Source organism: Heterodontus francisci, chromosome 13 (genome assembly GCF_036365525.1).
Source record: "Heterodontus francisci isolate sHetFra1 chromosome 13, sHetFra1.hap1, whole genome shotgun sequence".
NCBI classification, from domain to species: domain Eukaryota; kingdom Metazoa; phylum Chordata; class Chondrichthyes; order Heterodontiformes; family Heterodontidae; genus Heterodontus; species Heterodontus francisci.
Genome location: NC_090383.1, coordinates 61076700 through 61148788, shown reverse-complemented (window position 1 = coordinate 61148788; position 72089 = coordinate 61076700).

The following is a 72089-nucleotide window of genomic DNA, read 5'->3' as shown; positions in this document are numbered from 1 at the left end:
GAGGAGCTCCCTGATGAGGACTTTCCGTACTTTGGACTTCGCTCTTAGATGGGCAAGGTTGAACAACCTGCCCCCTGATCTTGTGTGGAGGAAAATTCCTTCTTCTGAAGACTTGAACGCATGTGAGAGCAGCAGGGAGAAAAAAATCCCAAAAAGTGTGGGTGCGAGAACACAACCCTGTTTCACGCCACTCAGGATAGGAAAGGGGTCTGATGAGGTGCCGCTATGTTGAATTGTGCCTTTCATATTGTCATGGAATGAGGTGATGATACATAGTAGCTTTGATGGACATCCAATCTTTTCTAGTAGTCTGAAGAGACCACGTCTGCTGACGAGGTCAAAGGTTTTGGTGAGATCAATGAAAGCAATGTAGAGGGGCATCTGTTGTTCGCGGCATTTCTCCTGTATCTGACGAAGGGAGAACAGCATGTCAATGGTCGATCTCTCTGCACGAAAGCCACACTGTGCCTCAGGGTAGATGCGCTCGGCCAGCTTCTGGAGCCTGTTTAAAGCGACTCGAGCAAAGACTTTCCCCACTATGCTGAGCAGGGAGATTCCACGGTAGTTGTTGCAGTCACCGTGGTCACCTTTGTTTTTATAGAGGGTGATGATATTGGCATCGCGCATGTCCTGAGGTACTGCTCCCTCGTCCCAGCACAGGCAAAGCAGTTCATGTAGTGCTGAGAGTATAGCAGGCTTGGCACTCTTGATTATTTCAGGGGTAATGCTGTCCTTCCCAGGGGCTTTTCGGCTGGCTAGAGAATCAATGGCATCACTGAGTTCCGATTTTGTTGGCTGTATGTCCAGCTCATCCATGACTGGTAGAAGCTCGGCTGCATTGAGGGCAGTCTCAGTGATAACATTCTCCCTGGAGTACAGTTCTAGGTATGCTCAACCCAGCGGTCCATTTGCTTGCGTTGGTCAGTGATTATGTTCCCTGATTTAGATTTGAGGGGGGGGGGTGGCGATCTTCTTGATGGTTGGCCCAAAAGCTCTCTTAATGCCATCATACATTCCTCTGATGTTTCCGGTGTCTGAGGCCAGCTGAATATGACTGCATAGGTGTTGCCAGTAGTCGTTTGCGCAGTGCCTGGCTGTTCTTTGTGGAGTGCTTCTGGCTGCTTTAAGCGCTACGGATGTTAACTCGCTGGGGCTTTCTTGTAGTTCAACAGTGCAATGCGCTTAGCGGCTATGACAGGTTCCAGCTCTTCATTATGAGATTGAAACCAGTCTGCATTTCTCTTCGCACTTTTGCCGTAGGTGGTCAAAGCTGACTCATAGATGGCGTCTCTGATGTGGGCCCACTTGGTCTCAGCATCCCCTGTGGGAGTGTTTTGAAGGGCTGTTAGAAGTGAATTTAGAAATTTTTGTAACAGCTGTGGATGAGAAATTCTGCTCGTGTTGATGCGCGGGTGGCCCTTCTGCTTGGAATGATGAAACTTCTTTGGTCTGAGTCTAACCTTGCTGCACACCAGGGAGTGGTCGGTGTCGCAGTCCGCACTGTGGAAGCTGCGTGTGATTTGAACACTGTTTAAGGAGGCTCGCCTTGTGACGATGAGGTCTAGCTGGTGCCAACAACGCGATCTTGGGTGCCTCCATGAAACCTGGTGACAGGGTTTAGTGCGAAAGAATGAGTTGGTGATGCAGAGGTGGTCAAGGTCAACGACATCTACCCACTGCACCATCAACCTCTCATGCTGCTCAGTGCAGCCCACTGCTATCACTCACCCATCAACAAACTCTAGCAATCAGGACTCAGGGCTAACATTTAGATATTCCACCTCACCCTCACACACCTTCCATTGCTGCTAGTCTCACACCCATTTTTATCTGCTTTTACATACCTCCAGCTATTCATCCATGGCATATACATCACCCAAACACAGTGCAATACAATCACTGATGTTACAATCAGGTGAGGAGGGATTGAAGGGCTCCCCTCTTGTTCCTCTTCTTGTTTGACCCCAACAGGATTTATTTCTTTTTTTTAAAGTGAATGTACTTGCCAATTCAGTGAGTGTTTAACTATTTACATGCTATGATCATAAAAGGACCAAACGGACAGGTTTTCTTGAGTTTAACTAAGAAAGAGATTAGCTTTATTGTACTTAAACCAATCTAAGTAAAATAATAAACTATGCTCCAACCTTCACACACACTTACAAGTGAGCCCCATACACACACACACAAATAGGTTACAGAGTGGGGAAGGATAGATTGATTGGATTAGAGTCTGGAGCAATACAAAAGGGGTATACAATCTGTGGAGTTTGGTGACTTGGTTGACTTCTGGCTGAACTCATGGTCTTGAGGCTTCTGGTCTGTAGATGTGGCCAGCAGGTTCAGTAGTTCTCCTGGAAACAGCGATGTGGATGAGTTCCTTCAAGACGTCTCTGTCTACCACAGTGATAGGCTTAGGTGGTTGGGGCCAGCAGGGTTCGCAACTTGCCAGGTGGATTGGGGAGAGAGGGACCCCACTTGGGTCTCTTCTGATCGGTGTCCAGTTGCTTGTCTGCTGCAGAGAGAAAAATCCCAGCTCAAAAAACACAGATAGTGGGCTTGTCACATGATAGCGTACTGTGTATTTCCTCTTGCAACTTAATTAGTTCATGTCTAGGAATTTCCTTGTCTTAATCAGGGTCCCATTGTTCAAATGATTACCTGTGAGTGGTTTGTCTCCACCAGTTTAATGTCCTAAGTGTTTGCCTTTAAATGTCTTGTAAATGGGGACTGGCCAGCTGATGCATTCCAAACTTCCCAAGTCTTTTTCTGGAGGGGACTGGCCAGAAAATTTGACACCCTCTCAATGCATTGGAATGTAGGGGATTTTGATGCAAATTTCAGTGGCCATTTTAGCATCTAGCAGTCACCTTTTAAAAAATGTAATTCAGGTTTCCAGCCGATGGATTAAAATATCATCATTTGGCATAGTACGTGTCTGTGACACTGACATTCTTCTTTCTCTCTTGAAGGACTAGATAGGCCATACCATGGGAGAAGAGCAGAACCAGACAGGGACAAGGGTGCCTGCATCACCTGAGCCCTCTGGAAGAAACGATGCTCCACATCAAGGGGCTTTGATAGAGCCTGTTGCATCCAGAGTTGCCGAGAACATGCAAGATGACAGTATGTTCCTGCCTTATGACCCTTCTCAAATCCAATCATTCCACATCCTGCTATCTGACTTGAAGTGCAAGCACAGATGGTGTGACCATGGATCTCTTGCTTTCCACCCAATCTGCTTCCCTCACTTCAACACTCCTCTCCCCCTGCCTTATGCATTTATACTTTCAGGTAACCAAGAGCTGCCACCTGCCAGCTACTGCAGCCACTTTTTTTGAGGAAGTGCAAGAATAGCACCAGACTTCAAATGAAGAAGCACCATTACCTGATCTGGCACTCGCAGCCACCAGCTCAGATACAAGCACTGTGAGTACCTTAGAGGGTAGTAGCAAGTCGGAATCTGGACATGATGAGTCACCAGGCACAAGTGGGCTTCAGCCAATCCAGGGAGAAAGGGAGTTTGTGTGCCAGTTCCACAGAGAGCAAGGTCACAGATGGGTTCTGCTGCAGGGGACTCAGATGAGGACTTTGATGGGGTGGCATACAGGAGAACACTGATGGGCACACACACCAAGATGTTTTGTGCTTTGGAAGGCCTGCCATAGAGCTTGTTGTCACTGTCAACTAGCATTGAGGAGTACAGCTCCAATTTGGCACAGGGTTTCATGCACAGCTGGGAGTCCATCATTTCCAGCATGGAAGTGTGGACAACTCCATGACAGCACTTGTGTACACACCCATGATGCAGCATCTGGTGGTTGCTGTCTCAACTTCCACTGCAGCACAGGCAGAAGCCATCAAATGTTTGAGTGCTGCAGTAGAAGCTGAGACTGAGGTTGTGAGATCCATGCTTGTTGCCATGCAGGCTCAGACTGCTGTCATCATTGCTGTGGATCTCAGTGCTCAAAGGGGTATGTAGGCTCTCAAAGCAGTCCAGCAATCTGCCCTCCAACAGATTACCAGGATTGGTGAGGTGCCATACCAGGGGAGTGGCAGTGGCACCATGAGCATGAACCTACTTTTCTCCCTCAGGATGGCAGCATTCATGCTCCCACCGTTGCTACTCAGCCAGTGCCCTTGTTGTTGCCTGTCAGCCAGCTAGCCAGCCCAGGCTGCTGGTGCCCATGCCAAGATGGAGCAGTCTGAAGCTAAGCAGCTCGAGGTTGGCTTGCGAGGCCATGTGCAAGCATCCCCAGCGAAAGTCAGCAGCCTTCCACCAGGAATGCTCCAGCCTCTGTTTAGAAGCACTAGACCAGAAAAAGGCTCTTGTAAGGTAGGCGCTATGCACAAGGGTGAATAGTTCAGTTTTGTATGTATTATTGGATGTACTTTTGGATAAAATTGTTATGGAATTTTGTTTTGTTGGAGGCTTTTAGTTGAGAATTTTGGCCAAAAGGGATGTTGGAATGGTATCTAGAAGATTGACTGAAAGGTGGGAAATTGTGGAGTAATGGTGAACTGGAGTCTCAGTAGTCATTCACGGGCAGCCCCTCCGGAGTGAAGGGGTCCTGGATGCCTCCTCTCTTTCTCCTCTTCCTCCTCTTCATCCTTTTCCTCCTGAAATGGCGTCCAAATGTCCAGTAGCAAGAGCTGTGCCTCATGATACCAAGGCTGTGGAAACGCAGCAGACCACCACAAAATTGGACACCTGCTCTGGTGGGTACTGGAGGGCTCCCTGAGTGGTCCAAACAGCAGAAATGTTGCTTTAAGTATCCAATTGTTGCTCCATGATGTTCCTTGTGGTTGCATGGCTCCAATTATAGGCACGGTGTCCTCACATGATCAGGCGGTGGAGGGGAGTCATGAGCCACGTGCACAGCAGGTATCTTATGTAAACAAGCAGCCAACCTCTGGCTGGTTGTGGTGGTTCAAAGTCGTCGGATACAGCAGACTGTCGCAAGTTGAAGGCATCATGCCAGGGTAGTGGGCATTTTCTGACATGATGTTCTGTGCATGATTGCATACCAACTGTAAGCTGATGGAATGGTAGACCTTGTGGTTGCCCTACATCCCCACATTCACATATATTGCAAGCAGAACCATGTGTTTGCAGTTGATGACACCCTGCACAATTGGGAATCCTGCTAGCCTGGCAAAGCACATGCCCATTCCTCCTACTTCTCACTGGTAAGAGTTAAGACTATGAAGACACCTCTCCTGGTGTACAGGGCACCTGTCATCTTCCTGAAGCAGTGATGGATGGCGAACTGTGGAAATATTGGCTGTATCACCTTCTCCTGCCTGGAAGGATCTGCACGCGTAGAAATTGAAGGTGATGGTGACATTGATCGTCACTGGCTGCATTGCCCTTGCTCCATTGTGAGGCTGTAGATCTTGTTGAAGGAGATGGCATCCTTCATAGGAAACACAGGAACAGGAGCCTTTGCCCCATATCCCTTAATACCTTTGGTTAACAAAAATCTGTTGATCTTAGTTTTAAAATGAACAATAGATCTGGTTATAAATTGCCATTTGCGGAAGAGAGTTCCAAACATCTACCACCCTTTGTGTGAAGAAGTGTTGTATAATTTCCCTCCTTAAAGCCATGGCTCTAATTTTTAGACTATGCCCCCTAGTCCTGGACTCCCCAACCAGTGGAAATATATTTTCTCTATCTACATTATCTGTTCACCTTAATATCTTGAAATATTTGATCAAATTACCCCTTAACCTCCCAAACTCCTGGGAATACAAACCTAAACTTGTGTAATCTCTCTTTGTAATTTAACCTGTGGAGTCATTCTGGTAAATCTACCCTGCACTCCCTCCAAGGCAATACATCCTTCCTCAGGTGTGACCCTGTCACATCACAGCCCAAGAGGAGCTGTGACTATGGCCCCCATAATTCCATCAGGCTTTCTGTTGACAGGGCAGAAAGGTCCTCTGACCTTCCTGTCGGAATGCAGTAACACTCTCCTCAAACTCAAACATTTCACCAAAATAGTCCGAAGAGCAAGTATTTCCACAAACTTTGCGACAGAAAAAGTCATACAAAAGAACCTCACCTGCCAGTTAGATGACTGGCCCTTTAAATATGCTAGTGGGCGCCATGTTCAGTTGGGAAAGATGATAAGAGCAGAACACTCTTACAAGGTTGTTCTGGACCTGCGCAGTCCAAATTGGCAGAAGGTGCATCAAATCTGCTGTAAAGTCTGTTAATGTCATGATCTGCCCACTCTGCATGCTTTCAGCACATGTGCTGCACAAACATGCTAGTGCCCTTACAATCATGGGGTGCTGTGTGGGCTGCAGCGGAAGAGGCCAGAAGTGGTGAACTGCCATTTTAAGCTGCTCCAGCTTCTGTAGCATTTGCTCTAGTGGTGCCACAGAGCTGAATTTTATGGCCAAGATTTATTCTCTTTGAGGTTCAAGCAGCTCCACTGTTTGTGAAGGAGCTGTGTTCAGAACGAAGTGCAAATTTATTGTGGTTTGAGTATAATAACAACATTTGACTGTATTGGTGAAGTTTGACTCTAATAATACAATTTTATTGTGATAACAAGGTTCAACTATAGCAAGAAATGTTGATTATAGCATTGAGATTTGATCCTAATAACTAGGCTCAGTGTCGTATTTATGATGCTCAATTATAAGGCATACAACTTGGTTATTGTGAGTAGCATCAAATTGTGGTGAGAGTATTAAATTTCTAGAATCTTCAATCTTCTAACCTTTACAAATCTCATAAGGCACTTCAACAGGAGAATTTTAAATATTTGAGAACTCAAGTGCATATCATACCTAAAACTCAATCAATGACTCAAATTCATATTTATTTGTATTTTATTTTTGATGTAACAAATTGAAATTGCTGTACAGAGATTAAAATTATGTTTTGTTTTTGAAGACTGGGTTTTGCTGTTTAAACAACTTTGCCCTTAATCTGTCTAGACTCAGATTTGAATCTGGTGAAGACAGATGGAATACAGGCATTCGACCTCTGCTATACCTGATATAAACACACTTGATTCACTCAGTAGTTGAAAAGAAAAGAAAAATGTTGCTGGATTCACTGTTCACCTTGGAAGAGTGTTCTGATCCTGCAAATGACACCTGTAAGAACTAACCACGCAGAAAATGCTTGAGTTATTGACTCACAACTTACTTATTTTAGCAAAAGGTTCCAGCAGTGACTACTGCTCCTGGTGGCCCTGCTGGGAGTCGTGCTGCCAGCCCGTTGATTGGCTGGCAGCTCCATTAGGTGGGACTTCCTGCCTCAAACGGGTGGAAGTCCCGCCTCAGAACAGTTAAAGACCCGTGGAACCGCAAAATGTGGGTCAGATCCCCAGGCCAGGCAGAAGCAGGTTTGCCACTGACTTTTCAGTTGGTGGATGGCTCCTGTCCGCCGATGAAAATATCCCGGCCCATGACTTTATTCCCCCCTAAATGTTTGATTGCCGAAAACTCCCATCTGGAAATAATGCTTTTAAGGATATAGGATTTTCTTTAAATTAAATAGTTTTACTTAATGTATAAATGTATAAAGCAGCTACATCATTAGCCGCTTAAAGACATAGATATCTATAGGCAAACAATTACAGATGTTGTTTATTACCGCATTTGCGTTAAATCTTAACAAGTTAGAAGATTGTAAGATAATGCAAATGATTGAGAGTTGAAACATATATGGATAAGTGCTTATTTCTCATTATGCAGGTGTCAGTGTGTCCTTTTGCCCATTTGGTCCTCTTTGTACTGTAGGGTTTTTCTCCCCCTTCTCTCCTGTACATGTGTCCTGCTTAAGTTCATTCTTCTGCAACATACTGATCTGACATTTGGAGAAACAAATTCAAATCCCTGAGAGAGAATTTTGTAAAAAGAAAACACCACTGATTTGACAGCTCACACTCTGGGGACAGAATATTGTGGGCAACATTATGGACTTAGTACTGCTGAAGTCCTTTATCACTGTTGGTCCCAAAGCAGAAACTAGGGATTTAGGGAAAGCAGGCTGTGATCGTGGCAGCTGGGAGTTTGACAGTGCTATGAAGAATTGCAACTGTTGATCAGTGAATTGTTACTCTGCTGATGACAGCATTTCAAATTGCTTTAGAAATTAACTAAAGGACATAAATAGTTTCCAGTGATTATTTAAGGAAAAAAGAGATGACTGAGTGAAAATTAGAGATGTATATTCTGTCACAATTCATAACACTATCCCTATTTATAATCCCACCTTGTTTAGGTGTTCAAGATGTCTGTTTAAAATATTCTTTTGTTAGCATGTGCTAGTTTACACCGCCCATTAGCATATGCAACTCCTGTGTTTATGTACTTATTCAGAGCATGTGCCTTTTACAATGCTGAACACAAGAGACTTGTTTTGTAAGATTAATGAAGGTCACTAAAATTCTCAGAAGTATTCTGATAATTAAGGCTTTGTTTATCAAAAACAAGTTATATTAAGAGCAAAAGATTCATGGTAATTATTCATAATCTTAACAATTCAAGTGTAGCCACCTCATTTGTGCATTTAATTCTTCTTGTTAATGTTTTGCATAAATCTGCATAATTACTTGAGTTGCCTGTTCTAATTTTGACAGCTACTCAGTTCATGTGCACCAAAGTATATCATAAGCTCGATGTACTGAATATTTATAATTTCACGTATGTGCTCATGATAATATTTTCTCAACAAAATTTGAATTTTTATAAAGTTGATTTGGTAGATTTGGTACTGCTGTCATACACTACTCGCTTTCCAGTTCTATGAATTACAAAGTGCCTCCTAAAAAATCAGCTAAGAGATAGCATGATGTTTGATCAGCGTGTTAAAAGCAAGATGTTCGATCAGTACATTTTTTTTTTTGCCCCTGCACAACCTTCAACAGACAGGCATGGGTGTTGTAGAAAAATTGAACAGCTTGGGTTTTGGTATTGTTTAGATAGTCACCCATTAACATTATATCCTTCATAATATATGCTTTTATACAAAAAAGTAAAATTTCTTACTCAATTTGTGATGTTAAAGTTACAAATTTGATTACATTAAAAATAGTCATTTAGCCACTCTGGCCAGTTCTGCATTTTTTTCCAAATATTTATTTTTCTTTGAATATGACACAAATCAAAAGAATGTTGCTGTTCTTTCTTCAGGTCTGCCTTTTATTTTCAGCTGAGGGCCAAATTGTATGGTGGCTTGAATTGGTTGAATGTTCCAGCTGCACTCTTTTGTTGTATTTATTTCATATATTTAAACATTTATGGAACAGTGGTAATTTTCAAGGGGCTATATGTAGCATTAGTTTTGTTCACTCAATGAAAACCCTCTAAATTGAGCAGAAGCAGGGATAACAATTAGCACTAGCTTGATGCTTTGTTTGATCCATAAGGTAATCTCAAGTGACCTTTGAGTCTAGTGGGACAGAGGAAAAAAAAATCACACCATGGTCAGGTATTTCCTTTTATACATAAATTATCCAGTATAATTTTAAAACATATCATACAAGTAATTATTTTGTGTATATGAATATTTTATTTCAATACCAAATACCTTATTTTGCACTGTATTTGAATAATTTTAATTGTCTAAAGATGAAATGAATCAATGTATTATCAACATTTTAACCTCTGAAACACATTAAGGGGGGAATCACAGAAAGATATTAATGAAAGCACTGCCTGTATTTTGTCATTTGCACACTGTCCAACAGACTTAAATAAAATTTATCTTCAGTTTATTAAAATGAAGGAGATAACTATCTATGGTATGGTAGAGCAAGGAGAATTCATTAATAGATACTTTATGGGCCACTGAATTCAACATTCATGCAGCACCTATGCCTTTTATGAGTGTATAACCTATTGGTAGAAAACTAAATTTAAAAAAATTGCAACACAGGGGAGATGGGTTCTTGGATGCATTTTGAAGAAGACCAGAGAACCCTTCTTAGGTTGACTGAACACTTTTTTGGGCTGATGTAATTTTTTGGGCTAAATTGTTTCAAAAATGCCTTCAGATATTATTTACCCAAAAGTCTTTGCACTCTAATTTAAATATGATAAACATCTGGACTAAGAAGATATTAGAATCGTGGCAGTAGTCAAGCAAATCTTGTGGAAAATAATGAAATTAGATCCCTGGTGTTGTGACAGAGTAAGGGCAGGAAACATCAGTTATATGTTAATAAAATTTCCATGAATGACTGAATACAATTAAGAAATTGTCAGTTGCTACAATGAACTTTTGTAGCTCATAGATGTTTGCATCATTTGATTATGCCAGCAATTTAAGTTGTTTATTAGTGACTGTGGCAGGATATTAATTCTGACCTTTATTATGGCCCACAATTAAAACAGTCAGTTTAGAACTAGTAAGCTTTTGTCAGGATTTTGATAGTTCTGCTCTCTGAGTAGGACAAATGTCCTTGCTGAACTAGGACCATTAATCTAAAGTCTGATCATTTCAATTTAATGTAACAGTCATTTGTTACTGGTTTAAAGCTGCACTTTCCATTGTTGTCACAAGATATTTTCTCTGATATATAGGTAAAAGCTAAGACAACTGACCTGCCTTTGAGAGAAACGTCTTTTTTATCATCATCTATTAGGGATATTGGAAGTGTAGGTTGGTTTCAGAATGGCACAGTGTGTATAGTCATGCATTGATTTTTGTTCTTTGACCATGTATTTGGGCTGCAATAAGGTTGGATCCATGATTGAAAATCATTGCCAAAAGTATGAAAACCCCATTCTTCTGCAATTAGTGTAATCTTAGGTTCTTCAATTTCTACCTTCACATCAAGGAAAATACTTTGCAACTACTAAACACTCAAAGTTTAAGCAAGTTTCCAGGAAATGTAAATAAAATATAAAATATTAAAGCTTACTTTGCTTTCCACATGATGAATATAAAGTATACAGTTTAAATTGTGTGGTATTTAAGAAACACAAGTAGTCAAGAGCTATATTCTGTATCTCAAAGCTTCTAGTCCAAATTGTTTCAATGCAAGATGGAAACCATGTTTAGGGACTGACAATAAAAATAGACACAATAAAGTGAAATAAAACACATACACATAATAAATCTCAACTAATTTTCTCAGTCAAATAAGTAAATTGGATCAACTGTTTATATCCTCTTTAGGCATCAACAAGTACTGAAATTACATTTGTTAGTAGCAGAGTCTTGCACTTAGTGGTAAGGCACCTTTGCATTAGTCTCTGGTGAATAATTTGCTGTAGCCCACAATAAAGTGTTGGCTTGATGCAATAAGTGCATTAGTGGACTGCTCCGAGAAAAGCTCTTTGACAAAGGTAACCTGGAAAGTTAAGGTCATTTATAAAAATCTTTAATGGATTTTCAAAAGTCACAGTCTTGACAGCTGTACCTTTCACCATATGACACTGTATTTATTGTTGTATGAGATAAGGGGTGCTTTTTCATTGCTACACGATTGGATTCCCAAGCAGTTTCTGAACATTTTCATTGCTGAAAAGGACCAGGTTCCTCTTCCTGGCTTAATTAGGATAAATAATCTGTTAGCATATTGATTCAGTCTGCAGTTTCTCTCTCATAACAGCCATCTGTAGTAGTTAAATCTCCTGTGTCAGATGTGTTATAAAGCTTCATGGTAATCTATGTGGGACAGCAAACCTCCAGAGAATCTAAGGAATGATTATCATACAGAGTGGTCTTTTAAGAAAAACAGAAAGACTAAGGTGAGCTAGATTTATGAACTGATTAAAAAATTGATGGCAATAAACAAAATGCAATCGATATAAACTTGGGGGGAGTCAGCAAAGTAATTCTTATCAGGCATTCATCTTCTACAGATTTTAGTACCTTTTCAGTTTCAGTGAATCTCTGCTGAGATCACTTATAATGAGACTTATAATAGCAATTTGTTTAAGAAGAAATTAAGAATTACATTAAGAAAATAGTTTACTAAAAATATTTAATGATATACTTCGTTTCTGGAAACTCATCATTTATTTAAGCAATGATGTATCAGTTCTCAACTGGTATAACAAGTTTGATATCTCTGTACTTGATGCCCTGTCACATAAAGCTGGATTTTGTTCTCAGCTTGCGTCGGGTTTCGTGGCGGGGGTAGGAGGGGGGGGGACCAGAGAATCAGAGCGGTAGCAGCCGCCATGGAACTCAATGCTGGGATTGCTGGGCCCAATCTTCCCGGCGGTGGGGAAGCTCCGGGGCAGCCGCTCCACCGCTCTGTGACGGGACCCTGGTTTAAATATTTAAATACCTATCTGCATACATTACCATGTCATCCACCACGACCTTTCCATCCATTCACGATCTTCAGTGTGACGTGCAGCACTCGCATGCCTTCACTTTCCCATCCAGGAGAAGCTGGTGCCACCGAGGAGGGGAAAGGGTCACTGCTGTGTATGGGGGGGGGGGGGGGGGGGTGGGGGGTGGGGGGGGCAGGGGGAGGGGTCAACTCTGCACTTTGTTGAGCTGTCTGCAGGGTTGGCAGCCTTCTAAAAATGGTGCCAGCACCTGCTCCCACATCAGGTGACCCATTGAATGGCAATGCCAGTGCCGCCCCATCACGTGATTGAGGGGTTGGCTGCCGTGAATATGCTAAGTGGCCACCCGCCACCGAAGGGCGGTGGCGGTGGCGTGGCTCCCATGAGGAGTAGCCGTCATTTTCTGCACCCGCTGCTGGGACTGGCAACGGGCCAACAAAATGGGCCAATATGTGGCTTTAATGCAAATATTACGTTGCAACTAAAATGTTAAATTGACAAAAATTAGATCTACAATTTTTATTTTTTTAAAGACCTAATAACTTAATAGATGCTCTTGATATTTTCTGTTGTATAATGTTAAAAAATAATTTTCCTTCCCAATTTTATGTGAAGTTTACTTGCATAAATTAACTCAATAGTTAATGTTTGCTATGGGAATTGAGCAAGGAAGTCTTGTGTTTAAAGGTGAAATTCAAGGAAGACAATTGATACTGTTCACAAAGAAAGTGCAGTTTTTTTAGAATTGCTCTGATATATGAGTTATCATTCTTTTCAAGAAATAGAATGATTTTAAAAAAATCTTGTGGCTTTCAAAATAATCTATTTTGTATTATGTTAATTAGTAAGAGTTCTACCATGTACCAATGCTCAGATTTTTCCAATCTAACCAAAGTTTACGGATAAGAAATGATAAAAGATCATTGTAATTATAACTTCCAAATATAACTTTAAAAGAAATTGATTAATAGTGAAGTACCTGATCATTTATATTCTTTACTGACTCATGGCAGGAATGACCATAGAATTCAATGTTATTTTGCTATTGTGGTGCAACTATATTTTTCACAAATGTGCTCCTAAACTCAGCCTGACCAATGTCAGGTGTCAGTGCATGGTGGAAAAAAAGGATTCTATTGAGTTTAATGCACCAATATCTCAATCAAAAAAGATCTAACTTTATTGAATGTTTTTCATTGATACTGAGGAAGCTCAAGCAGTTGACTGTCTGACTCAACTCAAATATCTGAGGTTGGACTTTTGGGGCTCCCTGACATTTTGACACAGTTAGGTAAGTTGTATTAGGTTTTAACAATTTGTTCCTGGAGTAGATAGTATGAGAGTGAGGTTCTCTATTTCAAAGTAAAGAAAGCTGACACTGGTCACCTTGTTGTTCTGGAACAGAAATCTGCTACTAGGCAATCAATCTGTTGATGTTGGTGACAGTTGTTGAAATGTTTACGGACTTGGCCTTCTTACGCTGCTGACTGGAGAAGGCTGTATAGTCAGGTGTAAGAGGGGAGCTATATTGCTGACTCATCTGGAAACAAATCTCTTGTTAAATATTTCATACTCAATTTGGTCATACTATATTATTTCTTAGCGATAAAGAATACCAAACAGAATGTGGAAATAGCATTCATGATTCTGCTTTTAGCTAGAAATGGTTTTGGTGATGTGAAATTGTAGAGGCACACTCTTTACAGTAGAATGTCTTCTAGGACATGATCTATTTAGGAAAGTGACCTTGTAGTTAAAGAGAACACAAAGCACATTCATCAAGTTTAAGTCAAAGCTTATGGTATCTGACAAATGTGAAACATCTAACCAACAGGAGAACAGTTAGATGAAAAGCATCATCCTACCCCCTATATTTTCCTTGTCTAGTATATCCCAGCAATCAGGGTGCATTGCTTCTCCCTATAGTACATGGGGTTTCTGCTTGACAATACAATGACATCTGAGATGGGTCCTATTGCACAATGTACTCAGTGCTTCTCTCATCATGGTTTAATTTGCAGCAGAAAAAAGGGAGAATTGATGTGATGTGACTTAGGTGTCTTCTATTTTAATCTACACTTTGTGAAAATTCAATTCACATTTAATTATCACAAGTGTCTGAAACCCCCTTTGAGTTTCTTTCACACAAGCTAAAGAAAATCATATGATATCGGATGCATTCTCTGGCCCAGGAAGCTGCACAGACTGAAGAATGATCTGTACCATTTGTACCTGTATATTAAAAAAAATCATGTTATGTGCTGTGAACCTACTCATAACATATAATACAGTATACAAACCAGGGATAAATAGTTTTTGAAATAACTTTAGGTATAGGGAAGAGATAAAAACTGCACAATGTGAAAGGATATTTCATCAGGAACTGTAAGCTTCCATCATACCTTATTGCTAAATGAAAAATTAACTTGAAAGTATTAAGAGCAACAGTAGAACAGCAGCGTGTGCTGTTGCTGGTGATCTAAAGCAATCTCCTGTTCAGGTGTGTGTGTGATGGAAGGTTTCAGTTGCAGTCAGATTAGTGAAAAAGAAAATTGAGAAAATAATTTAGATGTACTGCAGGTAGACTTCAAGTTGTGTCAGGTCCAGACACAATAAACAGCATGCAATAGACCAAATATACCCCAGGCACTTTACTGTTTGGAAGGAAACTGTATGAAAACAGAAAATGAGCTTGTTCAGTATAACTCAGTACACATTGTGGGCAGCAAGAGGTTGTACCTAATAATTAAAAAAAAGGCCGAGCTAGCAGGAAATGTGCTTGCCTGTGGCTACTAATGATAATAGTACTGAGAGTAATTTCTACATAAAGGATAAAATAAACAAAACCTCTTTCAGGTGAAGAGTGTTTGAATTGTTTGTCCTGACACACTCCCAGCTGTTGTGCTTTTGTTCTTCTGTATGTGGTGTTTATATAGTCGCTGCCATGTTCCAAAACAATAAATAGCTTTTGGCATTTCAGTACATTTGAGCTATTCTATCCAGTTCCATTTGTGGATCATCTACTAATATAGGCAGGGAATAGAAGGGAATTACAAACATACATTAAATATCTTACACAAAAGCTAAGCCCCATGCATTCACTTTACAATATTCATAACCTGCTCAAGCCAGTTATGTTAGCAAGCAAGCCTGAACTCAGACTTCGACAGTGGTATGAAGATGCCTTTGAATTTAAATAGACTGTAGGTGGACCAGCTTTCTATTCTGCTCTTTTGCTTGAATCACTTTCTTAGTTATAGATTATGAAGAATTTAAAAAACTGTCACTGAGGAATGTCAATTGTAGCTTGCAGGTCTTAAGATTCCTCACACGGTGAGCTACCAATCTCTGTCATTCAAGAATGGCACTTATGGACACTAGACACAGACTAGAGAGGAAAACTGGGAGACATTATATGGGTTATGTCCATGGACCTCCGAATGCCTTATATGAGAACAGCACTCGGGTGCATGATATGCAGTATAGGAAGATAGAAATATAAAGCGGAGCAAGGGCCACAATGGCCACAAAATTCGTTAAGGCCTGAAAATGCAAACTTTGTGCTGCATGCTGATTTACAGGATTGTACCATGCAGCCAGTACTAAACACACTGTTGAGTGGCTGCATGCTGGAGCAGGGGGTGCAAAATGTTTAGAGGGTGGCACAAGTTGAAACTAGCCTGCATTACTTAAAGCCAGCCAGTACCTCTTAAACCGGAGGTTCATTGTTGGCTGGAGCAGGTGCTGGAAGTGGTTGCAGAAAGGGAGAATGTCCACCTGCAAGAAGAGTGACTATGGGCTGGATTTTACCAAGCCCTCGACGTTGTGCTCTGTGGCGGGGAGGGGGGGTGGGTGGGAGGGTCGAAAGATGGAGCCGGCAGTGGTCTGCCACGAAGGCCGAAGCCGGGAGGGCCCGGCCTGATCCCCCTGCCGCTGACGAGGCTCCGTAGCGGCCACCCCAACGCTGGGCAACAGGACCTGGATTTCAATATTTAAATTAATGATTTACATAAATTTAAATGAACTTGCCTTCAATCGTCTGGGCCCGCCGTGATCTTCGGCACAGCAGCCAGCACTCCCGCTTCTTCAATTCCCCACCTGGGGAAAGCCGGCATGACACTGGTGGGGAGGGGGGTGAGTTAATAATTTCAGTGCGGGAGGGGGTGATGTGGTCAAATAAACGTAATGGGTGTAGGGGATGGTGGGAAGGGGTGAACTTTAAACTTCTGTAATCTGCGGGGGGAAGGTCAGATTTAAAAGGTAAGTGCTTTGGGGCGGTGGGGGAGGGCACGTAGTTAATGTAATTGTTATTGGGAGCTGGGAAAGGGGCGCTAGAAATTTATTTGATAAATTTTGGGTGGTGTATCTTTAAAAATTCATATTGACCGGCAGGGCTGGCTGCTCTTTAAAAATGGCGACAGCACCTGAACACAGGACAGCCCACCCCCTCCACGAGATGGGGGGAGCGTGGGCCACCCTGGCTATTTAAATGAGCTGCCACGTGTGAGATCGTGGAAGCTCTTTGGTGTGCGGTCAGCATGTGTGGGCCGCCACTTTTCGAGCTTGCCTTCGAGGTCGGCGGTGGGCTGTTCAAATCAAGCCCTATGGCACCACAGGGGAGGGAGCAGGATCAATTCTATGATGCAGCACTGGAGGCCTTGGTGGGGTGTACAGGAGGAGAGATGTGCTCTATCCACAGGAAACCAGGAAGACCTCCAGACAGATAATACGATGGCAGTGCGAGCAGATAGCCGTCGTGGTCAGTGCCACCAGTTCCAGCACCAATGGCCTGGATGCAGTGCTGTAAAAGTTTGATGACATCACACAAGTAGTCAAGGTCAGTGAATGCATCTTCACATGCCATATCTTACCATTTGCACCACTAGCCTCACACTCTGCTCAATGCAGCACACCCTCATCTGTCACCTACCAACAATCTCCATCAATCACGACTCAAACCTCACATTCACAACTTTACCTCACCCTCACACACTTAGCACTTCTGCAAGCCTCACAACACATCTCACAGCTTGCACCTATTACTAACTAGCTAACAGTCAAAGCGTCCAAACTCTGCAGGACAAGATGGCGCACAACTGTAGGCAGCAGGAACAAAGTGGTGGGGTACAGGTATGGTTGAATGTACTCACCACGATGTAGGAGATAGTGCTTGCTATCATTAAACTGGCCATGACTGAAGCTGTGGCCAGCGGCATAGCTGAAACCATAGAAGATGACGGTATCCTCACGCCTGCTCCTCCTTCACACATCCCACTTCTCCCAATCCCACAACCTCATCTGATATGCAAGCTGCCTGCCTCCCCTTAAACCAACACTATCTTTGTGCTTTTCTCCTTTCAGATATCCAAAAATTGCCACCTGGCCAGGCAGTGGTGAAAAAGAAAGGGACAGAAGAGTAGGAAAACACTGATGAAGATGAAACACCATCATTCACTCTCACACTCAAAGCCACCAGCTCAGATAATGACACTGTGTCTACTTTAAAGGCTAGCTTAGAAGCGGGATCTTAACATGGTGAGATACAGGGCATGAGTGGCCTCTGGCCTGGGCAGGGGGAAACAGCAGTGCCAGTGCCACTTACCTGAGGGAAAGGTCGCACAGGAGTTCTGCTGCAGATGACTCACATGAGGACTTTGATAGAGCGGCGTACAGAAAAAGAACTGATGAGTATCCACAATGAAATACTTGGTACATTGACTGCAGACTTTCTGACAGGACTGCCAATGTCAAGGAGTATGGAGGAGTCCAGTACCAACCTTGCACAGGGTTTTGTGCAGAACTCGGAGTCCATCCTTTTCAGCAGGGAAGTGGTGGCCAACTCCATTCGACCACTTGTGGACCCAACCATGATGCACCGTCTGATAGCTGATGTCTCAGCTACTATTGCAGCGCAAGCAGCAGCCACCCAACGTCTGGGTGCTGCAGTGGAAGTTCCGTCTGAAGTCATGCAAGTTAGATTGCTGCTACAAATGCTTAGCTTGCTTCCATGAAAGCTGTGAGTACCAGTGTTCAAAGGGATTGCTGAGGCACCACCCCAGGGAAGTGGCAGTGGCTCTGCGGAGCACAAGCCTGCTGTCCTCTCTCAGGATGACTGCATTCATGCTCCCACTAGTGCCATTCTGGTAGTGCCCTTGCTGTTGCCTGTCAGCCAGCCAGCCCAGACTGCTGCTGCCCATGCCGAGGTGGTGCAGTTCGAAGCCTGGCCTTCTCGGGCCAGAGCTGCTCGAGGTCATCCTGCAAGGCCATTTGCATTCTCCTCCATTGAAAATCATCAGCCTTCCACCAGCCATCCTGCATCCACTTGGGTAGCACTGCACAGGAGCACGAGAACAGACCTAGGCACATGGAAGATAGGCACCAAGATAATGCACAAGAGTGTTTTTTGTATGGAATATTGGATGGTTTGATTGATCAAGTTGGTTTGGAATGTTTGTTTTGTGATGGCTTTTATTTCAGCATTGTGGCCAAGAGATTGTGTGATGGTCAGTAACAGGGGAAGGTAAGGTTTGGTAGTTAATGAATGGGGGATCGGGTTTGTGTACATTGGTACCACAGTCACATGAATCAATCACAGATAGTTCCCAGCCTGAAAGAGGCTGTTGTTACGACCAGGTGAGAAAGGTGCTAGAGGTCTATCTCAGCCTTCACTTGGTCTTATTGTAACAGGGTTTTGTTTGTAAACACACTGTGTTTTGAGCTCCCCCTTGGTGAATCCTTGTTCACCGCTTTCCAATTACAAGGCAAAGAAATGAGCACAAACAGGCCTTCTTAGGTTTAAAGAAGAAAAGTGAAATTTATTAAACTTAAACTTAAACTCTAATTTGATTAATGCCTACGGATGCACACCGCACCCCATACTAGCATGCATACACGGTATGCACATGCAAATAGAAACAGAAAAGAGCAGAAGAAAAATAAAGTGAAAAAGTTTGAGGCAATCTCTGAAGAGGGGTTTTTACTGTGCTTCGAACTCACTGTAGAGTCCTTGATTGTAGTTAGATCTTGCTTTTCGTTGGGGCCCAGTATTTTTCTTAAACCTTGTTCGCTGTAGGAGACTTTTCTCTCTTGGGGTTCATATGTCTTCAATGGTTTACGAAGCTGGTGAGAATAAGATGAGAGCAGACAGGGGAGAGGTCTTTTCAGTCGAGGAGCAAACAGCTTTCTGAGTTTTAAAACTCTGTGGCAAGTTCAAATTCAGAAAAGCTCCAACAGCCAGTTTTGTGTGTCTAAACTGGTCTGACCACGTGTGTTTGTGTATTTGGCTATTTTAGCAGTTAACCTGGAATGCTAGCTTCTCCACCTTCAACGTCTGGTAATCAAAAGTTCATTGTGGATTAAATTGGAGCAGGGAGTGGCCCCTTTGTCCTTTACAAATACTGTATGTTACTATGCAAATGTCTTTCCAGTCAAGGGTCTGGCGGGTTTTTTTTAAAAACGAGTTCTTTCTTTAATCCAGTAACAGTTTCAAAATCAATGTTCATGTGGCGAATTTAATGTGTCTCATTCTTGGCAGGTGGGGGACTGCATGACACTGTATTAGTTGCTACCTCCCTTCCACCTTTTCCATCTCCTCTTGCTGCTCAGCTGCTTGCTGTATACCTGGTGGCAAGGCCTGTGCCCACAGGATGGTGAGGTTGTGTAGATTATAGAAGAAAATGACAAACCATGACTTGTGCTCTGATGAGTACTGCAGGGCTCCTCCAGAGGGGCCCAGGCAGTGGAAGCATTGCTAAAGCACCCCAATGATCTGCTCCATAATGTTTTATATGGCAGAATAGCTCTCACTATATGCATGCTGCCCACGTGTGTGTGGGTTTCACATCAGGGTCATGAGCCAGGTGGTCAGTGTATAGCCCTTGTCACCCAGTAGACACCCTCTGGTTTGTTACGGTGCCTTAAATGCTGAAGGTGCAGTGGACTGGCACAGAATAAAAGCATCATGACTGCTGTCAAGATAGCAGGCATTGACCTATATGATGTGCTGAGTATGGACATTGAGCAATTGGAACCCTTTGTGACTGCAGTACATCTCTGATGAATTTAGATGTGGCGCCTGCAAAGCAACGTGACCTCTCCTATACATCAATGGATGGAAAATTGCGAGATGTTGGAGATATCACTTGCTCCAGCCTGGAAAGTGCTGTTGGTGAAGATGTTCAAAGCCATGGTCACCTTCACTGCCACTGACAATGCCGTCTTCCCCCTGCTCTGAGGCTGGAAGTCTGTCTGTAACAGGTGGCAGATTTCTGTGAGCAGCCCCTTAGTGAACCGGAGACGTTGCACATGCTGTAGCTCCCTGAGGCTGAAATTGGAGAATTGCTCCGTGACAACCCTGGGTGAGTCTGGCTTCCTGCTGAGACCCCTTCTCACCCTCCTCCTTCCTCTTTCAACAGGTTTTCCTCCTTTGTGTCACGTCTTTCTGTCATGCTGCAGGACAAGGGGTATAGAAACTACAGCACCCATAACTGGGTGTACGTGCTGTGATTAGGGGCCAGATTTTTAAAGCCCACTGAATGCCAGAGCAGGGACGGGCATGATTTGAAGATCGTGTTCTCGGAGATCGGCACTATGTCCTGCTGCATCTGGAATGTGACGACATCTTTAAAGGAACACTGGAAGGGAGGGAACGGGTTGCGCACAAGACTCCAATTAAGTGCCTGTTGAACTCATTGAAGAGCTTATTAACAGGATTGTTAGCAGCAGTTTTTAATTTTCAAAGGCTGGGAATGTGGAGGATGCCATGTGGGGAACACAGAAAGATGTTCATGTCATGAACACACCAGGGAGCCATGAGGGCAATGGGAAGGGCTGATTAAAATACTGTAGAGGCACAAAGTAAAGCACAGCTGCTTCAAAAGTGCCACAGAGTGGGCATTACTGAACCGTAAGAATTGCCTTTCTCAGTGGTGAGTGGCAGGAATCCGGACAGGGACATGAGGCTGCTGGCATCACTTGGGAAGCTGGGGTTGGCAGGGGAAGGCCTGGTGAATGAACGAACGCCACTGAGGGAGTTGATATGGGAACGAGCTACTCTGACATTTGACAGAGCAGCCAGGATGAGCTGTGGCAAATGCAATTTCCTGGACAGCAGGGAGCCAGAGGAGACCAGCGGGGCAATGCAAGGGGAAGAAGGCACTACTCACGACATCAGATGTACAGCCCAAGAGTCAGCTAACTGCAAATGACAGAGCGCCAGGGTCATTGGAGCTTGTGTCTATCCAGTTGTATGCTCTCGGACTTGTGTGCTCTGATCCGCAATGACATGAAGCTTCGTGGCCCCCATGATCGTCCCCTCCTACAGCCGTCAATGTCTCTGTAGCGATAAACCTCTATACGACTAGGTCATTCCAGGGATCAGCTGTGGACATATGTAGCATCTCACAGTCAGCAGCTCATCAGCCTTCAAGCAGGTCATGGAAGCCATTTTTAGGAGTGCAGGTGACTACATCCACTTTGACACAGAAGGGCCTGCACAAGCACAGAGAGCATTGTGTTCCACCTCCATTGCTGCTCCAGGTGCAGGCATAATTGCTTGTGCCCATGTGGCCATCATGGTACCCAGTGACCAGCCAGTGAGATCCATCAACAGGAAGGGCCTCCACTCCTTCAACGTCCAACTGGTCTGGACCACAAACAAAAGCGCTTCCTCCATATGTGCACTCGCTTTCCTGGAAGCTGCCATGATTCCTTCATCCTCTGTCAGTCCAGGCTGCTTCAGTAATTCACTCCATCTCCCAAAATGTGTGGATGGATCTAAGGGGATGAGGGAAATCCATTGAAGAGATGGGTACTGACCCCTGTTAGGGAGCCCCAGGCCGAGGCACAGAGACAAAACAACCACTGGCCACCTGCTCAGCAGGCCAACCATTGAGCAGGCCATCGGGTTTCTGAAGATACGATTCTGGTGCCTGGATCAGTTGGGTGTCACCCTCCAATACACTGCTGCAAGGGTCTCAATCATTGTGGTGGTCTGCTGCGCTCTCCATGGCCCTTCAGAGAGGTCCGAGACCATCCGCCTGGATAGGTGCAGGCTCCTTTGACACTGGCGCTCTGTCATCTGCAGTTAGCTGACCCTTGACCTGTACATCCGATGTCGTAGATAGTTCCTTCTTCCCCTTGCAGCCCCCTGCTGTGCTCCTCTGGCTCCCTGCTGTCCAGGTGATTGCATTTGCCACAGCTTATCCTGGCTGCTCTGAAGCAGACAGCTCATTGGGGGAGGAGCAGGAGGTAAGAGAGAAGGAGGAAAGTGGGGGGAGGGGTGGGGAAGGCAGACGAGGATAACACTGAACAGAGAGATGCCCTTGCTGCACTACGAAGTGGTCTCCTCCTGCCACCCTCTGGGAAGAGGACCTCCCTCTGCACCCTCATGGCCTGCAGCATTAGATCCAGGTGGGCATCAATGAAGCAAGGGTCTGCCCTGCCCCTAGGGCCAGACCTCCAGCTCCCCTGTGACATCTCACTTCCCTCTCGTGAATTGGAAGGCAGATCTCTCCCTCAGGAAAACCAGGAGGCTCAGTGACGGCTGGCGTGGGGTGTTTAAATGAACCCTGCACTTGATCTGACCCACCTCTATTTTCAATCCCACTGGCTCTAGGTGGTCAGGAAACCCATCTCCATATCAATTAAGACTTATCCATTTGAAAATTATAAAATTATAACCCACAGGAGGTGGATTTCTGATCCAAAACCAGACCCAGTTCCTGTTTTCTGCCTCCATAAGGAAAATCCAATTGAAGTGAGAACCAAGGCCTTCATCGCATGCCATACCACTCTCTGTAGATTTTAAGTAGCAGCAAAAACCTTCAAACACTTTTAATAACTCAGAAACATTCAATAGAAATCAATCAGCAATTAACCCGAAAGAGATTGGTGATCCCTTTAAATAGCACTGTTGAGGTGCCCTTCCTGTTGTTGAACGCATGTTCAGTTGTGCGAGATTAATAGGGGCATTGAAAATGGCATTGCCAGAGTCAGATCGGATGCCATGATCTGCCTACTCTGCAACCTTCTGGTACACTCTTACAGCACCTGCACTAACAACCTCATCAAATTGCCATCCGTTGCAGCCTGCACCAAATGTGGGCATGCGCAGTGCAGCACAGACACTGATAACACTGAAAGTATATGCAACCAAATTTCTGCACCTAAAACATTTAACGACAGGAATGTAGTAAATTAGTCATAAAGAAAATAATCTGCAACTGGTTACACAAGAATTCAGAGAGCTGGTGGAGTGAATGAATAAAGAGTCAGGGATTAATGATTTAATTTGAATATTCCTAAAGTAAAAATTCTGATTTTAACAGGTCGGATGGAATGCCACATATCAGAATGTGCTTTTTTGTGTGGTAATTAACAGGTTAGCAGAAATTAAAATCAATCAATCTAAGTCTTTGACTGCTGCCATAATTATATTACTTTCAAGTATATAGATGATGCTGCCACTGGTTCACTGGCCCTCCTCAGTGTCGTGGAAATCAAACACATTCTATGAGGTGCTACCAGATACAACAATATGACGTTCTTTATTGTGTAAGCATTGGTTGTCAGACAAGACGTTTAGTGGCATTGCACATGTATGATGACATTGGCATAAATGATTAACTATTTTAACACTATTTGTACAAATTAAGTGAGAAATAATCTGCAGTGAATTTCCATGAAATACTATGGCTAGTGAAGAGGAAACTGAGGTTTGTGTGTGGCAGCTGCTGGAAGGTGTTAGAGGTCAAGCATGCAGAATGTGCTCATATATGCAGGGTTCATTGCCTAGCTTGATTGGGATACAAAGTGGAAGCAGTCGCTGCTGCAGCTCTGCACCTCCAACTAGTTGTACCATCATTCAGTTGGGTATGATACATGTCTATGTTGTGGTCAGCTGGATGATGGCATTGCACTCCCACATTTTATGGTGACTTGTGTTGCTCACCATGCTACATGGGAGGAATTCTTGGAACCTTTCATCCCTCTAATGAGGACTCAAATGCATTCTTGCCAGTTGTCTTATGATTATTTAGTGATTTGGGAGCTAAGTTGACTTTCTGAGGTCAAGTTATTAAAGTATAGGTTTCTTACTTTGGTTAACTCTCTTAAAAATACTAATGGATTTTTGGATATGTCAGGTCTCTCGCTGAGCAACAATAATTTGAATCCTCTTTATTCCTTGCAACCTGGTAAAACATTCACAGCTAACTTTCATTTTATAGATTGCCTGGCACTAAGATGATTTATAGTCAGAATTTGTGTTTATCTATTAATTCTAACTGAATACACTTGTAGATAATGTACATTTTGCAAACTACTATTTTTAGCATTACGAGCAGAATATTGTCAGAGAAGTAACCTTGAGTCAAGCTGTGTTAATTTGGGTAGGTACAGTAGCTGATACCGTTTGTCTTGTCAGAGATTAGTTCTAGTCTGCTGGTAACAGTTGGCAAGATGGAATTCCACCCTGTTATGCCATGGACAGTGAGCCAGTGTTTAGTTGATTGTTGTAGTGATTGCACATTATTCATCTGCTTTATATAAAGCATTTCACAATCAATTTTAGTCACCCCATTTGCACTGTACATTGATGAAGTCTTGCTGTTAATTCAATTGAAACAGTTTTTTGGCACTTGAACATTTAACCATTGCAATTTTAGGAGTAGCAAACAATGGGCACTGTTTTACATCAAAAAAGTCCATGATTTTATGTGTTAATTTGACTTGGTTATTCAGTCAAATTGCAAGGCTAGATACATTTGCCTGCAACACACACAGGCGCATTATGACATCAAAACTATTTGTGATTTAAAGAATTGCAATGGATCGGAATGGTTGAAATTGTATCATTATAGCAAACCATAATTGCTTTAAAAGCTATTTTATTCACATTTACAGCTGGAAGATATTGCTTATGTATGACTTGCTTTTTTGGTCAGTAATTGAAAACTGAAATATCAATATATAATATGACAAAAGGAGTGTTACTAGCTTACATTTATAACAACAGTCTGGTGATTTTTTTTCTCTGATCCTGCTCAAATAGCCACACTGTAGAATAAGCCACTGAAGTGATCCTGAGTGAAAAGAGATGAATTTATAGAATCCTCTGTGCAGTTCAGCCAGTGACCTTTCTATAAGGGTCCATGGCTTTTTTGAAGAAACAGATGGGTAATAGCAGAATCCTGAAATCATGCTGTACAAATATGGACATAGTGATTGCAGGCCTGATTGTATGCCATATGGCTGTGTAAGAAGGGCTGACAGGGAGAGTCTTAAATGCAACAATTTTGTGGAACCATCATTATGCTTAAGATGAAACTTCTAAAGATGAAAATGAGCACTTAAAGAATTTATGCAGGTTATGCTATATTGTAGCCTTTCATCTAAATGACTGACAAATAATTCAAGGTACTGTAGTCGACTAACACTTTAGCCATCTGTGGTAGTCAATATAATTTTTATTTTAAAATATACTAATGAACAGTATGTAAAAACAGTAAACCCTCTGATAATGATGAAAGCTGTTATAATAAAACTCTCCACTGCAAAATGGTCCCACTGTTCTGATATATTTGAAATATAACTCTTGACTCCTTATTTTGGAAACTGACATTTTTGAGTCACGCTTAAATTCGTTATGAGACTTACTTAATAGCCATGATCATCATGGGCTCTGATTTTATTGTAATGTAGAGACACTTGGCAACCAATTTGCACACAGCAAGGTCCCTGTTACGACCAGGTGAGATAGGGGTCTAGGGGTTCCCTCTTAGCCTTTGCCTGGTCTGACCGTAACAGGGTTTAATTTTAAAAACACTGTGTTTTTAGTTCCCCCTTTCAGTGAATCCTTGTTCACTGCTTTCCAATTGTAAGGCAAAGAAATCAGACAGGTTTTCTTAGATTTAAACAAAAAGGGGGAAGATTATTAATCTAAAACTCTAATTCGGTTAACAACTACGAGTATGCGACGCGACGACGCTAGCATGCATACGCGATAAATACACACGCAGATAGAGACAGAAAAAGTAAAAGGAATAAAGGGGAAAAGTTTGAGGCAATATCTAGTAGTTAGTTATGGTCCTTTAAGTTCAATGTGGAGTCTTTAGTTAAGTCTCGCTGTTCATTGTGGCCCAGTGCACGCTTCAAATTGGTTTGATGTAGGAGTCTTTTCTCTCTTGAGGTTTGAGTGACTTCAGTGGATCTGGAGGCTTGTGAGAAAGCAAGAGAGAGCCAGCCAGGAGAGAGGCTGTCTTGTTCCAGGTTCAGTTTACAATCTGCAGTCTGACCCCAAACTGTCCTGTGTCTAGTTCAAAAAACCCGAATCAGCCAGTTAGTCATGTGACCAGCTGGCTGAACTACTCCTGCATTTGTGGATTCCAAAGCTCTCGGTGGGGGTGGTGTAGTGCTGATGTCCACCTCGACAAGATGTGGATCACCATTGTCCAGACCAATCTCTGTTAATTGAATCAGTGAGCAATTCTTTTGTCTCTCAAAGCACTGTCTCTTTGTATGCAAATATCCTCCAGCCAAGTGTCTGGTGATCTCTTTAAAACAAGTCATTTCTTGACTCCAGCAACAGTTTAAAATTAATGTTCATATGACAATATTAATATGCCTCATTCTTGGCAGGTGGGGGGTCTTCATGACATCCCACAGATGGCAATGCGATACATGATCAAATAACCTGTTCTTTAGTGGTGTTGGTTGAGGAATAAATATTGGCCAGCACACTGAGAGATCTCTTCTGATCTTCTTCAATTAGTGCTATGGGATCTTTTATGTCCACCTGAGAAAAAAGACAGGGCCTCGATTTGACATCACATTGACACCTCCATCAGTGCAGCACTCCTTCAGTGAAGTGTCAGCTTGGATTATGTACTCAAGTCTCTCGAGTGTGTGACCTGAACCCAGAACTTTCTGAATAGAGGCAAGAGTGCTACCACTGAACCAAGGCTGATGCTTATTTTATTATGTCAGAAACAAACATAAAATTCCTTCCAGTTTGTAATTGTTGTAACAAGAATATCCATTTTGCACTACCTTTGATTCTGTTTTCTTCCTTCAATGAAGCACACCTTTTAGAATTCTACCTTCTCCATTCACTGCAGTTCACCTTCTTATTGTCTACCCTCTTTGCAGACTAAAAACAATAAATATTCTGTTTTCTTTGACAATGCAAGTTTAATTTTATTGTGCTTTTTATGCCTGTAGCAGACAGTTTGCTTTGGGGAATGGTGTCCTAAGTGCTAAAGAGAGATCATGTATTTTGAAATGTTCTCTCTATCTATGATGTGTGCTAACACCAGTAACACAGATATTTATGTCTCAAATTTTAAAATGTTTTTTTAAAAAGAAGATATCAGATTATTAGAAAATTGAATCCTTTCTTGCAAAATATCATGCCATTTGTAAAGGAAATAGCTGATTAAAAATTAATTACTTTGGTGATTTGAACCCTTTTCCTGCGCCCCCCCCCCCCCCCTCCCACCCCACCCTGCACTACCATTCCAGTGATCAGACATGAGTTATTCTTTACTGGCATTGCCTCCTTGACAGGTATCACTGCATTTACATATAATTTATATACATCCAATCTCCGATCCTCCCAACAGTCTGCAATGTCATCCACTGAAGCAGGTCCCCTTCACTCCAATCTGCTGTCCTGGATTTCTGCTGGAGGACAGAACCATCCCCAGCCCTATTCTCCTGACTTTTACAGGCTGCTGTGGAACTGAATGCAGCGGAGATTTAAGCTGCACCTATTCATTTTATAGTCATTTTATTTCCTTTTACAATGGCATTTCATTTTTTGCATTTATATAATAATAACCATGTCTAACATCCTGACTACGGCACAAGAAATTGAGCACAAAAGGATTGATTATGGTGTCATCAGCATAGCAACATATTTTCTACCATGTAGCAGCTATAAGAAATAATTGTAGTCTACAAGAGTAACCATCATGAAGATTATGATTAAGACACAAAACAAGGGATACATAGTGAAATTTTTAATGTGAAGAGGGCCTCATTTAAAAATGCCTATCTGGAACTTAAACGCTACTTTAGCATGACCTGACTAATGATTTAAAATTTCTTTTTATGTCTTTGGTTTCTATAACTTGGGTTCTCTCATATAAGCACAATCCAGAGTAACCATTGTTGTCTGATTAATTTTTCACAGGCTGTTAGCATGAATCCACTGGGGTATAAGAGGTTACAGAGGCACTGGCCCCATTTTCATTTTGTCCTGTTTTTAAGTGTCTGAGAGCTTTCACTCATGAACATTTAAATATGCTTAAAATCACATACTTTCCTCCTGATTGAACCGAGGTTCCTCTGAAGTACTGGGTTATCACATAGGACTGTGTGAATCAGGGCCATGACCAACACGCCGTTGATTTAAAAAAAAATCAAACCATTCCAAGTAGCTGAATATTTTATTAAGATGGATGAACTTAAAACCAGAGACTACAAAGTGCTTAGAATTATGGTACAGCAACTTATGGACTGTGCTATTATCCTATATTTATGGTTTCACTATTCTCTGATTTACATTTGTTTAATTTATACTTGAAAATTATTTATAATCTCTCCATGATTGGGGAAAGGTGAAGGTAGAAGAATCCCCCTAAGAATTCCTAAAATGGTAGCATGCATTTCAGCAGTTTGCAAAAAAAAAGATTTCCTTGGAGCATTTAGATACTCATAATGAAATTCGCTCAATTTCCTCTTCCAAGCCTTTTTTTTTAAATAGCTTATGTTAGAATGTCCAGGGATCTTTTAGACCAGGTCAGCAATCATTTTCATTAGCAGGAAGTCTAACCCCACACAATTATTGACATAAAAGCAGCCTTATATGTCTTTTCACTTACTAACCCTACAACTTTAGAGGCCTATAATGTTCACAAATCAGAATGTATCAGTCATCCAGGTCACAGCATTGCTCCTTTCGAAGTACTCCACAGCTACAGGGCTAGTCTATGAAATAATAAGTGAACAAGAGCCTCTTGCTATCCTGGTATTGCTAATCTTGCAGTTGATAATTGTTGTGGGAATTGGTGTTCATTTCACCCACTTCCAGACTGTTCTGCACAGATTTAAAAGCAAGAATGCTTTTGAAAGAAGGACAATAGAAGAACTTGCTATATTGAGTGCTATTTCAAACAGCAGGGTGGATACTAGAATGCTGAGTCTGCTATGCAGTGCTTCCGACTGACCTTGTATGAAGATGCAAGGTCCACTCATAAAAAATATTTGCTCTTCCAGTGCACAACACACAACATTTGGAAGTGCCTCTGGTTCAGGGAATGGGATATCAGGCTTCTGCAGCTCTGGTTAGCCTTAACTCGGTCCTCCAATCAAACAAGAGGGGAAGGGTGGTGGGGAATGGTTGGAGGCAGCTCAGCAAATGAAAACTGCTCCATTCAGTGACAATATTTTGGAAGTACTGCAGAAAGAATGGGTATTTTTGGAGGTTGGATAGATTCACAGATTTTTGTTAGGTAAGTGTGTCAAGCGATATGGAACAAAGTCAGAGATAAGTGATCCCACAACCAACGGATCCGATCTAAACTCTGCAGTCCTGTCAGATCCGTCATGAATGGTGGTGGGCAATTCTCAAGTAACTGGAGGAGGTGGCTCCACAAATATCCGCATCCTCAATGATGGAGCCCAGCACTTCAGTGCAAAAGATAAGGCTGAAGCATTTGCAACAATCTTCAGCCAGAAGCGCCGAGTGGATGATCCATCTCGGCGTCCTCCTGAAGTCCCCAGCATCGCAGTTGCCAGACTTCAGCCAATCTGATTCACTCCGCGTGATAGCAAGAAACGACTGAAGGCACTGGATGCAGTAAAGGCTATGGGCCCTGACAATATTCTGGCAATAGTACCGAACACCTGTGCTCCAGAACTTGCCACGCCCCTAGCCAAGCTGTTCCAGTACAGCTACAACACTGGCATCGACTCGGCAATGTGGAAAATTGCCCAGGAATGTCCTTTACATAAAAAGCACAGTGGCGCAGTGGTTAGCACCGCAGCCTCACAGCTCCAGCGACCCCGGTTCAATTCTGGGTACTGCCTGTGTGGAGTTTGCAAGTTCTCCCTGTGTCTGCGTGGGTTTTCTCCGGGTGCTCCGGTTTCCTCCCACAAGCCAAAAGACTTGCAGGTTGGTAGGTAAATTGGCCATTGTAAATTGCCCCTAGTATAGGTAGGTGGTAGGGAAATAGAGGGACAGGTGGGGATGTGGTAGGAATATGGGATTAGTGTAGGATTAGTATAAATGGGTGGTTGATGGTCGGCACAGACTCGGTGGGCCGAAGGGCCTGTTTCAGTGCTGTATCTCTAAACTAAACTAAACTAAATCCAACCCAGCCAGTTACTGCCCCATCAGTCTACTCTCGATCATCAGTAAAGTGATGGAAGATGTCATTGACAGTGCTATCAAGCGACACTTGCTTAGCAACAACCTGCTCAGTTTGGGTTCCGCCAGGGTCACTCAGCTCCTGATCTCATTACAGCCTTGGTTCAAACATGGACAAAAGAGCTGAACTCCAGAGGTGAGGTGAGAGTGACTGCCCTCGACATCAAGGCAGCATTTGACCAAGTACGGCATCAAGGAGCCCTAGCAAAACTGAGGTCAATGGGAACTAGGGGGAAAACTCTCCATTGGTTGGAGTCATACCTAACGCAAAGGAAGATGGTTGTGGTTGTTGGAGGTCAATCATCTCAGCTCCAGGATATCACTGCAGGAATTCCTCAGGGTAGAGTCCTCGGCCCAACCATCTTCAGCTGCTTCATCAATGACCTTCCTTCAATCATAAGGTCAGAAGTGGGAAAGATCGCTAATAATTGCACAATGGTCAGCACCATTGACGACTCCTCAGATACTGAAGTAGTCCGTGTAGAAATGCAGCAAGACCTGGACAATATCCAGGTTTGGGCTGATAAGTGGCAAGTAGCATTCACACCACACCATTGCAAGGCAATGACCATCTCCAACAAGAGAGAATCTAACCATCTCCCCTTGACATTCAATGGCATTACCATCACTGAATCCCCCACTATCGACATTCTGGGTGTTACCATAGACCAGAAACTGAACTGGAGTAGCCATATAAATACTGTGGCTACAACAGCAGGTCAGAGGTTAGGAATCCTGCAGTGAGTAACTCTCACCTCCTGACTCCCCAAAGCCTGTCCACCATCTACAAGGCACATGTCAGGCGTGTGATGAAAGACTCTCCACTTGCCTGGATGGGTGCAGCTCCAACAACACTCAAGAAGCTCGACACCATCCAGGACAAAGCAACCTGCTTGATTGGCACCCCATCTACAAACATACAGTCCCTCCACCACTGACGCACAGTGGCAGCAGTGTGTAGCATTTACAAGATGCACTGCAGCAATGCACCAACGCTCCTTCGACAGCACCTTCCAAACCCGCGACCTGTACCACCTCGAAAGACAAGGGCAGCAGAAGCATGGGAACACCACCACCTGCAAGTATCCCTCAAAGCCACACACCATCCTGACTTGGAACGATATTACCGTTCCTTCAATGTCACTGGGTCAAAATCCTGGAACTCCCTTCCTAACAGCACTGAGGTTGTACCTACTCCACATGGACTGCAGCAGTTTAAGAAGGCAGCTCACCACCACCTACTCAAAGGCAATTAGGGATGGGCAATAAATGCTGGGCTAGCCACCGGCACCAACATCCCATGAATGAATTTTAAAAAAAATCTTCCGACCGTTCCCTACACCAATCAAGTTTCTTTGACCCCTTTCCCCATCCACCGCACTGAGAAACTTATCTCCTCCCCCCTCACAACCAGTGTTCTGCCTCGTTTCCCTGGACGGGAAATCGAAGGTGCGGGAGTGCCAGCCAGCAGCACGAAGATTGCACCGGGACAAACGGTGGGAATGTAAATAATTAATTCATTTATTTTAATTTAGTTAAATATTTAAATGGCAGTCCTGTTGCTGAGCGGCGGGGGGCTGCCATGAGGCCACGCCACTGCCGGCGATATCGGGCCGGGACCTCCCAACGTTGGGATGCGTGGCGGCCCTCTCCTGGAGGTATTTTCCAGCTCCTCCCTGACCCCCAACATTCGGGCATCTGTAAAATTCAGCCCATAGATTGTGAACAGCTGAGGCCCCAGCACTGATCCTTGCGGCACTCCACTATTTACTGCCTGCCAACTTGAAAATGCCCTATTTATGCCCAATCATTGCTTCCTGTCCATTATCCAATCATCTATCATGTTAATATGTTACCCCCAATTCCATGAGCCCTAATTTTGCCTATTAATCTTTTATGTGATACCTTATCGAATGCCTTTTGGAAATCTAGGTATACTACATCTACTGGTTCCCCTTTAGCTATCCTACTAGTTACATCCTCGAAAACCTCTAATAAATTTGTCAAACAGGCACAGTGGCGCAGTGGTTAGCACCGCAGCCTCACAGCTCCAGCAACCCGGGTTCAATTCTGGGTACTGCCTGTGTGGAGTTTGCAAGTTCTCCCTGTGTCTGCGTGGGTTTTCTCCGGGTGCTCCGGTTTCCTCTCACATGCCAAAGACTTGCAGGTTGATAGGTAAATTGGCCATTAGCAATTGCCCCTCGTATAGGTAGGTGGTAGGGACAGGTGGGGATGTGGTAGGAATATGGAATTAGTGTAGGATTAGTATAAATGGGTGGTTGAAGGTCAGCACCGGCTTGGTGGGCCGAAGGGCCTGTGTCAGTGCTGTATCTCTAAACTAAACTAAAACCATGTTGACTTGTTCGAATCATATTGTGCTTTTCTAAGTGCATTGTTAAAACTTCCTTAATAATAGATTCCAGCATTTTCCCAATGACTAGGTTAACTGTCCTGTAGTTCCATGTTTTTTCTCTCCCTCCTTTCTTGAAAAGCGGTGTAACATTTGCCAACTTCCAATCTGATGCGACCTGTCCGAATCTAAGGAATGGGGTAGAAAAACAAAGGGATTATGGGGTACCAGTGAAAACTCATGATGAGAGGTTCATTTAAAGCAGCATTGCAGGTTAGCAAAGCAATTTAAAATGCTAACAAAGTTTAGTTTAGTTTAGTTTAGAGATACAGCACTGAAACAGGCCCTTCGGCCCACCGAGTCTGTGCCGACCATCAACCACCCACTTATACTAATCCTACACTAATCCCATATCCCTACCACATCCCCACCTGTCCCTATATTTCCCTATCACCTACCTATACTAGGGGCAATTTATAATGGCCAATTAACCTATCAACCTGCAAATCTTTGGCATGTGGGAGGAAACTGGAGCACCCGGAGGAAACCCACGCAGACACAGGGAGAACTTGCAAACTCCACACAGGCAGTACCCAGAATTGAACCTGGGTCGCTGGAGCTGTGAGGCTGCAGTGCTAACCACTGCGCCACTGTATTAGGATTTATTTCTTGGGGTCTGGAAATTCAAAAGAAGTGAAGTTATATTAAACTTGTATAGGACCCTGATCATGAGACACTTACAGTAATGTGTATAGTTCTGGTCTCCATATTATAAAAAAGACATAGAAGTAAGCTAGAACGTGCAAATAAGATTTACAATGATGGCACCAGAACTGATAGATTCCAGCTATAGAGAACGATTGATCAGGTGGGGTGTTTTTTTAAGAAAAACTAAGAGGAGACCTAATAGGGGGTTTTAAAATTCTGAATAGGTTAGACAGGGTAGATCAGAGAGAATGTTTCCACTTATGGCAGAAACTAAAACAAGGGGCCATAAATACAAGATAGTTATGAATAAATCCAATAGGGAATTTTTTTTTTTTTACTTAAGAGAGATTGGAATGTGGAATTGGTCATCACAAGAAGTGGTTGAGGGAAATAGCTTAGATGCCAGAAAACTAGATGAGTACATGAGAGAAAAGGGAATGGAAAGATATGCTGAAAGGCTGAGAAGAGGTAGATGGAATGGAAGGAGACTCGTGTATTATAAACACCAGCACAGGCGAGCTGTGCTGAATGGCCTGTTTCTGTGTTGTATATTCCATGTATTTCTATGTAATCTTACAGGTTGAATTTTAACTTTCAGACCTGCTTGCAGAGGAGGAAGCTGGCAGTGTGTTGGGAACCTGGAAGCTTCAGCAGCGTGTTTGTCAGTGGCTTTTTAACCTAGCCACTGTATTTGCATCTAACTTCTGGTTTCCTGACCAATTAGAGTAGGCAGGCTTGGTGACAACATGCATCAGTCTACTTCAGCTCTCATATTTAAAGGGACCTTGCGATGGTCAGAATTGAAGAATTGTAGATTTGTTATGAAAGAGCCAGGATTTTCAAAATGGAGGCTCAATGTGGCAAGCCTGCACCAGGCTTCAGTGATGCATCCCTGGATGTGATGCCATTCCCTGCAGATGGGAGGAAGAAGGCAACCTCAGGAAACAAGCAGGCCTGGCTGAAATTGGCCAAGGAGGTTGGCAACAGCAGCAGCACCCTTGGATACAGTGCCGCATGAAGCTGAATGACTTGATCAGTACAGGAAAGGTAAGTGGCATGGCACATTCAAGCACAAAGCCCCTTGCTCTGTCTTCCCCAGCCTTCTCCTGGATATCATTTCTCATACCAGCATATGGCGCACCCATCCTTCTCTCCATCGAGGCTACTCCTCACATCCCCAGCTGACCAGCCACACTGAAACTGAAGCTCATAACAATGTCACAACTATCCCTCACAGTGACCCGCCTCAAATGTTGTCCTCTTGTCCTCTTAAAACATTCCACTTCTCAAACTCAAAGGTCTCTTCTTTCTCTTGTTGCAGGAGAAGAGAGCAGAGACTACTAGGGAGAGGCAGAGAAATGGAGGTGGCCCTCCATTCGTCTCCACATTGAGAGCTGCGGAGGAGGAGGCAATGGAAATAAGCCGGGTTTCCACAGGCCTGGCCATTGGCGATGGACAGATGGGGGCCTCCCAACTACCTGGTGACAGAGTTAGATATCATACAGCCACGTGGCATACAACACGCATTCAGGTTGACTTGATGTCAGCAGTTACTGAAATATGATCATCTGTACAACAATGACTTAGAACGTCTCACCTCTCATTTCTAATTCATATCCTTCATCTCCAACAGGTCCTTCAAGCATCCCTCAGGAGGTGATGCAAGAGGAGGTTGAAGAAACCTCAGAGGTCACCCATTCTGAGGATGCACCATCTTATGACCCTGCGCACCCTCGACCAACTCAGATACACACACCTCTGTGGGATCTCTAAGACAAGTAGTTGGGTTGTCACATGGTGAATCACACATCAGAAATGAGCAGGAGCAGGTGTTGGAAACAGGGACAGCTGTGGAGAGATCCTGTGGGAGGGCACAGGACCCTCCAAGCTCTGCTCAACTGGACACAGATGCTGACCCTTGGGGGTCATCGATGAAGAGGACCACAATAGAGCAGAAGCAGAAAATGTGTGAGGTTCTGTCAGCATTTAATGCTGCACTGTGCATGGTTGGAGAGAGATTGTAGGAGTCCATCTGTAGCATGAGTGCCATGATGTCTCAGACCTTCACACTGATGTCTATGTCCATGGCAAGAGTAGCTACCTGAATGGAGTATCAGATGTGCAGTCCACTGAGTGCATGCTGGCCCTCACCAATTGGCTGTACAATATTCAGACTGCCACCTTATTAAGGACTGGGTAAAGCCTCACCTTGGCTGTTCAGCATCTCACTGAAGTGCAGCAAGGTGTTCTCCAGCACTTGGCCAGCAGGGATGTATGGTTGGGCCATGAGTGGGAAGATGGAGAAAGGGCACATGGAAGAGGGGACTCTGCTCAAAGTGGTTCCATTCCTGACCCTTCGCCACCATCCCCCAATCTGAGTCCCACATGCTGCCTCCTACCCTGATGACCAAGTCTGTCCCTGCACAGGTGCAGGTGGGGCAGTCTCTGGTCGCACCCTCAAAGGCTCCAAAACCCAGAAAAAAACAGTTAAGGGCATCTGAACAGTTAGAGCAGCTATCTGAGCAGCTTATGTTTAGGTCTGCTGAAGCCACAGGGGTTGCACCATGTAGGCGCAATAGGAAAAGGAAGAGAAAGGATTTTTAGTTGCACAAGGGTATTCACCATATTACATTGTTGCATTTCTGTTTCACATTTATGAGCCATAAACTTTATTTCAAAGCTCCATTGTCCAACCCTCTTCATTTTTTCCAGCCGTCTGCCAAGTGGAGAATAATATGACAAGAGTTAAAAATGAGCAGTGGGTGTCTGTGAAAGGGATGAATTGTTGCTTGTGGGACTAATTTGTGCTGAGTACTGAGGGTCTGGGGGCACATTGGGTTCAGAATTGGTGTGCCAGATGGCTGCACTGCCTCAGATTAGCTGAAGGGTGCCTGAATCAGTCTGTCCTGAGCATCCCTGGCAGCTATGTGTGTAGCTACAGGTACCCTTGCCACATCAGGCTGCTCCTGCTCCTCCTCTTCTGAAGATGCAGAACGTTCATCACTTTCCTTCTGCTAGATCTCCAATCCTTGTTGCTGTGCAATGTTGTGCAAAACAGAGCAGACCTTTACCAACCTGGTAACCCTTGCTTGTGCATACAGAAAGATGTCCCCAGATCTGCTCAGGAACCTGAATTGCATCTTTAGCATCCTGATTGCTTGCTTAATTACAACTCTTGTGCTCATGTGGTTTTTGTTGTATCTTCCCTGGGTATCTGTGCTTGGGCTTCTGTCAGGTATCATCAGCCGCATCTTTTGAGGGTAGCTCTCGTCTCCAAGGAGCCATTCACAGGCTCTGCTTTGAGTAGTGAATATAAGTCTTGACTGGCACAGGATGAACACATTATGGCATCTCCCTGAGAATCTTACATAGACCTGTAGATGATCTTTCAGTGGTTGCAGACCAGCTGTTCGTTTTTGCAGTGGAATCCCTTTTGATTGAAGAATATTCCTGGGTGATCTGGGGGCACCTTGATTGCCACATGTGTGCAATCTATCACTCCCTGTACCTGTGAGGAATCAGACCGAGGAGCAACCCGAGTACCCTCTCCTTCCGACTCGTCTCATCAGTGTCAAACTGGATGCTGAAGAATGCTCTGCGTTAAAGGTGGAAGTTGGCAGGTTCCTGCCGCCTTCCTGACTCACTGGCATTCACCTGTTTTAACCTGTCACCCGCACAAAAATCCACCCACTTTGACAGGTTAAAATTTCCCCCTATGTGTTAGTGAAAATAAATGCTGTTGTGGCTTCATAACTGCCTTTTACTCTAAACTTGGCATACGACAAATGCTTTTCCAACTGCTCACATACTTTCAAAGTTCACAGGCATGCTCGTGTTGGTGAATCAAATTGGGAGTCACAATAGAGGGACCCAGCATTGGGGGGAGGGGGTTTGCTGAGAGCCACCCCCCTGTCTTTGATGCTGACCCACCTCTCCCCCTCCCCTGCGAACCCCACCCCACGGGACCCCTCCCACAATGACCAGACACAGAGGAGCGGCATTGGAACCAGACTTAAGGTAGGTCAGGATGAGGGGCTCGCAGGGTGGGGGTCGCAGGGGAGGAGAAGTGGACAGTCAGCAGCAAAGACCGGGAGGGTTCCTCATTCCGATGCCGGGTTCCTCATTCAGACACTAAGGGTTGGATTTTACACCGGGCATTGGGAGCTGGCCACCGACGTAAAAGTCGGTGGTGAACCTGCATCCATTCAGCCTGGGAATCTGACCCACATTTTACGGGTCCCCGGGCTTTAAATGTTCAGAGGCAGGACTTCCACCCGCTTTAGGGAGGACGTCCCGCCTCGTTGAGCTGCTGGACAATCATCGGTCTGGCAGCTCTTAGTCCCAGCAGTGCCACTAGGAGCGGTGACCACTGCTGGGATTACAGCCCAGCCGAGGGCATGAAGCCAGGACTGAAGGTAAGTAAGGGTTGCCTCGCCGGGCTAATCGGTCACGGCCTGGCGAGGCAAGGATGGTCGTTTGGGGGGGAAGGGGGCGTCTCGGGTCCTGGGGGTGGTTGGGGAAGCAGGGGCGGCTCTCAATCGGGCCTGTGCCTTTCACGTCTACCAGACGCCCTCTTGTCATGGGCAAAATACCCATGGAGGCAGGCGAAGGCCCTTATGTGGCCGTTAAGTGGCCTGGGGTGGGTGGTCCGTTTCTCACCCCCCCTGTGGTCCACGTAATGTGGGGCAGAGGCGGGAGCGGGTCAGGAAGGCATCCCACTCAATTTTACACCACCCCTCCACCACCATCCGGCTCGCTGGGGTGGCGTAAACCTCCAGCCAATGTGCCTTTGAACGAGGGAACACCACCCCCCACCACCCTCCCAGACATTGGAAGCAGCCCTAATGGTTTTCCGTGCTGTGCTTCCCGTGTGGTGACACAGGGCTGCCCGTCGCATGGGTAATTGTGACTGTGGTGCTCATTTGGGGGTTAATTACCCAGTTAAGGGCCTCAATTGGCAGTAGGGCAGGAAGGCCATTTCAGGCCTTCCCACTAAATTTTGGCAGAGGCAGGATGGTGGTGCCACCTGATTTTATGCTCTCCCTGCCTCCAAACCCGCCACGGCGGAAAGCATAAAATTCCACCCAGTGACTCTGTGGCCGGAACTTTTAGTTGGGCGGGAGGCCCCATTCACTGGCTGAAAAGTTGGTGGGGAGCTCACCTCCGCTGGGCCGAGGGAGCCAGACCGGGATTTTTCATTCCCCAAGCCTTTAATTGGTATTGGACAGGACTTCCACCTCATTGGGGCTGGAAGTCATGCCAAATGGAGCTGCTGGCCAATCAGCCGGCCGGCAGCTCTTAGACCAAGCAGTGCGACAGGGAGCGGCAGCCACGACTGGGACTACACCCAGCCGTCGGATGAAGAGGAAGGGCGACCCGGGAAAGGAGGTAAGTGTTTGGGGCCTCGCCGGGGACAATCAGTCAGGCCCCGGCAAGGCAAGAGGGGGGTTGGTTAGTGGGGGGCAGAGGTAATGTTGTACGTTGGGGACGGTTGGGGCTTCGGGGGTGCCCCTCCATGGTGCACAGGGTGCCCAATCAGGAGGGTCTCCCACCAGCCCACAAGAAGGCCACCTGGTTTCACTGGGCGGGCTTTTTGAGGCCTCAGCCGACCACCAACCAAGAGTAAAATACCCGCAGTGGCGGGCAGAGGCCCTTAATTGCCAGTTAATTGGCCACTTAAGGGCCTTGATTGGCCTGTGAAGGGCAGGCCGTTTCTTGCCGTCGTCGCCCTGCGTAAAATTGCAGCGGGAGCGAGAGAAGGTTGGGAACGGGCCTCCACCCCCGCCTCCCACTCAATTTTATGTCCCCATATCGCCCCCCGCCCCCAACCCCCACGACCACCTGCCCGCTCGTTTGGGGGGTTGTAAAATTCCGGCCTATGACTCTACGATCCCTGGCTGTGTTGAAGAAATGTTTATCAGGAGATGAATGACAGGAGCAAGCATAGATAATAAAGATGTTTCTCATGCTAGTGCCACATTGCTACTCCTAGCCACCCTATTCAAAGAGACTACCAATGTGTCACATAGCAGATCGGCTTAGGCAGCCACTGCACCAATCTTTATGTCACCTGCAAGGCTTTCTGATTTCTTGAGGCAAGTATTGATATGGCAAGAGTTTGATATGGCAAGAATATTGGGGACATCTGGGGATGTTTGTTGTGGATTTGAGGTTTAAGGCACTTGAAGTTTTGTCTATTAACCATTGACTTACAACCCTCATTTCGTTAGCTGTTGGTCATAGGCAATACATTGGGCATGTCTCCTACCTCTGTTTGCGGCTGCCATTTTTCTCCTGCTGCCTTGTCTCTTTGGAGGAACATAGGAACAGTGGTAGACCATTTAGCCCCTTCAGCCTGTTCCGCTATTCAATAAGATCATGGCTGATGTATGAACTAACTCCATAGCCGTCTTTGCTCCATATCCCTTAATATCTTTGGTTAACAGAAATCTATGAATCCAAGTTTTAAAATTAAGAATTGATCTAGGATCAATTGCCATTTGTATTGTGTGAAGAAGTGTTCTCTAATTTCACTCCTGAAAGGTCTGACTCTTGTTTTTGGACTCTAGTCCAAGACTGTCCAAGTAGCGGAAATAGTTTCTATCCGCCATATCTTTTCACTTTAAAATCTTGAAAACTTCAATCAAATCACCCCTCAACCTTCTGAATTCCAGGGAAATAGTTTGTGTAATCTCTCCTTGTAATTTAATCCTTGGAGTCCAGGGTCTTGACTCTGCTCCATGTCAACAAAGCTGACGCAAAGCTATTTTCAAATGCAAAAGCAATATTTGGCCATGGGGTGAGAGTAGCGCCCAATTAGCTGTGTCGGGACTGGCATGGAGGCAGGACTTGGTAAATATGGGACCTTTGAAAAGATAGCCATGGCTGGGCTTGCCACTCGCTGAAGAAATGTAACAGCAGGGGACTTCTCGGAGAATCGAGGGAATGGGCAGATGTCCATGGGCATCCCCACGATACTTAGATGCCTCCCTTGAGGAATGAATGGAGGCTCTCTGTGAGAGGAGAGACATCTTCTTCCCACCATCTGGGAGAAGGAACCCGCTGAAGGAAACAAAAAAGGCATGGATGGAGATGGTGAGTGAGATCAGAGGCAGGGAAGTGACCCAAAGGATGTGGGTCCAATGCCGGAAGAGATTCAGTGACCTCATTAGGTCTGGAACGGTGAGTGGCAAACTGCACCCAGGCGCCAGGTGACCAGCTCTGTATGCAGCAGAATGCAGATGAACTGGACTCACACAATATCCATTGATCTTCCTAATATTGTCAGAGCACGTGGCCAGTTGTATCCTTGAGACAGCAGCCAACCTCACCTATGGGGCAATATTCAGATCAAGGCATCACTAAGGAGCACACCAGTTCAGGGGAATTTCATGCTGGAATAGGTGAAGGGGGACATCCTACTCATGAATCTTTCTCTCTTCATCCTGCAGATAAAGAGAGCTCACAATGCCCGCGAAATGACCAGAACGGGTGGTGGTGTACCCGAGCTGCACAGTCATACCAATGGAGGAGGTGGCGCTGGATATTGCCAGGGTGCTGATGCACCAGCCCATGGGTGATGGGGAGACAGGAGGCTGAGATCAGCAGGGCTATTTGACAGCTCTATCATGGGGTGAAGGGCACGGAGGAGATTGCTGCCCAATGCGTGCTTTGGCTCTTCGACTGATGTCTTCTATGGCGTTGGTTGTGTTGGAGGCATACGATGAGTAGTCCAAGTTCTTGTAACCACCTTGTGTCTCCCACAGGGCCAGTAGCTAATGGGCAGTGCAGTGCCATAGGACAAAAACCGCCGACACCGTCACATCATTCCTCCACCCCTCCACCAGTGCAGACACACTCATGTTGGTTGGGCCACAAACTAGTTTAGAAAGGGGAACACTGGGTGACATCACATCACGCGTGAGTAGGACGAGGAGTGTGAAGCAGAGTCAGCTGTGGGCAGTCCCTTTCAGAGGATGGAAGACAGACATAACAATTCTCCACTGGGTGAAGATGCTGTGCCTCGGGTGTCACAAACAAGAAGGTCCTTCCTTGAGAACCAGAAGCAGATAAGTTCCCATTTGTCGGAGATCCCTGAGGTCTTGAGGAGCCATGGGCAGGCAATGGAATAGTCTAAGCAGCACGTGCTTTGTCGTGGCTCAGGGTATCGAACACATAAGCTCCTCCATTGAGAGAATGGGCACACTCTTTTAGGACCATATGCAGCACCAGTCTGAGTGGGTGCAGAAGCAGCGCCCTAATATGCACAGAATAGGCTGAATTTTATGGGCTCCCAGAGACAGATTCGGAAGCAGCGGGGGCCCATAGATTTGCAACGGGAGGCGGGGGGGTGCAGAGGGCCTGTCGCCTCCCCCTCGCAAAAAAATTTTGTTGGCAGTCCTGCCCAGAGGCCACTTGAGGCCCTTATGTAGCCTATTACCCATTATTTAAGGACTTCTTCCTGTTGCCACTGGGAGTTAATCAGCGGAGACAGGGGTGTCCACTACATGGGGAGGTCGCCCAGTGAAACAAGGCGACCTCCCTGCGGGCTTGGGTGAGTGCCCTCCTTCGAGAAAAATCTATGGCCCGCAGAGGGCCCCTGCTGGGAAAAACTACACCTGCATTATCCACCTCCCTCTGCACTAAATGCCCACCCTCCCCCACCCTGCCATTGCTAGGGTCTGCCAGTCCGGCCCCAGCAACCCTACCTCACTCAACTTGGGTCTGGCTTCAGCACTGGGCCTGGTTCAAAGGCCTCTTGCAGTACCAGCAGTTGCCACTGCTCCCGGTGGCACTGCCGATACTACTGAGCTCCTGGCCTTCTGGCGGGCAGCTCTTGGAGCTGAGATCCCCGTCTTTAAAAGGACAGTGATCCTGGTGCCAGGCATTTAAGTGCCTGAGCGCAGGTAGAACGCACCAGTGGCGGGGGGGAGGGGGGGCTCTGAAAAGCAAAGGCGGGGTTCCCCTTGCCCTTTAGGCTTGGTGCCAGGAGCCATGCTGGTGCGACAAAATCCAGCCCAGACCCTCTATTGCATAGACCATTCAGTGTTGCTGATGGTGCTGAGATGCTCAAAGTGAATGCCTGCTGCATCCCAGTCGGTGGCTGCATCCAGCATACAATGGCACCAGGAAAGGGCTAAGGCAATCGAAGAGGCAGATGAGGGGGGACCCCTCAGGGGACACAGGCATGAACCATGGGCCTCTTGCCTTCTCTGACTCAAGAACCATCTGTGCCACAAGGCCCTGTGACAGAGGCTGCCTCTGCAATGACACACGTGTGACAGTCCGTGGCAGATCCCTCACGAGCACCTCCAAGATGAGGACGGAAACTACCGGTACCACAGGGAGCAGGCTGCCTCCACCTCATCCTCTGCCACAGTGTGGGCACCCCATAGAAGTGGTAGGGAAAGAAAGGCGCCATGCCATTAATTTCACTTGTTGGGTCATATGGGTGCTGTTTTCCACATTTGTGTGCTGTTTTGTTTTCTTTTAATAATAATTGTTTATGTTATCAATTTGATATGTGTGTTGTTGATGCTTCATGTTGAAAGTGAGGTGGGGTTGGGGTGGAGTGGGGGTGCCGGTGGGGGGGTGGGGCCTGGGATTGGTGTATTTCCATGCTCTGTGATGTTGCAGAATGTTGGCAGTGGAAACCTCATTCTCCATGGTCATGGGTGACAATGGGTCTCCTCAGATATGGGTCAGTGTGGAATGATTACTCTCCATGTTAGAAGGTGGGTTGTGGGGTCATCTGTCATCAGGGTTTGGAGGTGCTCAGGTGAAACGCTGCTGAATCATCATAGCCTATGCAGCCATGCCACCTGCCGTTCACCCTGTCTGGGACCTCATCGCGGTCATCCTCCAATGCCTGGGTGCCGGCCTCCTCTCGAGTGATCTCTTCATCTTCCTCTTCCTCTTCTTCCTCCTACCAGTCCTCCTCTGAGGTAGAGTGCCGTTCCAGAATCTCCTCTTCATCCAGCTCCAGGCATCTTTGCATTATCATGTTGTGCAGGGCACAGCAGACAACCACAATATGCGACACCCTGGCTGGTCCATGCTGGAGACCTCCGCCCTCCTGGTCAAGGTAATAGAAGCGCATCTTCAAGATGTCAATGGTCTGTTCAATGCAGGTCCAAATTAGTAGATGGCTCTACTTGTAGCACCTCTCTCCATCTGTGTCTGGGTAGTGATGGGCATCAGGAGCCATCTATTTAGGGGATAACCCTTATCTTCCAGCAGCCACCCATGGAGTCTGGATGTGGGCCTGACAAGGTGTGGCATCTGGGACTTTCGAAGGATAAAGGAGTCATGATAGCTCCCTGGGAACCGGGCGCAGACCTGCAAGATGTTCTTCATGTGGTCACAGACCAGCTGGACATTCAATGAATGGTAGCCCTTGCTATTTAGGAATCTGGCTGGCTGGCTGGTCTGTTGGTGCCTTGATGGCTGCGTAAGTGCAATCAATGACCCCCTGGACTTGAGGGAATTCATCGATGGTGGCAAAGTCCAATGCCCTCTGTGCCTGCACAGGCCCATCTGTGTCAAAATGGATGTAATCACCCACCTACTGGAAGAGAACATCCGTGACCTGCATGATGGTGCGATAAGCTGCCGACTGCGAGATTCCACCTAAGTCCACAGCTGATCCCTGGAATGACCCGGTTGCATAAAAATTCAATGCCATGGTAACCTTGATGGCTGCAAATAAGGGACTGCCATAGGGGTTGCGAGGGCTCAGGTCATTGCGGATCAGAGCACAAATGTTCGAGACCGTCTGCCCAGATAGGCGGAGCCTCCTATTGCACTGGCGGTCTGTTATTTGCAGGTATCTATTGGGCAATAGTCCCAATGTCTTGGGTAGCTCCTTCCTCCCCTTGCAGCCCCCTGCTGTGCTCCTCTGGCCTCCTCCTCCTGTCCAGGAGGTTGCATCTGCTGAAGATCATCCTGGCTGCTTTGTCCAATGTCAGGGTAGCCTGTTCCGATATCAACTTCCTCAGCTGGTGCTCATTTGTTCACCAGGCATCCGCTGCCAACCCCAGTTGCCCAATTGATGCCAGTGGCCTCACATCCCTCTCCAGATTCCTTCCATTCACCACTGACAAATGCAAGTCTTTCAGCTCCAGCGATAGCTACTCTGTGCCACTGTTTGAGCAGTTGAGCTTTATTCTGCACGTATTCTGAAATACGTTCAACAGTCCTTCCAATAGCCCTCAAGGCCCCTCCGCTGTGTACATGATAATTGCACCCTGCCATGTCCCAGACATTGTGTTTTCCCTGTGCCTTCCTATTGAAAATCACAAACTGCTCCTGACAAACCTTTTAATGAACCCCTCAACGAGCTCAACAACCAATTAATTGGTGGCATGCAGGTTTCCCATTCCCCCCCATCCCTCCCAGCATCCCTTTCAAAATCGCTTTGCATTCTGGAGGCATTGGGATCCTCAGATGCCATCTGGGAACATGATATTCAATCTGTGCACACATCTGGACGTGCCACATGATGACATTGAAAATCTAGTCCCAGGTATCTGGCTGGAGTAGTCTGCATAGCTCTCTAATGGCCTTCTTGTGGAATCACAGGGCGAGGTTTTAATTAATTCAATACCCACCCACTTGTACAGAGTTAAAAACTGGCCCCTAGTCTCCATATGCAGGCATCTTCAGACATTTCCAGGTGCAATATCCTAATAGATAAGTAAAGATGGGTTCTATTTGAGCATCTATGCTGCCAACACATCATATCTAGATACCTTGGACCCAGTTCTGACTGTTTTTAAAAATTCATTCATGGGGTGTGGGCGTCGCTGGCTAGGCCAGCATTTATTTCCCATCCCTAATTGCCCTTGAGACCTTCTTGAACGGCTGCAGTCATGTGGAGCAGATACAGTGCTGTTAGGAAGGGAGTTCCAGGATTTTGACCCAGTGACAGTGAAGGAACGGCAATATAGTTCCAAGTCAGGGTGGTGTGTGGTTGGAGGGGAACTTGCAGGTGGTGGTGTTCCCATGCATCTGCTGCCCTTGTCCGTCTAGGTGGTTCAGGTCACAGGTTTGGAAGGTGCTGCCTGAGGAATCTGGACGTGTTGCTGCACTGCATCTTGTAGATGGTACACACTGCTGCCACTGTGTGTCGGTGGTGGAGGGAGTGAATGTTGTGGATGGGGTGCCAATCAAGCAGGTTGCTTTGTCCTGGATGGTGTCAAGCTTCTTCAGTGTTGTTGGAGCTGCACTCCTCCAGCATCACACTCCTGACCTGTGCCTTGTAGATGGTGGATAGGCTTTGGGGTGTCAGGAGGTGAGTTACTCGCCACAGGATTCCCAGCCTCTGACCTGCTCTTGTAGCCATGGTATTTATATGGCTACTCCAGTTCAATTTCTGATCAATGGTAGCCCCTAGGATGTTTATAGTGGGGGAATTCACTGATGGTAATGCCATTGAATGTCAAGGGGAGATATTTAGATTCACTCTTGTTTGAGATGGTCATTGCCTGGCACTTGTGTGGCGCGAATGTTACTTGCCACTTATCAGCCCAAGCCTGGATATTGTCCAGGTCTTGCTGCATTTCTAAATGGATTGCTTCAGTATCTGAGGAGTCACGAATGGTGCTGAACATTGTGCAATCATCAGCGAACATCCCCACTTCCGACCTTATGATTGAAGGAAGGTCATTGATGAAGCAGCTGAAGATGGTTTGGCCCAGGACACTACCCTAAGGAACTCCTGTGGTGATGTCCTGGAGCTGAGATGATTGACCTTCAACAACCACAACCATCTTCCTTTGCGCTAGGTCTGACACCAACCAGCGGAGAGTTTTCCCCTTGATTCCCATTGACTAGGGCTCCTTGATGCCATACTCGGTCAAATGCTGCTTTGATGTCAAGGGCAGTCACTCTCACCTCACCTCTTGAGTTCAACTCTTTTGTCCATGTTTGAACCAAGGCTGTAATGAGGTCAAGAGCTTAGTGGCCCTGGTGGTACCCAAACTGAGCATTACTGAGCAGATTATTGCTCAGCAAGTGCCGCTTGATAGCACTGTTGATGACACCTTTTATCACTTTACTGATGATCAAGAGTAGACTGATGGGGTGGTAAATGGCCATGTTGGATTTGTCCTGCTTTTTCTGTACAGGACATATTTGGGCAATTTTCCACATTGCCGGGTAGATGCCAGTGTTGTAGCTGTACTGAAAGAGCTTGGCTAGGGGTGCGGCATCTTCTGGAGCACAGGTCTTCGGTACTATTGCCAGGATATTGTCAGGGCCCATAGCCTTTGCAGTATCCTTTAATCATTTCTTGATATCACGCAGAGTGAAACGAATTGGCTGAAGACTGGCATCTGTGATGCTGGAGACTTCAGGATGAGGCCAAGATGGATCATCAACTCGGCACTTCTGGCTGAAGATTGTTGCAAATGCTTCAGCCTTATCTTTCGCACTGATGTCCCCAGAGCAATACCCTGGGTCTCTGGGGTACTAGTCCAGTGACAATAACTCTATGCCACCGTCTTTTCTGTGCAAGTTGTTATGCCAATGGCTTTGTTGAATGTTAATTTTCTTTAATCCACTGACTGGAGATCTGAATTTATTTTCTTTCAAAACATTTTCAAAGAAAAGCTTAGGATGGTCACCTAGTTTGCAACGCTGCACCCGACACTGCAAAGCTTGTGAGGAGGGAGACAAAATGTCTGTATTTCTCAGCAAGAACCAAGACCCAGGATGTTTTAACGAACTGCTTGTTCTTTTCAGCAAGCAGAGAATTACTGCTAACTGCTATGTTTGAATGACTGAGTGACTGTCATGTGACAAGTCCCTCCCCATCTGTGGTTTTTAAGCTGGTCTTTTCTCTGCAGTAGAGGAGAAACAACTGGACTCTGACATGAGCAGATCCGAAGTTGGGGTCCATCTCTCTCTCTCTTTCGTTCTTTCTATGCCAGCTTGAAAGCTTTCAAGACCTGCTTGTTGACTGACCACCTTTGCATACGTCGGCTACAATCAGAAACCCCTTTGGAGGAAATCATCTGCATTGCTGTCTCCAAGAGACTCACCAGAACAGTCATCTACCTCTTCAAACTAAAAGCCTCAGGACCACTGAATTCATCTAGAAGCCAGCTGAATCATCAAACTCCACAGATTGTATACCTTTTTCTTGGACTCTAACTCAACCAATACCTTTCCCCGCTCTGTAATCTATTTATGTATGTCTAAACCACTAGTGTATGTGTGAGAGTGAAAGTTGCTGCGTTGTTTACTATTTTATTAGTTCGGTTTAGGTACAATAAAGTTAACCTCTTTCTTTGTTAACTCAAAAAAACCTTTCCGATTGGTTCTTGTTATGATCATAGCAAGTCAGTAATCAAACAGCTACTGAATTGGCCAGTACATCCACTTTAAGAAAGAATTAAACATGTTGTGGTCAAACAAGGAGAGGGAAAAGGGGGAAGCCCTTCGACCCCTCCTCACTTGACTGTAACAAACTGTATGGGGTTTGAATGAGTTAACATCTCACCCTATATCTATCGTATGCCTCCTTTAATTCAATTCCAAAAGCTACAAACAGCAATATTCCCATTTGAGGCCCATAGATCCTCTAAAAGCAGTTTGGTGAGGTAACAGAGACGCATAACACATGTCAAGAAAGCTGCAAGAAGTTTCATGCCTTCCTTTTTCCAACAACAGCAATGTGGCAGGAAATTAGTAACTTGGAAACAAATGTGCAACACAGAACACTATAGATTAGGTTGTGCTGGTATTACTGGCTCAATTCACCTAAAATCAGCCAAACCAGCACAAAAGATGGAGGAATTTCAAATGCAAATTTCATTCAGCGTGAATCGAGTTTCTGTGATCTTTTCTGCTGAGTGAAAAAGCATTGCACTGGACGTAGGCCCCACCCACAAAGCTGGCCATGCCCCCATATGAAATTCATCACCATGGCACATTTCCACTAATTGTGCCAGTTTTTGGGCCTTCAAAGTGTCCCTTAAAATGAAGCTTTCTTTCAGGCGCAAGAGCAGTAATAGATACCTTTTTAAAGCTTTTAAATCTTAAAAAACATTTAATTTACTAAGAAACTGACCACTGTACACCAATGAAACTCATAAATGGTGCTACATAGCTTTTTAAAAGTCATTTTCAGCTATTTAAAATTGGATTACTCTCAAGTGGTGGACTAGATGCTCTTATTAATAATGCTTAATTTTTTGTGATAAATCCTTTTTTAGCCACATTGATGGAACTGCATCAGGAAACCACTCTCAAATATGACAGCGAGTATTTTTAATGCAAATAAAACAATGATGTTCTAAAACGCTACTCAATTGCGCTGATTCATGGAAGATTATACCTTTGTGATTATGCAAATCAGTTTGAGCGGAAATCTGAACCACAAATTCAATCTGGAAAACTAGCGCTATTTTAAACACAATTTGTGGCTGATTGCCAATTGCGCCCAAAGCCGAAATAGCTTTAAGAGCAACTCAACTGAAGGTGAAAAAGCCTCTTCGGTTGAACCTGTTTTCAGTTGGCATTCGCCTATGTTCAGGTGCTTCTAGCATATTATGGGTACTTATCCTAATTCGAGAATCAATAAGCATAATAGACAACTGGTGCAAAGGCTCCAGCACATCAGGTGCTTTGGGTTACGTTCTGATGTGTATTTCGCATTGAGCTAATGCCTTATAATGTTAGGGAGTCAGCTCATGATGCACAGCTGTGCTCTAGGTACCAAAGATAGATTAACAATCTTATCAAGGATATAATTGCTCCTGTCACATCCACCGGAACAGTGACTATTTTTGGTACAATACAATATCAGTATATACTCCTATAAGGCAAAAGCTCCATTTGTTCATTTAAGTAACCATGGAAAACAAGCAACACAAGAAACAGTTTTTAAACTAAAAAGAAAGACTCTCAAAGATGCAAAGAAAAGTGAAAACCTAGCAGACTGAGACAACTACAAACAACAGCAAAGAATCAAGGAAAGTAATAGGTGCAAAAAGGGAGTATGAATAAAAACTTGCAAAAGGTATCAAAACTAACAGTAAATATTTTTATAAATGTACTGAGAAAGAGTAAGGGAGAATGTGGACACATTAAAGACATATGCAGGAGAGATCATAATGATTCTAAGGAATGACAGTCTTGTGCAGTTTTGAAGTGGAGGAAAAGAAAAAAATTCAAGCAGCACAAGGGGACCTATAAACAAATCAAGAGGAGCTTAGTGGATTTAATAAAACTACAAGAAAGTTAATGGAGAAAATAATGGGACGTAATGTAGAAAAATCTGCAAGACCTGATAGTTTCCACCCTCGGGTATTAAAGAAACATTTGGGGAAATTGCTGATGTAATTATACTTTTCTAAAACTATCTCAATTCTGAAATTGTACTCTTGGATTAAAAATTGCAACTATCACTCTGTTATTTAAGACAGAAGGAAGGGAGAATCTAGGAAACTGCAGACCTGTCAGTTTAATATCAGTTGTCCGGAAGTAATTGGAACTTATCATCAGGGACAGTGACTGAGACTTTGAACAAATATGAGCTGATCAAAGAGAGTCAGTATAGATTTCTGAAGGGTAGATCATGTCGGACTAGAGCTAGGAATGAAATCAGGAAGCACTTTTCCCAATGCTAGGTCATTTGAAATTTTCAAGACTGAAATGGACAGAATTTTGTTAGGTAAGGGTATCAAGTAATATGGATCAAAGATGGGTAAATGGATTTGTGGTACAGATCAGCCATGATCTAATTAAATGGCAGAAAGGGCTTGAGGGGCTGAATGGCCTATTCCAGTTCCTGTGTTCAAATGAACAGATATTGCAAACAAGTAATGATTTTGTAATCTTATTTATTGTTTTCCTTTTTAAATCTGTTTTAGCTTTAAGTCTCCATTGAAAGAAATTACATTTTGATCAAGTTAAGCAAAACACAGTTGTGATCCCCTCGTGTGGCCATCTGGCTATTTATGACTGAAACACCGAACAATTAATAAAAAGGTAGTTGAGACATTCGGGATTTTTAGAATTTTATTGTAGTTATTTAAGAAAACTGGAGGTTTATCTGGAAGGCAGTTAATTCACAGCAAGTTCTTGTTAAATAGATGTTTATTTGTAGTTAAGTATATTATTGACAGAAACATGGAATTGGCTGTTTGAGAAGACATTAGTGTAAATTTTCTGTGAACATCACTGAAAGGGTGAGAAGTAAGTGTAATGAACCTCTCACCTGCTGGAATCATGCGCTTTTTAACCCACTAATTCTTTTAGGTCACAATGACATCCCCGCTCAGGCCACCAGTTTAAATTACAGTTTGCAGTAATGGCACCATTGTACCACAAACTGCATTTTAAAAGAACCGTGCCAGATTCAGACAGGTGTCTTCCTGCCTACTCAGAGGACCAGATTATAATTCAAGACAGTGGTGCTGGATAACAGCAGGTAAGTCACCTGACCAATTTTAACTGCCCACCCACCTCATTTACACTAGGTGGGAAGGGTTAAAATCAATAGTTGTCTGTCAGAGCCATCTCAACCTAAGAAGATGTAAAATTCAGTACGAAAATGCTGATTATTAACTTTAATAGTATATGAAGAATACTTTGAAGAAATTAGTGTTTCAACTGTTGATTACCTTTGTGATCTCTAGAAAAGGAACTACCTATGAAAAAGTCCTTACCAGCTTTGAGCACAGGCAAATCACAGCCTCAACATACTACTGCTGTCATCTCTAATGATTGCATGCACAGTCAGCAAGTTATATTAATTTGACTTAACTGTTTCTACTTGAAAGGGCACATAAAAGAAGTGCATGTAACAGTCTCCCTAGAGCCTACTGTAATGGGATTCAGTTAACAATACACAAGGGGATCCCTATGATATCTTCCATAGATAATTTATCCAACTGACTCTAATTGAAAGGATACATGTATGTGCTATGCACCACGAAAAGCTTATGGTTTGCACTTTAGTTCCAGGTGTTTAAACTCTCTGCTATCTAAATCAGAAAAAAGCGTTAGCAAAGTAACCTAATTCTGTACAATATAAGCAAATAAAATGAAACACATAAAGATAATGGGGCAGTTGAGCCAATTTTTATGGCAGACTCCTATTGCTAATATGTAAAATAGGTCAGGACAGACACAAAAGCTTGCATAGCCAGAGTTGCATATTACAAATTACAAACTACATTACTTACTAAATAAGGGGAAGAGTTTGAATTTAGTAATATTTTATATGACAAGATTGTCCATGTGTGACTTTGACTGAAAACACTTTCTGATTAGGGAAAATGGAGCTCAATGGTCCTGCGACCTTTCAAAAATTTGTTTTGCAACAATTACAGTTATATTGTTGCCAGTATGAAACGGAAGTAGAATGACATTACATCCTTGATCTTGTCTCATGCAACTTGACTAAATTTGCTTTGGTTAGCTTTACAGATAAATTTATACAAAGCAATTTTGCTGGTGGGAAGATGAAATCACTTTATATCAATGTAATGTGTATAGTATGACTGTCATATAAGTAATCATTGTAAAGCATATGTTAGGAAATATAATGTAATAGAGGAACTTCATTGTCCCATATAAATAGTGTAACCCTATTAAATAACAATCACTCAACATATTTATTATTTACATACCATTACTTATTTGATATACAGGAAAGCATCAGTGATGGTGAATGACAGCAGTTGTTTCATGAGCCTGAAAGTTGCACAACTCGAGCAACACAAGCATGACTGGCTTATATTGATTTAGCCCTGGAGTGTAAGATCCTCAGTGGTGTGATGTTTTATTTCTTGTCCAGCATCATTCTCAAATATATTCTGGAACATACCATACTTTAAACGATAACCAAATACTATTTGATATCATGCTGTCAATAGCAATGAAATAAATGATGCCCTCTGCCATAAATAAATAATATTGCACTAGTCGCATTATTGGTTTGTTACATAAGTCTAAAGAGCTCAAAATTTAGAAAAGCTACAAGGAGATGAGTGAATAAAAAACATTTGCATGAATTAAATAAACCTAGTAACACATAGCCACAGGTTTGATATTCTATATATTTGTTTAATATGCATTCATTGATTTCTTAAATCTCTGAACCTGTGGCTTAAATGGAGAAGTCAGCTATTGTGCAATCCATTCAAAAACACAACAAACTTGCACTTAATTAGCAACTTTCATGGCGTCAAGATGCCCAAAATTTCTTCAAAAACAATGGGCATGGATTTTACATTTCTAAACAATGGCGGTCCGCCCACGTAGACCACACGTCATGGAGCCGCCGCAATATTAAACGCGGCAGCTCGTTTAAATGGCCGGGGCGGACTGCGTCCCCCCCCCACCCCCCCCCCCCATCCCCCACCTCCCACTGATGATGTGGCGGTGGCAGGCAGTCCGTCCCCAGCAATGGCATCAGCCGCCTTTGTGCTGGTGCCAATGCCATTTTTAAAGGGCTTCAAGCCCTACATTGCAAATCAAAAATTTAAAGGAGTAATGATTTTGAAAAATTAAATAAAATGATCCTGACCCTCTCCCCCCCCACAAGTAGAGAATTAATTACCTGCCCTCTCCCCCCAAAACACTTACCTTGTGCTCCTGACCTTCCCCCCCAAAGTTCATGAACTTTAAACTTTACCCCTTCTCACCACCCCAGACCAATGACATTATTGTGACGTTGCTCCCCCCCAACTGAGAAACGTACCTGTTCCCCCCTCCCCAGACAGGGATCTGAAGGCCATGGGAGTGCTGGGCACTGGCACCAATAACGTTCTGGGACGGATGGTGGGAGCGGGTAAGTAATCAATTCCTTTATTTGAATACATTTAAATATTTAAATCGGGCTCCCATCGGCGAGCAGCGGGGGTGCCGCCATGAAGCCTCACTACTGCCAGCAATATCGAGCCGGGCCATCCTGGCATTGAGGCCCGTGGCGGGCTTCTGCTGGAGGCATTTTTCAGCACCCCACCCCACCTCCCGACATGAACCCTGACATCGGCAGGGCTGTAAAGTCCAGCCCAAGGACTTAATTGCTGTCTTGTAGGCAAATATGGTGGTCGGTTTGTGCAATGCAAATTCTCACAAACAACAAATGATATGGATGACAAGTTAATCTGTTTTGGTGATGTTGATTGTGGATAAATTATGTCCAGAACACCAGGAGAACTGCCCTTCTTTGAATTGTCATGGGATCTTTTTCATTCATCTAAATAGGTAGACTGGGACTTGGTTTAATATATCATCTGAAAGGTAGCACCTTTGGCAATGCAGCACTCCTCAGTACTACACTGAAGTGTCAGCCTAGATCATGTGTTCAAATCCTGATGTGAGCTTAAACCCATAGTCTTCTGACTCAGAGATAAGAATGCTATCCACTGAGCCAAGCTGACAACATTTGATAATGTCAGATTGTCACTCAGATTAACTGGAGAGTATGGCAAACAGACAGCATTGTATACTAACAGCACGACATGCAAAAGGTTTAACCCACATAAAGCATAGCATGCTAATCATGACGTATAGAGTGCACTGCACATGGAGAATACAACACAACAGATAGTGCAGTACTAGCACAGTGGAATATGTGAACCAGACATCGTGGGTTGGATTTTAAAGCCCCTCCGCCGTGGGGAATGTTGTAGGAGGGTAATGAAGATCGGTGCGGCTGAGGCCCGCCATCGATCCTGATGGCAATAGGCCCCGTGCCGATATTGGCAGCGAGGCCTCATGGCCGCCACCCCGCTGCTCGGCGACAGGACCCCCATTTCAATATATAAACTCATTTACATACCAATTTAATGAGGGTCCAGTCACCTCCTTGATCGCCGCACTGATCTTCATTCGGGCAGCCGACAATGCTGTGCCTTCAAATCCCCGTTCGGGGAAATGTTGCGCGAGACTTGTGGGGAGGGCAGGAGGAGGAGGATTGTTTCTCTGTGCAGGAGCGGGGAGTGGGGTGACATCGCTGTAGATTGGTTGGGGGGCTGGGGGTGATGGGAAGGGCTAAAGGGCACAGAAACTCTGTAGTAGGAATTACAGGTTGGCGATGGAGTGAAAACACCACAGTCCCAAGTCTTTCACCACGCCAGTGAAACAGCATTGCTAAATTTTCTCAATAATGCTAGAGGTCTCTTTTCTACAATGCCCTGAACTGCAATATAGTGGTTGGCAAAATTTGGAATTTGAGTTTACGTAGTCTATATATCCTGTGTTTTAGTGTTGGTGTGTTATAGAATATATTGGACCAATCAGATCATGGAGCCAGAGACCAATGTTGTTTCATCTAATCACATTCCAGAACATCAACCAATCATATGCCAGAGGTGATCATCCCCCACAACCTGTTTGTTTAATTAATTAAAATGTAGAAACAAGAATCAGGGAACAGGACTCGGGACCAATCAGAGTGTAATTTCTGATTGGATACGTCATGTTCATGGACTATCCAATCACATTCTACCAAAAATTGTTTCCGTGGTATACTGCCTTAGTTCTTCATCTTCCCCACTATGTATCTCTAAAAGTAAACATCATTGCATAACTAACATAAGAAACTCAATAATTCACAAAAATTAGCAATTTGCCCCTAAAGCTTCAACATCCCATGTTCCAGTGGCTTTAATATCTCCTCGCCCCATATAAAATCAACAGCCTCCAATTTGGATGTACCCTGTCTGCTGTCGGCACGATACTTGCCTATATTTCTGTATATTCAAAATAAAGCCCAAATCATACCTGAGATTCTAAGAATTGACTTGAGGATCATCTATCCATGTTAGCTTTGACCACTTTGAGCTCTTCCACTCACTTACTTCCTGTTTCTCCACTGGCACTGGCCTCTGTAGCTCTGGCCTGCGGAAAAGAGCAACAAAGGGAGAAAAAACAGAGAGAAAGAGCCAGACCAATAGAGACAGTGGGTCAAAATCCTGGAACTCCCTTTCTAACAGCACTGTTGGTGTACCTACTCCACATGGACTGCAGCAGTTCAAGAAGGCAGCTCACTACCTCCTTCTCATGGGCAATTAGGGATAGGCAATAAATGCTGGACTAGCTAGCGACGCCCACATCCCATGAACGAATAAAAAAAAATTAACAGATGGAAACACATAAAGAGAGACAGAAAATACAAAGCCCTACTGTTTGAGCAGGTGATAAAGGTGTCTAGGGGTCCCTCTCAGCCTTCACCTGGTCTTACCATAACAGGGTTTAATTTTAAACACACTGTGTTTTTAGCTCCCCCTTGGTGAATCTTGTTCACTGCTTTCCAATTATAAAGCAAAGAAACCAGCACAAACAGGTTTTCTTAGGTTTAAAGAAGAAAAGTTGAAATTTATTAAACTTGAACGTAAACTCTAATTCGGTTGACACCTACGGATACACGACACACCCACACTAGCATGCATATGTGATACACACATGCAAATAGAGACAGAAAAGAGCAGAAAAAAGATAAAGTGGAAAAGTTTGAGGCAATACCTGAAGAGTTTTTGTTATGGTTCTTCGAGCTCACTGTAGAGTCCTTGACTGTAGGTAGATTTTGCTTTTCATTGGGGCCCAGTATTCTTCTTAAATCTTGTTCGCTGTCGGAGACTTTTCTCTCTTGAGGTTCATGTGTCTTCAGTGGATTCACAGCCTTGTGAGAAAGAGATGGGAGTAGACAGGAGAGATCTTTTCAGTCTAGGAACAAATAGTCTTTCTGAGTTCAAACTCTCTGTGGCTAGTTCAAAAAACCCTGGAACAGCCAGTTAGTCATGTAACCACCCCAGCAGGCCCTGGAATGTGATTCCCCACCTCCTCACTGTCCAGTGATCAACATCCATTGTGGGTTGAATATGTCAGGGAATGGTCCTTTGTCCACACAAGCACCGTCTGTTAGTATGCAAATGTTTTTTTCCAGCCACAGCTGATCTGTTCAACAAGTCATTTCCTCACTCCAGCAACAGTTCAAAATCAATATTCATATGTCAAAACCAATGTGGCTCATTCTTGGCAGGTGGGGGCCTGCATGACACCTATGAATTTGAGATGGTAGCGCTCACTTTGCAGGCACTAAATGGCTACCTAAACCTCTAATATTCTGAAAGGAAGGATACACAATTACAAGCCTGAAGTGCACTGCCTTATTGCTAAAGGCGTATTGTGCCCACACCTGAAACAAGGATTAGTTCATTTGCATATGTAAATAAGGAGCCTATCACCTTTTTAGAGCCCCACAGCAAGACTGGGTTGCACTAGTTTACACTGGTTTCGGGGGAGATGGTGGCATAGTGGTAATGTCGCAGGACTAGTAATGCAGTGGCCTGGGCTAATGCCCTAGGGACACAGGTTCAAATCCCACCTCGGTCGCTGGTGGCATTTAAATTCAATTAATTCAAATCTGGAATTGAAAGCTAGTCTCAGTAATGGTGCCATGGAGCTATCATCCATTGTTCCAAAAACCCATCTGGTTCACTAATGTCCTTTAGGGAAAGAAATCTGCTGTCCTTACATAGTCTGGCCTACGTGTGACTCCAGACCCCAACAATGTGGTTGACTCTTAACTGCCCTCTGAAATGGCCTAGCAAACCACTCAGTTCAAGGGCACTTAGGGATGGGCAACAAATGCTGGCCTGCTAGCAATGTGCGCATCCCAAGGAATAATAAAAAAAGACTCAGGTAAAACAGGTTTATGTGCAGCCGAACAGGTGGTCCTTGAAGGGACTGGCTGTTAGGCCACAACCAACGAGGTAAGTTTTCAAAACATAACTACCTGAATGTGAACTTGGGAGGAGCTTGATTATTCCTTCCAACCCCACTCTCAAAGAGCAGGGGCTGCTGCTGGCCATCACATGCCACCCCCTCCCCGCCCAATCACAGCTGTGCTACCTCCCCTCCTTGATCACCACTCCCTCTCGATTTATTTATAGCCTCCATTACTTAGCCCCTGATCGGCACTGCTACCTCACTCCACGATCACTGCCACTATCTCCCTCCCATCGCTGATTGCTGCTACCTTGCTCCCACGATCACCCCCACTCAGTGGATAGCACACTTGTCTCGCAGTCAGAAGTTTGGGGGTTCAAGTCCCGCTCCAAAGAATTGAGCGCAAAATCAAAGCTGACACTCAGGTGCAGTACTGTGTTACGGACAGGTGGTAAGGGGTATGGGTAGTTCCCACTGTTCACCTCCCAACTGACTGCAATTGTATTTTGTTAAAATGATGCTTTAGCCCCTGAGTGTCTTCAGGGTCAAATAAACAGACAAATGACAGGTTTTCTCGTAGGTAAAAGAAGATAACTATTTTTAAACAAATCCTGAAATGATTGCAAACTCACTCACACACGCATTCACACACACATGCATGCACAAGAATATATAGATAGAGAGAAAAGGGTAAGAGGTAGTTTAAGTCCCAAGTGAGGTAAGTGTTCATGGTCTACAGTAGAGAGTCATAAGGTCATAAAGTTATACAGCACAGAAACAGGCCCTTCGGCCCATCGTGTCTGTGCCGGCCATCAAGCACCTATCTATTCTAATCCCATTTTCCAGCACTTGACCCATAGCCTTGTATGCTTTGGCATTTCAGGTGCTCATCTAAAGTCTTCTTAAATGTTGTGAGTGCTCCTGCCTCTACCACCCTTTCAGGCAGTGTGTTCCAGATTCCAACCACCCTCTGGGTGAAACATTTTTTCCTTAAATCCCCTCTAAACCTCCTGCACCTTACCTTAAATCTATGCCCCCTTGTTATTCCGCTAAGGGAAAAAGTTTCTTCCTATCTAACCTATCAATGCCCCTCATAATTTAGTATACCTCGATCATATCTCCCCTCAGCCTTCTCTGTTCGAAGGAAAACAACCCTAGCCTTTTCAGTCTCTCTTCATAGCTGAAATGCTCCAGCCCAGGCGACATCCTGGTGACTCTCCTCTGCACCCTCTCCAGTGCAATCACATTCTTCCTATAGTGTGGTGCCCAGAACTGCACACGGTACTCCAGCTGTGGTCTAACGAGAGTTTTGTACAGCTCCATCATAACCTCCCTGCTCTTATATTCTATGCCTCAGCTAATGAAGGCAAGTATCCCCTATGCTTTCCTAACCACCTTATCTGCCTGAGCTGCTGCATTCAGTGATCTATGGACAAGTACACCAAGGTCCCTCTGACCCTCTGTATTTCCTACCATCCATTGTATATTCCCTTGCCTTGTTGATTCTCCCAAAATGCATCACCTCACACTTCTCAGGATTAAATTCCATTTGCCACTGCTCTGCCCATCTTACCAGCCTATCTATATCATCCTGTGATCTAAGGCTTTCCTCCCCACTATTTACGACACCACCAATTTTCGTGTCATCTGCGAACTTACTGATCATACCTCCTATATTCACGTCTAAATCATTAATGTTGGCTTGATCTCCTCCCTCTGTCTCTAGAGAGCTACCTTTTTGAGGTCAAAATCTATCACATTGTAGTTTCTGTTAGGAGATGCATGGCCATCTCCCCTGTTGTGATCACACAATGGGCCAGGATGATAACCATGGCCATTGTTTGATGTTTGAATGGGAATCAGTCTGATATGATGTTGCTGCTTCACACCTTATTCATCTTGGCTTGGCTATGAGCCAGACTGCCTCCAGCATCCTCTGTTAGTCCATTCATGTCAATCAGCATCATTAATATTCAATAGTTCCTTTCAGTTTCAAAGGGGTTCTCCCCAGACCAATTTCAGATGAGGTTAATGAGCCTCATCTTCACAGACGAGTTTGTGGATTTCCAGTTCAGGAGGGGTCACATGGCCACTACTCCATTTTGACTGTGTATAAGTGTCCCTGCTCTTGTGATTTTGTTTAGCAGTTGACATTTTAAATTCACAATTCTTCCATTTCATTGTTTATTTCATCACAGCCGCTTCCATGCATGACAACTGCGAGAGTGCTGCTCTGTCAGAGATGCTGTCTTTTGGATGAGATGTTGAACCAAGGCTCGTCATCTCTCTGAAGTGGATGCTAAAGATTCCATGGCACTATTTCAAAGAAGACTAGGAAAGTTTTCAAGTTATCCCTGGTGTCCTAATCAATATTTATCCCTTAATCAGCATCACACAAATATTGTCTGGTCATTACCACATTGCTGTTTGTGGGAGCTTGCAGTGTGCAATTTGGCTGCCACATTTCCTACATTACAACAGTGACTACAATTCAATAAGTATTTCATTGGCTGTAAAGCAGTTTGAGATGTTCTGAGGTTCTGAAAGGCACTATACAAATGCAAATCTTTCTTTCTCTTCTTTTCAACTGCCAACCTCCCCCCATGATCATCACCCCTATCTTCCCCACACCATTAATCACTGCTACTTCCCCGAACAATTGCTATCGCTACCTCCCACATCGCTGATCACCATTACTCTCCCCGTGATCACCACCACTACTTCCCCCGATTCCCCAACACCATTGATCGCTGCTACCTCCCTCACACGATCATCTCCACTAACTCACACCCACCTCTGTCATACAGCCAATCACTACTACCTCACCCCTATTTCCCCCCATGATTGCTGATGCCACAGGCAGGATTTTCCGTTTTTGTTTGGGACTGCCTCCACAGCGTGGTCTGTGGCCACAGCTATGGCCAGGTAGGTGGGGGGGGGGGGGCCTCAAAGTCATCCTGGAGTCCTGGTCCATCCTGTCAACTGCCAGGAGGCCACCTCTAGGCAGCTGCCTTGCTCCCAACGCTGCGGAGGGCCCAAAGATCAACTGGAAAATTCCAGTCGGCTCTGATTAATGACCTTATTTGGCCTTTTAATTATCTTAACAATCTATCCACCACTTATGGGTCGCTGTTTCATGCCCAATCTGGCCTTCCAGGAAATCGTCTGAGGACAGGATGGTGCTAGCAAACCTGCACACTGACCGGTGGCACAAAATTATGCGTCTGCCTGCCTCAGTTCCCAGTCCCATCGGCCTTACCTGCCCAATCCACTGATCATCATTATTCCGTCCTCATCTTCCTCACATCGTCAATCACCTAACCCCCAGGTCTCCCACACTGCTGATCACCACCACCTACCCGCTACGATCACCATTGCTCCCTCCTCCCTGCTTTTCCACGAGGAAGGGAGACTTATCTTATGAATCTGATCTCAACATCACAGGCTGATGTCAACCCCCAACCACCATAACTGTCCCAATGATATCACAAAACACTTAAAGGGAAACAATCTGGGGGGTGGGGGGGGGAGGTCACAGGGCCAGGGCAGTCCAATCTCCAACCCAGGGTGGGCTGATCCAGAAAGAATTCCGATCCCCAACCAGGGGCCGGGTGGCTGGGTTGGGGTATGCATGAAGGGAGGATCTGATGGTTGGGAATTTTGGGCAGCGGGGGAAGGAGTATCTTGAAGGCGCATGCCTTCTCCCAAAGACTGTCCTCGTTTCACTGTTGCTATTGTGTGTCCTGTGGCCTGAGAAAGCCCGTCGGCCACAGTTAAACCTTAAATCCGAGCCCTCCAGCCTCATTAACAGTATTAAAATGCCAACCCGACTCCTGGGAGTGAGCTGGTTGACCGCCATAAATCCCAGAAGTCAGTGGATTGGAGTTGGCTTCCTGTTGCGGAGAACTTTTGCCCATTTAACATCCCACCCGCACCTAATTGCACCCACTCACTACAGATTCCACATATGGAACACTGTGCTTCACACCTTGAAAACCACAGATGATCTACTGCTTTTTATTGAATTGCACACGACAGCAAGGGACTGAATTTTTTATAGCAGTGCTAAGGATCATTGGTAACAAAAGTATACTGGATACTCACTGCAGCATAGATATTAGAATCAAGCTAGTGTTTGTTTGCAATGTCAATTTATGTAAAAATAAGCTAATTTAGAAGTTACATTCAGCACCTGGTTTTTCTGATGATGTTTTTTCACATATTATGCATTGCTTATGTCCAACAATACATAAATTGCCATTTTTCCCCATTATAACAAGTTGGATGTATGGTTTAATTGAATCACAAATCTTTAAACAATTATACAAAGACAACAAATCTGTTCGGATGATTAATACCATCTCATTGTCGATGTAGCAACTTCCATACTCCAATACATTTCCATATTGTTTGTGTAATTTTCTACATAAAATCAGTCTGTCTAGCCTTATGAATTAGTCTGTGGCCTTCTGGATGGCCACAAATTTATATCAGAAGCCAAAAGTAGAGATCCTCAGACTTATTTTGTAAAAAATTAAGGTTCTATCAAATGTTTGTTGTACCTTAGATTATCACAAATGTTCTTGTGATTGCTGTTGCTGTGGTCAACAGTTCAAGTGGATGCTGTTGACATTCCCAGTTCCTGTTTGGACTACAACAGACTGCAAATAAAATTAGTGCCCAAGGAAGTTTGCCTGTAAAGCAGATCGGAAATCGTGTCCCGCAATGAAAAATAATCTATGAATTAAATTTAAAGCAGTGCTGACACAGTAAAGTTTCCATAACTTACTTATTCAGGTTATACACATGAATTTTTACAATGCACCAGGAGTTAACTAGCAGACTGAATGATAAATGTGAGTTGTACAGCAAACTTCATTACATTTCCACTACACCTCTTTTACTCTTTTCAGCCTTGGTGGTGTGGGCCACGCCCCTTTGCTCTGGCTTATCGATTTAATAAATGTACCTACAAACATGTTCAGGATGTTGTGTCTATTTAGCTGTGATATTATTTGACCATTGTTTTTGAATAAACAATTAAGCTTTTTCTTTTAGCCAGCAAGGAAAGGTAGATTGGTAGGTTTTCTAAATTCCGATGTATAGCATAGCATTTCTCAATAACAGTGATGTTTTTGGATTAGTGGAAAAATATTTCTTGACCTGTGAACAAGAAAAAAGTTCCTTTACACAAACATGCAGAACTTTCAAATTCTGCAGTTTTCCCAATGACTGTCATTGCTGCCATTAATATTTCATATATTTTTCATTTAAATTTATGTCAATATTTCTTTATAATTACATTACCTTCTTCCATTATTTATTTCATAGACTACTTTGATTACTAGTTTATTTTTTCTTTATTGGGTTTAATTTTCTGGAATTAATATCAGTTACATCTCAATTCTTTCTTAATAGTTTCATTATTTTTACTTTATTACTATAGACACAATTTATTCCCATTACTTTGACTTTCCTTCACAGCTATCCCTTCCACTGTTCATCAAATGATACTGTAAAATTCATGATACAAGTCTTTTTCATTAGTCTTTTTCTGTGGTACTTTTTTCATTTCTTTTTACCACATTATTTCTCAATAATCAGATAACATTTATATAGTTTCTGTGTCATTCTCTTTTTCTTTCAACTGATTGCAAAAGTATGGCATTTTGTTTGTACAGTCTGAGCCTGAGAGAAAATAAGTGACACATATCTAAAGGCTAGCTTTAAAGTCATACACTGTTTAGAGAACAGTACAAATCGCAATGTTAAATTTGACTGTCTCAAAACATTGTGACTGATTGATATATTAAAGAAAATCATTATCAACTGTTTTTAAATTCTGTTATTCTCATTTTATGGATTCTGTTCTAAGCACTTTTCATGCCTTTAAAGCTTTGCACTTTTTAGGATTCTTGTCATAACTTGTGAAAGCATGGATACTATCATTGAATTTTGTATTGTTCATTCTTGATGAAACATTATTATAAAAGAAACCTATTAATATGAATGTGGTATTTTAAATCTGAGAGCACAGCTGCTGAATTGGCTTTTCTTAGTTGGTAGTGCTTGTGCTTTTGAATCAGCAGGTTGTTGGATCAAGCCTCATTCAAGATGACACTTCAGTGCTATACTGAGAGATGATTGAATTATTGAAGGTGAGCTGAGCCCATGTTCAGGTGAAAATTCCCATGGTGCTATTTGGAGAAGAGTAAAGAGTTTTCCTAATGTCCCTAGGCAGCATTCTCAACATAACCAAAGACAGATTAACTGGCCATCATCTCATTTGCTGTTTGTGGAATTTTGCTGTGCCAAGATTAGCTGTGGCGTTTACCTTTTTAACAGTACTCAGTAATGTCACTTCAAAACTAATTTTACTGGATATAAATTGTTAAGGCATGTCCTGAGAATGTGAATAAGTCCTATATAAATGCAAATTCTTTGTAATGGCCATCCCTCATCCTGTACTCCAGTTCATAGAACTGAACAATGTCAATGATAGGGTGGCCTTTCTTAAAAACAAATGTTGGAGCTGTATATGGCACAAAATGGAAGTTTTTTTCAGATTTGCAGCAGATGACATTATTGAACTGCTCTGAAACAAAATAAAATGTGGCCATCACATCCTTTGATACTGGTTGCAAACGCAGCCTGTAGAAGGTCCCAAATAGTACTTCTTTACATTGATGTAGATCCTTTTGCTGAATCAAAATCATTAACGCTGAAAGAGACATTTATTACAATGTGAAAATGTCATAATTGAGTGATGTGAAGCTCTGATTAACAAAACCTTGTGAATTTGTGGAAAAAAATTACTTTGCATAATACCTAGGAAGCTTTGCATCATGTTTCATACGTATATATAATTTGGTAGTAACATGGAACTCATTTTACAACAATTTATATTACAGTAGCATTTATTTTTGCAGTACTCTTCACATACAGGAAGATGTATCAAACGAGTACTTCAACAGTGTTGTCCCTGGCTTACAGTCATAAAACCAGTGCAATGATGACATTTTAATAGTGCAGTGGCCTTGGCTCAATTGTGCTTGTGTTCAGACCACCATTAAATTTAATAGGACCTTTCTTTAGATCGCACTTGTGGCTGTCTAAAATCAGCTCAGACCTCAATATTGAAATGAGGATCCTGCATCCATTTCAAGACCTGCTTGCTAAATTCCTTCAGACAACCTTGTTCTTGCACTGCACAAGCTACAACTAGTTTTTCCTGATCTACAGCAGCCTAACCAGCTATTCTCAAAGGTACTGATGGAAGCCACTGAGGAAACTGTCAGGTAAATTTTATGTGTATCTCAATGTGGAGCAAGGAGGAGTGGGAATGCTCTTCCTGTCTCCACATTAATGCTGTGGGCCGCTCATGGCCTGGGCTGCACTCCCTAACACCCCAAATGCTTCTGCCCTTCCTCCCTGGACTTACCTGCAGGCCACTGCCAATGAGGCAGCTGACCTAAATTGAATCCCAGCAAAGTGGAGAGCTGCCTCTTGAGGTGCAACAGGTGTTAAAATGAAGCCTAAGGCCCAATTCCTGTTGAGGTTTAGGCCTCCCAGTTTGGATGCATGCAGAAAACATGCCATCATTAATTTCTATCCCAACTACTTTATATTCAGCAGAATGTAAAATAATTTTGAGTTGTTGAGTTGTAATGGTGTATATTCAATTTTCTTTTCTCTCCTGGATCATTATATTAGTATATTACAATTGTTGTCAATGGAGTCTAGCTTCTTTTGTCCTTAGGCACATGTTTTAGTGCCTTTTTTCTATGGATAGGTATTATCCTGCAGAAATACAGAAATATCATTGTTTGCTGAGTAAGAATAACATTATCCAGAAATGGAATGTGATAGGAACCCTTTCTGGACATTTGTTTGGTTTAGTGGGCATCTGCGTGAAAAATACTGGCATATCTGATACTTCATTTTAAAAGTGAATTAAATATTTGGTTGGGGTAAAAAGGAATATTCAAGCATACGGGAAGCTAGCAGGAGAGTGGGATTAGACTAGATAGCTCATGTGGAGAAAAATGCTAGCACAAGCTTGATGGGCCACATGATCTGTTTCTGAGCTGCAACATTTTATGATCCTATTACTGAGGTACTGAAATCCCATTCATTACCTAATAACAAGCCACATAGGAGGCTAGTTGACAAAATCAAGCCAGATGGTTCTAAAGGGAATATAGCAGCATGGCCACCAAGAACAGAAAACAAGTGGGAGATGGATGTTTTTTGTACTGGAGAAATGTAAATCGTGGTGCCCCACCTCCCGAACCCAGAGATCAGTGTTGAAACATAAGTCTTCTCAATATAAAAAAAATGACCTTGATTGGGTATGGGAGCACTGTATAAAAATTTGCAGCAAGCACAAAAAAGGGAGCTTTGTTAATTGTGAAAAGGACACTAAGCAAATTCAGGAAGACACAGATAGGCATGTGGGTTAAGCAGATTAAGGAAGTGGATGTTGGATGAAATTTAATGTGGAGAACTGTGAGGTGTTACACTTTGAGAGGATGAGTAAGGAAAGGAAATATTGACTATATGGTAAAATGTTAAAAGTAGAGAGACTCAGACATTCAGATAATCAATTCTTTAAAAGTGGGAGGTCAAATTTATAAAACTGTTTAAAAATCATCTTGAATCATACATTTTATCAATGGGGCACAGAGTACAAAAGGAAAAAAAGTAATGATAAACATGTAAAGATTGTAGAAGGCTGCTGTTAATGCATTGTGTCTGGCTTTGGCACTTTAGGAAGGATATCAAGGCTGCGGAAAAGATACAAAAGAGATTCACGAAGGTGATAACAGGAATGAGACACTTTAGCAATGAGAAGAGATGAGAGAAACTGAGCATTTTTCATTGGATAAAGAAAGATGAAGAAAATTTGATAGAAGTTTCAACATTCTGAGATGGTTTAATACAGTAAAACTACAGAGGGCATAAATAAGGAGGGGGAGGTTAGCAGGGTTTTCTTTTACACAGAAGGTCTATAAGATATAGAATACCCTAACACAAGCAATTGTGTTATAAACAATCGCTTATAAAGGATAACTAGTTAAATAGTTGGAAGAGAAACATTATGTGTATCGGGAATGGAAGTAAATTAATAGCTCTTACAGAGATCGGGCACATGTTTGATGGGCCGAATTGACTTTTTCTGTGCTTTAAAGTTTTATGACTATGAGGTAAATTTTTGGTCTTAACAATTGAAAATGGGTGGGTGATTAGCTCCGCCAGATTACCGCTCATGTGGTGAAAGTGAAAATATGCCACATTAGTCTAAATGATCGAATATTTAATAGGAATATTAACTGAATATGGATTGTTTCTAACTGATTACATCACTGCACTTGTAAACCCACTAAAAATTTTCCAAGTTCAGTACTGAAATCCTAATGAAGCAAGGAAAGTGAACTAACCAACAGAAATGTGAGTTCAACTTAGTACAACAGTCTGCTCAGCTGTTGTGGTCGAACATCGGCTACAGTCCAGAATCCACAGAAATTTAGCTTGTATTTTTGCTGACATCTTTTCTTTTTATCTATAACCGACCCCTCTCAAATTCACCTGAGTACTATTTTCACATTTTTATGTAGTTTTGATTATCTCCTCAACTCCTATTTTCTAGAACCTTTGGAATTTTATATCACTCCAGAATATATGGATAATATTTGGTAACTATATGATTTATATATATATGATTTGACTGCTGTTTTAAACAATGCTTGTGCTTCAAATTCAAAGTCTTATTTGTTCATTAAGCATATGAGTCACTTGTAGTTAAATTGTTATAATTCAGAAGCCACAAAAACTTTGCTGATATAATTTAGATTTAATTTATAAATTTAACATTGTTGGAATGCTGAGGAAACATTGTACAATTTCCATATTTATTTGGATTGATTGTTATGTTGAAAAAATAACTGTGACTTACAGAGAATAATTTACTACAATTGTTGTTCATTACAAGTAATTCAATATCTCCCTATGTGTAGTGATCTGAGGATATTATCTGTAGATGGAATATTGTTTTATTATTTTCTAATACACTGATTTCAAATCCAAAGTTAGCCAATTTGTGGTAACATTTTGGCTGGAAAGGAAAACACATTTTAAACTCAAATGAGTTTAAATGATAAGTGAGTCTTATTGAACATAATTTGTTAAAATATATTTGGGAGGATTGAATATTGTATTCAAATCCTTTGAGGTTCTAAGGATAAAAACAAAAAGACAGATTAAAAAAGACTATTGAGCCATCAGTGTTCAAATTTAAATCTCTGTTGTAACAGATCCTAGAGAGAAGTTTAAATGGCTAAATATTGTTTGAAGGCCAACACAATATATTTTATGAAGATTCCTCAGTTATTGTGATAACAGAAAAAAAGTGGTAGGCATTGGTGCAGCTGCTACAGTAATGACAGAGTCTGATGAGGGGTAGAGTTAACATGAAACCTGCTGCTTTATCTTAGGGCTAAAACAAAGTACTGCATTGTCTTGGTTTAGGGCCAGGATGAACAGCTATTTGACATTGTTTTGTTTTAGAGTCATATCTGATTAAATCTAACCTGGCATTCAGAATCAAACCAAAAACTATTCCATGCTATATTATACTGATTTTCAAAACTTTATGCATAGTGATTTTTTCTGGCTATTTTATAGTTACTAAACATTTTTAACCATTCTTTGTATTTGAAAATTTTCCTCTTTGCCTCGATACTATTCTGTTCACTTCATGATAAAAGACTTAACCATAATTCTTACCAGTGTTGATTTTAAGATGCATTAAGGAGATTGTGGGATAACATTTCTGAATTGGGTGCAATTGGCAATCTAGACACAAGTTGCACTCAAACGTACAATGGTTTTCCAAATTGAAGTTATGGTTCAAATTACTGCTCAAACTTATTTGCACAATCACAAATATAAAATCTTGCATGAACCAATGCAATCTGCAGTGTTTTGGAACATAATTGTTATGTTTCCCTTGCATTTAAAATATTTCTTAATGTTTCAAGGGTGCTAACCTGGTGTGGTTTTATTACTGCATCTGAAAATGGGTTTATCACAAAAAAATAAGCATTTTTAATAAGAGCATCTAGTTCACCACCTGAAAATGACTTTGAAAGATAAACAAAACCATTTTCCAGTTTCAGTGGCATACATTAGTCAATTTCTTTGTGTGTTAAATATTTTTTTTAATATTTAAAAACTTTTAAAAGGTGTCTATTAGTGTCCTTGTGGCTAAAAAATTGTTAATTTGAAGAGCCCCTTCGACGGGCTAAATTCAAGGACAATTGGCAGCAACTTGCCATGTTCATTAATTCGATCTTGGAGTCTGGCCAACTTCCAGTGTCATGTTCTTTAAACCAACATAAAAGATTGCAGAAATTCAATTTACTCTGGATATAAGTTGCGCTTGAAATTCCTTGCTCTTTTATACTGGTTTGGCCGATTTTGAATTGCACTGGTGGTGAGTTGAAAATCTATGTCCAAATCTCTCCATATTTAGTGAAACCTGTTGTATTACAAGTATGAGGCTGGTCTGCTTTTGGGCCTCCTTATCTCGAGAGACAATGGATACGCGCCTGGAGGTGGTCAGTGGTTTGTGAAGCAGCGCCTGGAGTGGCTATAAAGGCCAATTCTGGAGTGACAGGCTCTTCCACAGGTGCTGCAGAGAAATTTGTTTGTTGGGGCTGTTGCACAGTTGGCTCTCCCCTTGCGCCTCTGTCTTTTTTCCTGCCAACTACTAAGTCTCTTCGACTCGCCACAATTTCAAGTTGCGCTTGAAATTCCTTGCTCTTTTATACTGGTTTGGCCGATTTTGAATTGCACTGGTGGTGAGTTGAAAATCTATGTCCAAATCTCTCCATATTTAGTGAAACTTGTTGTATTACAAGTATGAGGCTGGTCTAGGCCATTCTTAACCGTATAAAACTGTACACCATCAAGAAAAGTCATTTTATAAACCTCATTGGGCAATATATTGCTGCTGGTAAATACTTTGATTAGTAAGTACACTCCAAGATATATTTCAGGATTTACGTTTCCAATAATCAATTGAAGAAATCAACATTTTAAGTCAGTACTGTAGATTCCTTCAGGTAATCTGTACTGTGTGGAAAAGGCTAATTGGATGTAGTATGAAGTCTGAGGAAACCTTTTTGAACATGTATACCACCCCACATTGGGCTGGATTTTCATTACAGAGGTGGGAAACAGGAACCGGGTCTGGTTCTGGGTCAGAAATTCACCTCCAGTGGAAAATTGATTCAGATTGCAATTTTGAAATGGGTGAGCCCTTAATTGGCATGGAGACAGGTTTTCTGTCTACTTAGAGCCAGTGGGGCCAGGAATGGAGGTGCGTCAGATCAAGTGTGGGACACATGTAGACTCCCATGGCAGCTATCATTGAGGCTGCTTGTTGGCCTGAGGGAGAGATCTGCCTTCTGCAACACCTGAGAGAAGTGAGATGTCACAGGGGAGCTGGAGAGCTGGCACTAGGGGGAGGGCAGACCCTCGCAGCATCGATGCCCACCTGGATCTAATGCTGGAGGCTGTGAGGGAGAGGGAGGGAGGTCCTCTTCCTGGAGTGTGGGAGGAGGAGGCCACCTTGTTGTGCAGCAGGGGCACCTCTCTGTTCAGTGTTAGCCCCCTCCACCCCCTTTTCTCCTCCTCTCTTACCTCCTGCTCCTCCCTCGATAAGCTATCTCCTTCCAGATCCTCAGTGTCCTCAAGGTCTACATCTCTCTGGAGGGCCATGTTATGGAGAGTGCAGGAGATGATGACAGTGACAGAGATTGTTGGAGGAGGTAATTGGAGGGCACCACCTGACTGGTCCAGGCACTGGAATTGCATCTTCCGAGGACCGATGGCCCTCACAATGGTTGGACTGCTGAGCAGGTGACATTGGTTCTATCGCCTCTGTGCCTCTGTCTGGGGCTCCTTTAGAGGAGTCCGTAGCCATGTCTTCAAGTAATTTCCCTGTCCCCTTGGATTCATCCACTTACTTTGGGGTATGGAGTGGAGATCTGAGGCAGCCTGGACTGATGGAAGATGAAGGAGTCATGGCAGCTTCCAGGAAAGCAAGCGCGCACATGGAGGAAGCTCTTGTTGTGGCCGAAGACCAGATGGACGTTGAGGGAGTGCAAGCCCTTCCTGTTGATGGATCTCACTGGCCGGTCACTGGGAGCCTTGATGGTCACATTGATGATGCCCTGCACCTGGGGGAATCCAATGATCGAGGCAGAACCCAATGCCCTCTTTGTCTATGCAAGCCTATTCATGTCAAAGTGGATGTAGTCCCCTGCCCTCCAGAATATAGCATCTGTGATCTTCTGAATGGCGTGATGAGCTGCTGACTGCGAGATGCCACCTAAGTCTGCAAAAGATCCCTGGAACAACCCGGTTGGATAGAAATTCAGGGCAACGGTGACCTTGATGGCTGCAGGTAAGGGACTGCCATGGGGTTTGCGAGGCCTCAGGTCATTGCCGATCAAAGCACACAGGTGTGAGACCATCTCCCTGGATAGATGCAGCCTCCTATAGAACTGGCGCTCTGTCATTTGCAGGTAACTGACTCTTGGGTGGTAGACCCAAAGTCTTGGGTAGTGCCTTCTTCCCCTGAAGCCCCTGCTGTGCTCCTCTGGCCTCTGCCATACAGGTGAAGTGATTTATGACTTTAACCCCTTAACAGGACTAAATCAAATCAAGCATACGTCCCTATAAGTCTCCTTTAATTAAGTTCAAACTAGGTAAATTCTTATAGACACTTATTTGGGTCCAAAGAACTGAACTAGTCTTCCCTCAAAGAACGAAAACTAACAGAATATTATCATCTTTCAGATAGCCTATTTTTAAATGATTATAGCTAAGTCATAAATATCCCAGATATTATAAGGGTTTGGAAAACTTTCTTCACTACGTATCTCCCCACTTAATGAGACTGAGAAGGGGTTCTTGTAGTTGTATACAGAATGCTCCATGAGATGATTTATTAACTTTTATATATTTATTAAATAATTGAATATGAAATACACTTTAAGTGGCTAAATATACTACAATATCAAAGATTACCAAGAGATGTAACAGATAATCTTATTTCTAAAATAGAATCCAAAAGTTCAACCTTGATATTGTTACAGCAAAATATCTTTGAATATCCATCAAAATTTAAAGGAAACTTTTTACATTAAATTTCCTGAGTAAGCCATAGGTTGAAAAGCATTGATGAGGAATCCAATACTTCTAGTTTCTTGATTCAAAAACTCTCATGTTCATACTCTTTCTAAGCTATCATCTGACCTTTCGGTGTGTGTTTTTCCCTGCTATTCAGATCCATATATGGTAATATTATTAGCTACCATCCCCACATAATGGGCTGAATTCTTTTCGGGAGCCTCGCAGCACGGCGGCGACCTTTCAACCTTTCAACGCATTTAGCGGCCGCTGCAGAGCCCCTGCGATGTTACGCAGGGAGAGGCAGGACATTTGGCACAGAGAACCCTTTGACTGCTGTGAGACAGGTGCTGGGACCCTATTTTAAGCGCCCCAGCACCTGCTTCCTGAGTTGACTGCTGAAGAGTGGGGCTGCTGTCAATCTGGCAACAAAGC